At 45.3% G+C, this 71,090-nt stretch overlaps 2 pseudogenes; both read right to left on the bottom strand.

Annotated features, from left to right (window-relative positions):
• Positions 1–37,893: 37,893 nt before the first annotated feature.
• LOC136454048 (uncharacterized) lies at positions 37,894–38,271 on the bottom strand (annotated as a pseudogene).
• Positions 38,272–65,211: 26,940 nt separating this feature from the next.
• On the bottom strand, positions 65,212–65,921 carry LOC136455581 (molybdopterin synthase catalytic subunit-like; annotated as a pseudogene).
• Positions 65,922–71,090: the final 5,169 nt, after the last annotated feature.

The raw sequence follows: 71,090 nt of genomic DNA, 5'->3' as shown, positions 1-71,090 counted from the left end.
CTCCACGTGTTATCCTTGTGATGTCCCCTGAAGAAGACAATGCTACAACAAAGTTAGGCCTGGTTTAGATTGTAAATTTTTGTAATTTGGATACTGTAGCACGTTTCGTTTGTATTTGACAAACTTTGTCCGATCATGAACTAACTAGGCTCAAAAGATTCGTCTCGTGATTTACAACCAAACTGTGTAATTAGTTATTTTTTTTTACCTACATTTAATACTTCATGCATGCGTCCAAAAATTGATGTGATGGAGAGAGAGTGAAAAAACTTGGAATTTGGAGGTGATCTAAATAAGGCCTTAAACTACACGATATATATTGTTAAGGTATGTTGCTGCTGAGGAAACTTTGTTTGTAGTTTGCATGCATGGTGGGTTGCACGATGATACGCGTTGCGATCTACAAGGATTTGTCTTGGCCTGCATCCTCCCTTTCATATTTGGTCTAGTTTCAAATTTTAGAAGACCATATAAGATTCAAATAATTCTAACCAATGAACAAAAAAACGTAGAGAAAGATTTTAGAAAAAAATATATATAAATGGTTTGCCTCTGCTCTGCTCAGCAAGATAGCAAGGAGATCTGGCAGGGTCTGAGGAGTGGCTGCGAGCATTCTAGCACCCAAGTCTAGCGCTTAGGGCACCTGTAGTGCTAGTGAGAACCATGGCGTGGATGAGAAATAAACAAAAGCAGAATTTGACTCTCCCAGCGTAAACATCGATCGTGGGACCCATGTATAGAGTGAAGAATAGTTCTCTCACACCCATGTTATGTGCAAGATATATTATTTAACTTGGCTAGGTCCGACGCGTCCGTAGAACCCAATTTTTGTTCTAACAACCATGGTTCGATTGTTTAGTGTTGACAGTGTTGGGACACAGATACACGAGTAGCGGAGGCTAGAGCGAGTCCAAACTAACGATAACAAAACAATTGTGTGATATGTTGTGCAGGAATAACAGGTGGGACCTTCGCTTCTTACCTTCGACGGGGCGAAGGACCGGAACACACGCCAATGGCTCCCCCAATGGTGGTACAAGGTGGAGACCGCTCAACGAAGGCGGAGGCTACGTCGAGATGGGCGAAGACCAGGCGAACTCCACCATTGGGAGGAGGGCCATGCTGCGGTGGGACCCTGGGCCAGAGATGGGCCTCACATGGTCCGACGGCTAAGGCCCGGGAAGCAAGGACCGTGTGGGAAGAGAAGGGCCCTGTTTGGCTTACCCCATATTCGGTTTGTTCGGCTTCTTTTTTTAGCCGGAACGGTGTTTTTCTCTCACAACAATTCAACCGGAACAGTATTTTCAACCAGTTTCAGCCAAGTTTCAGACCAGCGAACGGGACCAAGGTCTGGACTGCCCCTGGTGGCTCAAACTAGCGGAGGAATATTCGGAGAATGTACCTTAGCAGTTGTAGGGTAAAGATGTAAAGAGAGATAGTAGTAAACAATGCCCTATAAAAGGGAGGACCGAACCTCATGTAAAAGAGGTTGATGAATTCATTTATGAAATCCTAATTGAGCTTGGGCCCACCTATCACTCCCTCGGTCTTCGCCTAGGACCTCCGCCTAGGCGAAGATCCCACAATTTCTTACCTGCTGGAAACCGTGTTCTCCAACAGATAGTTCGGTTTGCTTTTTCTCCGGATCACTTTTCAGCAACACTGGAGCTACTCTTTGCGACTTGTGGATGGCTCTCACGACATGTTTGATGAAATGCGTAATCCAGCTTGGTCCATTCAATCGAAGGGGCAAAAATGTCTTTTCCATAGAACCTTAACTTCACTTTAACAATAATTAACAGTAACATGACGTAAGAGGCGTACAGGGATTTTTTTTTTGCATTGACTTACAAGGGCATTCAACAATTTCGTGACATACGCGGAAGTCATAATTTTTTTTGTGGTACTGAGGGAATTGTCTAAAAAAAAAGTCATTCTAGTTTGTTTTTGGCAAAAATAAGCTTCACCGTACCTAAACGAAAACTAGACGCAGCAGTGTCTTAAAAAATATGGTACATGTATTTTAATGCAAATCTTTTGCTACTACAACAATATGGCCGACTCCTACATTATTCTTTCTGCGTCTAAGTAGGCCACCGACCATAATTATCATGGTCACAACAGGTGTATCGACTTAATTAACCCAATATGACTGACACCTGGAACATCGAGGTGAAGAAGTGTGACGCTTACAAACTAGCACTAGTTTGAGAAATTGACGAGCCAACGATGTGGCAACATAATTTGAATTCATTGACATTTCAAAGTTACAAGTCGCAACATGTATATAGCTAAAATAAGTAGATGAACAGAGACCCATGGATGCAACAACATACTCCTATGAAAGGACGCTAGCTTCTGAGAGATAGTAGCTTGCTAGAGAATGTAAAAGCCTCTGAGGTTCCCTCTCGTAGGTAACAGAGACAACTATGCATTTTGCATAATGCATATGTATTCCTTTTCTCTGATCAGATCAGATTCAGAGGACCCTCCAACCTCCATCAGATCCGTCGTCATTATCTGAGAAATAATCTTCGTCGTCATCAGAATCCTCCTCGTCGTCGTCTGAGAAATCTTCCTCGCCATCCATCATAATTTGGCGGCGCAGTTCAGAACATTGGACGAACTTGCAGTAATTTGCAAAAACATGGGCCAGGGTGAACGGCTGGAAACAATCTGCTGGTAATGGTATGGGGCTGACATCCACCATGCCTGTAAGGATGGCAACGGGGATATACTCGTCGGGTATCGCCGGAACATTTTCTTCCCCGCTACGGAGAATTCATCCTGTCCCCATCCCCATTAACTGTCTCGGGTATAGATTCTTGCCCATCCCCATACCCGTTGGGTATCGGTCGGGTAACAGATACCCGACGGGTACTGCATACCCGATAAACAAGGACACTTGGGGTCGCAGCTTTGCAATCGAAGACGTTTCTTTTTCACCCGGGTATAAGTGTCGGAGTCTCGGAGATGCCGAGAAGAAGGAGCGAGGTTGCGAGGAGGACGAGCGAAGGTGGCAGAGAGACTGAACTGAGGAAGTGAGAGGCACGAGCGCTCGTGAGACAGGCGTGCTTGTGCTGCTGGCGGAGATGGTGACGAAAAATTGAACGAGGGTTCCTAGAACACACAAACTATATATATGACTGTTTAGATTTGGACCAAAATACCTATGTTGAGTTTCTTTGGGCCTAATACTCGCATGACAGCTCAAATAGTCGGGTTCCCCAACGGGTAACGGAGATGGGTAAACAGGGAACGTTTCCGTACCCGCTATACCCGTCGGGTATGGATTCTTTCCCATTTAGATGCCCGCGGGTAAAGATATGATCCCATTCTCGTCCCCTAATGGATCAAATACCCGTCAGGTATCGGGTATCAGGCCCGTTGCCATCTTTAATGGGCTGTTGCACTCCGTCAGCTTCGTAAGGGAAGCGAAAAACGGTCATGAAAGAGAACTGCACGTCGAACTAGCAGCTTAACTGATCCACGAAGTAGATGCAGCCACCTTGCACGGCCGGGAACTTGTCGGCGTCGATAAAGACGCACCTGACACGGCTGAGGAAGAGGGCGCGGTTGCCGATGGTGCTCACCGGCTCAAGCACGTTCCTCACGGTGTCCACCCTGTGGACGGAAAGCAGATCGCCGGACACGCCGCACCAAGCAGGTCTGGTCACAAGCAGCAGGTCTCCCCCAGACTCCACAAGGTAATAATGGCAACTGTCACAGTGTCACCCAACAACGCATCCGGAATGGCAGTGGCCATGGAGATGCTCTGAACCGAGCGGCAGCCCGCAATGTCGTCCTTGGGAGGCACCATTGTTGGCGCCGGCTGCCGGAACAGCTTACCGACGGCAATCTCTCAACGCTCAGCGTCTGCGCTCGCGCACGACGTCGCCTGCTCTCGCTCAGCTCGCTCTGTAACTGAACAAAACGCAAATGGCGCTGCCAAACGTTGCCGCTTTTCTAGCTTTCTTTTTCTCTATTTATTCACGGTGATTACACGATCTGAGCCCGACGACCCCCCCGCCGTGCACGCCTCACGCTGCGTCGTGCCCGCCTTTAGCGCGGGGACGTTTCCTACATGCACGGCGGTGACCACTCATAGCCGCACCACGAACGCAGCGTGGTTCTGGCCTGTTCTACACCGCTCATCTCACATGCAGCTAAGTTTAGTAATTGAAACATGCTAATGCAACTTCCTAATTACAGAATGATGCTAAGTGTACGAGATTGACAACATTTCACCCCCTAATCTCGCTGCACCTCTATCACACCCAGCTGCTGACGGAGCTCGACGAACCTGACACGCCCAAGCGCCTTTGTCAGTATGTCTGCAAGCTGTTCTCCTGTGCTCACATGATCAATATCAACTTCTCCTCTGTCGACACAATCTCTGACGAAATGATACTTTGTGTCGATGTGCTTACTCCTTTCATGGTAGACTGGGTTCTTGCTTAGAGCAATAGCCGATTTGTTGTCCACCAACAGCCTCACCTTTGGTGCTTGTATTCCTAGCAGTTCACCCAATAATCGACTGAGCCAAATGCCCTGACAGGCTGCATTTGCACTAGCAATGTATTCTGCCTCGCACGATGAGAGTGCTACCACTCTCTGCTTCTGTGACACCCAGGTCACTAGACTGTTCCCCAACAGAAACACTGAACTGCCTGTGCTCTTCCGGTCATCAACATCACCAGCTAAGTCACTGTCACTGTAACCCAGCAACTTAGTTTCAGTTGTGCCCAACTTGTATACACAGCCATAGTTCACTGTCCTTGCCAAGTACCTTAGAATCTGCTTGACAGCTGCCCAGTGTCTTGCTCTTGGATCTTCCATGAATCTGCTAACAATCCCAACAGCAAAGGCAATATCTGGCCTTGTGTTCACTAGGTATCTCAGGCTCCCAATCATACTTCTGTATTTCGTTTTGTCGACTGATGGTGACTCATCCTTCTTGCTCAGTTTCAACCTGTTCTCCATTGGAACACTGCAGGCATTGCAGCCTTTCATTCCTGCCTGCTCCAATATTTTCAGAGTATATGAGCTCTGACATAATGTGGTCATCCCATCAGTTTGATTCACCTGAATTCCCAGATAGTAACTTAGCAGTCCCAAATCACTCATACTGAAACTTCTCATCATCTCCTCCTTGAATGCATTAATGATTTTCTTGCTGGACCCAGTGATTATTAGATCATCTACATAGACCCCAACTAGCAATAATTCTGTGCCTTGACTTCTTCTGTACACAGCATGCTCAAGTGGGTTTCTGACAAAACCGAGTTTCAGCAATTCTTTGTCAAGCCGAGCATTCCAAGCTCTTGGAGCCTGACGAAGTCCATACAAAGCTTTCTTCAGTCTGAGTACCATGCCACTGCCATTCTTGACAACAAACCCAGGAGGTTGCTGAACATACACCTCCTCACTCAGATCACCATTCAGAAACGCTGATTTCACATCCATGTGATGCACTTGCCATCCTCTCTGTGCAGCTAGAGCAATCAGCAGTCTTACTGTCTCAATTCTTGCCACTGGGGCATAAACCTCATCAAAGTCCACCCCCTCACGCTGGGCATACCCCTCTGCAACTAACCGAGCCTTGTGTTTGTTGATCTTCCCATCAGGATCTCTTTTGACTTTGAAGACCCATTTAAGCCCAATGGCTCGGTGTCCAGGTGGTAGCACTGACAGCTCCCATGTTTTGTTGGTTTGAATTGAGTTCATTTCAGTGACCATAGCATCCCTCCAACACTGTTCTTCCAATGCCTCTTCCACACTTCTAGGTTCCTCTGCAGCAAGATAACACAAGCCACTATACTGAAAATCATGAGCTTCTTCAGTCTCATCATACAGACTCTGCAGTGTTCTAAATCTCCCTTCTCCACTTTCAGAGTTTTCTGCATTAGAGGGTGGTGTGGCAAAAATCATCTCTTGCTCAACTGGACTGCCAGGTGGTGTGTTTTGATTTGATCCAGCACTAGAATCAGTGTTAAACTGCCATTGATCATGAGTAGCTGGCTCTGAATCAGACCTCAGCCTGCTGCTTCAGCTCCTTCAGTTTCAGTGACTGCACTGTCAGTTATTGTTCCTTGTCCGGCAACAGTGTAAAACTCCACATCAAAGACAGATGCTGTTGGATCAGGTTGAGCTTCACCTTGCCAATCCCAAACTTTACCTTCCTCGAATATCACATCCCTTGATATGTGCAGTTTCTTGGCTATCGGGTCATAGACTCGATACCCCTTGGTTCCTGTCTCATAGCCAATAAACACCATTGGTGTTGATCTGTCAGTCAACTTGGATATGCCTGGACCTACTTTCTTCACATGAACTAGGCAACCAAATGTTCTCAGATGATGCACCGCAGGCTTCCTCTTGTACCAAGCTTCATAGGGTGTTCTGCCCTAGAGAATTTTTGTGGGAGCTCTATTCAATAGGTACACTGCTGTGGTGACTGCCTCCCCCCAAAATTCTCTAGGCATCTTCTTGCTCTTCAACAGACATCTTGCCATTTCTACCACTGTCCTATTACGACGCTCCACCACACCATTTTGTTGTGGAGTATAGGGTGTGGTAGTGAAATGCTTGACACCCTGCTCATCACAGTATTCTTTAAACTCAATGGAGTTGAACTCACCTCCACGGTCACTGCGAAAAGCACGAAGTTTTCCACCTAACTCAGTCTCTGTCAGAGCCTTCACACGCTTGAAACATCTGAATGCTTCATCTTTGGTTGTTAACAGTTCAATCCACATATATCTTGAATAATCATCAACTAACAGTAGGAAGTAACTCTTACCCCCTGGTGTTTTAGGCTTGATCTGGCCACAAAGATCAGCGTGAAACAAATCCAATGGTTTGTCAGCCCTGTAATTTGCCACTTGTGGAAATGACTGTCGATGCTGCTTTCCTAGTGCACAGCCATCACAGAACTCCTCCACTCGATCCAGTAGTGGCATGCCCTCCACCATTCCCTTTACACCGAGCTCCCTGAGTGCTCTAAAATTGAGATGGCCATATCGACCATGCCATAGCCATGCCTTCTCATTCACTTTTGCAGCCAAACAAACAGGAGCAGCAAGTTGTACCTTAAGCAAATACAAACGATTTCCCACCCGAGGTGCTTTTGCCAACAGTGTGCGTTCAATGTCATACACACTACAGAAACCATTTTCTAGCACAACTTTGCATCCCCTTCTTCTAGTTGGCCTAGGCTGACTATGTTACTTTTCAACTTGGGAATGTAATAGACTTCAGTTAATACCTTGTGGCTTTGCTTCTTCGTTTGGAGCATGACGGAGCCCATGCCCTCGATCGATACGAGTGATCCATCGCCAAACCGCACCGTCCCGCCGACTGACGTGTCGAGCGACACCAGGGCATCACGCCTCCTGGTCATATGATTGCTCGCCTCGGTGTCCAAGACCCAGACGTCGTCGTCTTCATCACGGTCAGCAGGGAAGACCTTGTCCTCATGCAGATGCACGACCAGATCTGAGACCCGCCGTGTCACCTCCTGAACGCGCACGGCGTTCACCGTGGCCAGCAACAGTGATGGATCCTTCTCCACTTGCACATGATGTGCCTCCTCTTTCTTCTCCTTCTTGGGCCTCTTGCAGTCCTCCGCCCAGTGGCCATATATGTCACAGTTTCTGCATCTCCCCTTGCGCCTTGGAGTGCCCATGGATGTGAGCTTGACGACGGGCTCTTTCTTCTCACCCTGGTTACCGCGCCCGTCGCCACCACCTGACTTCGGCTTCCATGACTTCTTCTCCCCTCCAGACTGCAAGGATTCCGACATGAGGCGATGACGATTCCTCGATGCCCAGTCATCCTCTGTCAGTAGGAGTTTACCAGCCTTGTCAGTGATGGCGTCCAGACCAAGACGATCTTCCGCCATCTTCAGTCTCCCAACAAGCTCCTCGATCGTCAGAGTTTTTAGATCAAGCAGAGTCTCGATGGAGATTGCGATCTGCAGGTACCTTTTGGGGAGCACCCGGAGCATTTTCTTCACCACACGTGAATCTTCTATGGCCTCACCCGACGTGCGCAGATCCGCCGCCAGGCCATTGATGCGCAAAGCAAAATCATCTACTGTCTCTCCCTCCTTGAACGAGATGTTCTCGAATTCTTGGAGTAGGCGCTGGGCATTGGCTTCCTTCACACGCTCGGCACCGACACGCATGCTCTTCACTGCCTCCCACTCCTCCTTGACATTCTTCTTCGCCCCCAACATCTGCCACATCTCCTGCGGCACGGATCGGAGGAGACCGCCCATCGCCTGGCGATCTTGGGTCCTCTTCACCGTGTCACCTCCGGGCTCGATCGCCTCCCAAACCTCCAGGATCTCGAAGTTGCACTTCATCAGGATGGCCCACTCGGCATAATTCGAGCGGGTCAGCAACGGCCACATCAGGGAGCCTTCTCGCACTCCATGTCCCAAACCAGATCCCGACGCGCCCGAGTTGGTGCCGGTCATGTCCGGCGGCGGCGTCGACGGCGATCTCCTTGGAACGACGAACTTCTTGCGAGGTGGTTCACGCGGTGGGCTCACCGAGCCACCCTAGAACATACAATGACGGCTCTGATACCAGTTGTTGGCGCCGGCTGCCGGAACAGCTTACCGACGGCGATCTCTCAACGCTCGGCGTCTGCGCTCGCGCACGACGTCGCCTGCTCTCGCTCAGCTCGCTCTGTAACTGAACAAAACGCAAATGGCGCTGCCAAACGTTGCAGCTTTTCTAGCTTTCTTTTTCTCTATTTATTCACGGTGATTACACGATCTGAGACCGACGATCCCCCCCCCGTGCACGCCTCACGCTGCGTCGTGCCTGCCTTTAGCGCGGGGACGTTTCCTACATGCACGGCGGTGACCACTCATAGCCGCACCACGAACGCAGCGTGGTTCTGGCCTGTTCTACACCGCTCATCTCACATGCAGCTAAGTTTAGTAATTGAAACATGCTAATGCAACTTCCTAATTACAGAATGATGCTAAGTGCACGAGATTGACAACAACCATATCGTCGTCGACGACGGCCGCAGCAGCAGTAGAGAGCACGGCTCCTTGCCGGTTGGTGAGGTACACGTCGCCGGCGAAGGGAACCATGCACAGGAGACCGTCGTCGGGGTAAGGCGCCGGTGCAGCACACTTTCCGAAGTATTTGCTGTCCTGGTCTGCCCACATGACGGCGCCATCGTCGGCTAGCATGGAGACAAACACCGTCGTCGTCGTCGGCGACGTCGCCACCACGGCGACCTCCCTAACCTCGCCCACGGGAACGGGTGCCTTGAAGCGGGCCAGCGCGCCCGTGAAAGGGTTGAGGAGGCAGGCGCGGTAGGGGTACGTTGGCTCCGCGAGGAGGAGGAGGTCACCAGTGGCGGCGCCAACGAAAAAGTAGTCGCTGAGCAGCGGGATCCTCTTGCGGAGGAAGCAGCCGGTCTCCAGGTTGACGAGCACGAGGACGTCATCGTCGTGCCGGTCCAGCACCGCCCACTTGCTCGGCTGGAAGCAGGTGGGATCGTCGCCTCGTCGGTGCAGTTTGCCGCGTTGTTGTCCTTGAGGGCGCGGCGCCAGTTGTGGCAGACGGCGCGGAAGGCCATGTAGTAGTCGATGTCGTCGGCAGCCACGACGCGCTCTCCGACACGACGGACGAGGTCCGGGGTGAGCGACGACCAGTCGGGCTCGGGCGCCGCCACCGCCGTAGGGGTAGTCGTCGGCGGCTGAGCAGGACGACGAGCCCTCTTGTGCTGCGTGGACGGCGGTGTGCAAGGCATGATGTGGCCAGGCGTCGGTTGAGCAGGACGAGCCCTCTTGTGCTTGATGAGCGTGGAAACCATGGCGGACTAGGAGCTTATGATTGCAAGCAATGGTGATCGATCTGCTGCTTGTTGGGTGTGTCCGTGTCCGTGTGGGTATATATATTCTCAGGAAGGATGAGGAGGCCGCGGGCAGCCGCTTGTTCTCACTCGTCAACGCTTGTTGAAATGGCTGGAGTTTGCTCTCGCTCGGATCAACCGCGTCTTAAAAAATGGCGCCGGTTGGCGTTGGTGATTTTGGCAATTTTAATTCGTATAAGTAGATCCGTGGAAATAGTGCAGTTCACTTTTCACACCAAAGGCATGCATATATAGTATTAGTATGAACTACTCTTTGTTCGACAGGCGCCAGTTCAGTTTAAGCATTGCTTGTTTAATTTATAAGTGAAAAAAAAACACATAAGGAAGGAAATCTGACTTCAGGCCCACTCACCGTATGGGCCAGTATTTTGAGCCCAAGTCTGCTGCACTCCCTGGATGCAGGCGGGCCGACGAGATTTTTACATACATTTAATGAGTGAAAAAAATCATGCAGTTCGAGTTGAAATTAATAAGTACCTGCCAAAGTCCAATGGCAGTGTGTTATATATGAACAAAAAAAAAAAACTAACGGCAGCATTATAATACAGTCCATACCTACTGAAAATTCCCGCTAATACAAAATTACCCCATGTGTGTAAACGTGAGATTTCATCAAATCTGGCAATTAATACGCTCTCCATGCATGTGTACAGCTCGACGAAGGTTCTTCAACATCAAATCACTTGCCAAAATGGTGTGCTTCACACCAAATGTATAATAAGCAAGCATCATCTGTGGAATTCACATGCATTCTCTCCAAGGTCACACAAACAGGTATTGAGCTGAATAATGTGCACTAATGCACCAAGCTGAATGCACGGATACACCATGATCAATTTGAACCAAAAGCTTAAATTTATGAGGAATATACTTTGATACTTCCCCTATATATAAACAAGGGAAAACCTAGCTTCAAATTAGATATCTTGTGTCACGTATTATTGTATGTGGTGAGCTGGTGCTAAGGAACAGTAAAAGATATAAAGTATATAAACAAAAAAAATCCCTCGAGTAATAATGTTTAAGCACAAAGATAACGAAATTGCCCGTATTTGCTTGCAGGGTGAATATCTGTAGTGACTTTGTCAGGCAATATTGATGCCCCACTGAAAGTACTTCTTTAGATAAAGAGCCACCCATAGGTGTTGAGAATCGAACCTTGGTTGGCTAGGTGAGAAGTACCCTATTTTATGCATAAGGGAAATCTTCAATGACACCAAATTAACATATATATAATTAATATGTAGTAAGGTGAGAATCGAACCCTCGTTGATATGCCTAATAGAAATCCTCTGTACTCCGATAAAAATGACATCAAATAATTAACACATAGCAAGGTGAGAATCGAACCCTCGTTGATGCCTCATGGAACCTCATGGAAGTCCTCAGTACTCCAATAAAAATGACACTCCGATTGAAATGACATCAAATTAACATATATATAGAATTAATACGTAGCAAGGTGAGAATCCAACCCTCGTTGGTTGGAAGATAGCCATCCCCCACTAGCCAATAAAACTTAAGGAGACAAGTGGTTTTGAGCGGCCTATGCGCCAAGATGAAAGAAGAGCAAAGTAGGTAATAACATGACACAAAACATGGGACTATTTTTTTTACTCTTTTATAAGTTTTCTATCACTTGCCATTTTTTGTCTATACTCTACTGCTAATTAATAAAATAAATGGATCTTGTGGGTTGAGAATTGAACCTTGGATGGTTAGGTGACAAGCACCCTATTTTATTCCCAAGGGAAATCCTAAGTAACATCAAATTAACATATATATAGAATTAGTATGTAGCGAGGATGAGAATCGAACCCTCGTTGGCTGGAAGATAGTCATCCCCACTAGCCAATATAACATAAGGAGACATGTGGCTTTTCAGCGCCGTCTGTGCCAAAATGAAAGAAGAGCCGAATAGGTAATATTACGACACAAAACGTGGGAGTATAATTGTTTTTTTTGCTCTTTTATAAGTTTTCTATCACTTGCCAATTTTTTCATCTACACTAGTCTCCTCCTGCTAATTAATAAAATAAATAGATCTCACGCGCATTCGATAAAAAAACGCTTTCCCTGAATTAAGCATTCATCAAATATATATTTCTACACCTAGAACTCTACTGATTGAAACATGAACACATCATCCAGTGAAGATATTATTGCACAAGCACTCGAATTCATCAGAACATTCGAAAGCTAAAATTGAAAGTTGAATTATTTGACCAACATATATGACCGATATAATTGGCCATGCCTATATCCCAAAGAAGATTATTACAAACTACAACTCTGCAGCTGCAACAAATGAACAACACTGCCCTGGTGGGCTAAAAATTATTAAAGAGAGTAGGCTACCAAGAATTTAACAACATGAAATAGAAGTATTCTAGCAGACTTGTAGGTGCCTTCCGTTGGAGAGAGTGGAATATGCAGGCATCAAGCATACAGGCTCATTCAATCGTCAGCTGGTTCAGAGGAGGATGCTTTATCATTATCGTGTTATGAGGAGGAGGATTCTTTGTCATCGAGTTCATAGGATGATGATTCATCAGATTCAGAGTCGTCATACGAGTTATCCCAGATGCCCCACTTGCTAAGCATCATCATTTCGTACAGTTTAGAATAGTGGATGGACTTGCAGTAATCGGTGATGAGCTGGGCGAGGGTGAACAGACGGAAGAAACCTTCTAAGGAACCATAACCCCCAGCGAACTCGACGACGACATTGTCAGCAACGTGAACAATGGTCGTGTCTACAGCGCCATAGTAGTAGGATCCAAAAATGGTTGGTTCTAGAAAGTAGACACAACCGCCTTGGATGGATGGGAACTTGTCAGCGTTGATTGAGAGGCACCTGACATGGCTAACGAAAAGGGTACGGCTGCCGATGCTACTGACCGGCTCAATCACCCGAGTCTCCGTGTTCACCCTATGAACTACTGGTTGGTCGATAATAAAGTCTGACGGTTTGATCACAAGCAGCAGATCTCCTGCGGACTCCACGAGATAATACCTGCCACTCATCAGTGCTGGATCACCTATGTCAGCAGCAGTGTCAAGGATAGGAGAGATGACATCCATTGAGATGTCCACCGCAGATAGACGCCTCGGTTCCCCGGCGGCGGCAGTGACAACATTGGCTGGGATAGTGGACAAATAGATCGATCTGTACCGATTGGTGGCGTACAAGTTGCCGCCGAAGGACGTGATGCAAGTAGGCTTGTTAGGGTAAGCCATTGAGAAGCGCTTGAAGCTCTCCATGCTTTGATCCGCCCACATGATCATGATCTCATCATTTTCAGACTCGGTGGAGATGAACACCGTCAATGGTGGCTTCGTTGTCACAGCAACCGTCCTCACCTTTATGCAGGGTATCCTCACCTTGAAATGGGCGATGGAACCCGTGAACGGGTTCAAAACGCGAGCCCGGTGGGGCTCCGCTGAATCCTCGAGGAGGATGAGTCCACCGCTCGTCGCGCCGATGAAGGAGAACTGGCGCAACACTGGGATCGTCTTGTAGAGGAACCGACCGGTGTTGACGTTGACGAGCGTGACAAGGTCATCAGACCGGCTGAGCAGCGCCCACTTGGTGGGAATGAAGTGGGCGGCGGGATCGGTGTCGTCGACTGCCTTCGCCATGGCAGGGCCGTCTTTGGTGGCGAAGCGCCAGTCATGGCAGACTGCACGAAACGCCATGTAGTCGTCGATGTCGTTGTCGGCCAGCAAGCAGCCCCCACGCTACGGACTTGGTCAAATGGAAGCGACGCCCAGATCACGGACATCGAAGCCGGCGCCTGAGTAAGGCGTGCCCTCTTTTGGGTGGAGAGTGTGCAAGGCATGGCTGTCTCTCTGGGTTTGGTTGCTTGCTATATGCTTGTGGCTCCTGCGGCTTCTGCTTGGGTGGAGGACTTCACAGCAAAGGTGGTGGCTCTTTATAGCTATAAGCAGTTGTTGGGTGCACAATAGATAGTTTAGCAGTTTTGTCGTATAGTTTATGTGTAATTAAACCTAGTGTTCAACAGCTTTAAATAAGTGAGGGAGCGCAGACATTTCATTGCTGCCTGTTCTTACCTGTCATTTTTGTCTATATACATGCATTAATTTCTCTCCAAGACTAGTGTTTTTTAGCAGAATTTTATTATTCCCTCCGGAGATGTTTTTGGGCTTTTCTAAACACGTAACTTGAACCTAGATATATACTAGATACATAATAAAACATAATATATTTAAAAAAACAAAATGTCTAATAATTTAGAACAAAGGGAGTAGCGATGAATGCAGTCTTACGTACAATCACCACTAGTAATTTTTTAAATTTGGTGTAGTAGGTGGCAGTTTAAATCCCTATTTTAAAACATGCAGCCGGTTTAATTTCGCACGTTCATCCCGGGATTAAAAAGAATACTAGGAAATTTAAAACCTACAACACATGCCATCTTTTCACATACCCAGAATATAATCTAGAGGCCAAAACCAAGCAGATCACCACCAGCGAGTTACAGCAAGCAGATCACCACCAGCGAGCTGAGTTACAGCGAGAGCTTTATAGTTGTAAGTAGTTATTAGGTGCACACTAGATAGTTTAGCAGTTTTATTGTATATCTTGTGCGTAATTAAACCTAGTGTTCTACAGCTGTAAGCTGTAAATGAGTGAGGGAGGGCATGCATTATATTGCTGCCTATTGTGACCTGTCAACTTTTGTCTATATGCATTCATTTCTCTCTAAAAAAAACCCAGCACCATGCATGTACGTCTAGGTAGTGCTGGTGATTTTAGCCGAAATTTATTAGTGATGAATGTAGTTTCACATACAGCCATACCCCTAGTAATCTTTTAAATTTAGTGTAGTAGGTGAGAGTTTAATTCCTTATTTTTTAAGGGAAACATGAATATACGTATGCAGCCGGCTTAGTTTGAAAAACGTGCATCTAGGGATTAAACAAATACTAGAAAAATAAAAAACATTCAACATGCTATCACTGTCGATTGTCCTCTGCCCGGCAGTGATCGGGGTAGTGATTTTCAATTTTGGCATAATGTCACGTACCCATAATCTCTAGTGGCAAAAACCTAGTTTAGCAAGCAAACCGCCAGGGGTGTTACTGCAATGGTTCAAGACTTCATGGGGTTCAATTAGACTTGATAAAAAATTATAGAAATAATTTTTTCTAAAATGTTGTGCATTTAAATACTATAATCTGATTTAATATTGGAGAAAACATACATGGTGGATTGTTTCCTTCTTGATTTAGAGAAAATAATTTTGGTTCAAGCAAGCTTTTATACTGTTGGATTGGTTCTTCGATCCAGAAGGCTGCTCGTAGAGGTTGTAAACTCTTATTCTATGGACTCCTCTGTTAGTCTTTTTTTACATATATAGTGCTTTCTCCTTGTTTTCCTCTGCCAGTTGCAAATAGAATCCGGTTGACCAAGACAGTCGAATTTGAGATCCCCATGTATGCAAAGCATAGGTGCTGAGGTGTTACAATGAGCCGAGCACAATCTTACAATCTGATCTCGTGGACATTTTTTTGTCATATATATAAGGATTTGTGCGTGTGTGTAAGGACGCCGATGAAAAGAACCAACATTTCAGTTCAGCTTTAGCTTTTCAAATCGAAGAGAACTTCAATTTTTTGGATGGAGCCTGCAGTGAATTGAATAAGATTTGGTAGCAAAATAAACAAGCTTGATCCAGGCAATGTCCTTGAGAGCTTTCTGTACCGTTATCCCGCCTGTGGAAAAACCAGGTGCCCACCTCACTTGCAAAAATGGTCCCTCTTTTGGCTTCGTCCAGCTAACTATTAGATATGTTAGTTGTTAGAAATCAGCTAACAGCTAATTATTAGCTTGGTGGTAGGTAAGATATTAGTTGGCTTATTAGCTGAGGATCTAAACAATTCCTCAACTAAATTTTAACAGCTAACACTAGTTAAAGTAGTAATAAGGGCAACTCCAACTAACCCCTCAACATCTGCCCTCCCTACTCCCACAAATGAGAGCCCTCATCCAGATTTCAGCCTTCATTTCTCTCTGCACTCCAACTGAACTTTCTTTCAGCTTTCCTATATTTCTCTCACCTATATTTTATATGTAACTTCTAACTACCAAGTCCAGTATTTTATATCTAAACCGTGTTATTTCAAATTGGTATTATAGGAAAGGATATTTATTGACAACAATTTCGTACGGCTAAATAGGAATTATTTTTTTAAATAATTTGCAACCACTATTTTTCAAAATTTGCAACCACTATTTTTCAAACGACTATATATTTGAACCGTCACTCTTCCAACGGCTATGAATCAAACAGTCAGCTGTTCCAACGGCTATAAATCCAATAGCCCTATCCTTCAAACAGCTATATTGCAAGTGCTCTATCTCCAACGGTAATATTTTCCCTTCTCTATACATGTATGGTCATTCTCCTTCGTGAATCAATTCCTACATTGTGTTCTTCTTGTCCACCGAAAATGAGTCATCTATCCCGACTACATTCCTCTTGGTCATTTGATGAAGGTGACGATGATCTTGAGGAAATCATTATTGCATTACACAAAGCACACACTCAATATCAAGCTCTCCATGCTCGTACCTGGACATCAGTACATTCATCATCAATACATTGGCTTGAATAGTTCTAAGAACACAAAAAATCAACTTGAGCAACTAAATAATAAGACCTTAATATGTTTCAATAAAATAATAATATGGCCTTAATCTGCCTAAAACCAGCAGATAATACTCAATAGGTCTAAAAATCTCATGAAAAAAAAAAAAAGTTCTACATATTGGCAATTTTGGCCATCTCATAATCGCACAATCTTTAGAACCATCTTCAGCTAATTAAATAAATCAAGAAAATGAAATGGCATGATTGACACCTCCCACATCAAGGGGCAAGCTGCGGTTGTCCGGCTAGCTTTCGCAGAAGGGCGCAACGACAACAGAAGGGGATCTGTGTAGGCACGGGAGCTGTGGTGGCCATGGTCGACACCACAACGAGAAGAGAAGGTTGGGGACATATCGGCTCGAGAACTCTAGGACGGCGCATGGCCGTTGCTCCTCTCCGGCAGATGAGGGTTCAGATCGGAGGTCCCCGAATGTGGGAGACCTGGGGGGCTAGATAGGAGATGGGTTGAAGAAACATTTTTCACGTTTTGGACCCTTAAAATGAGACGAGAGCTCAGATAAGGTCTTGGTTGGAGTTGGCCTAACAGTGCGCATGCAGAAGAAGGAAAGCAGTCCACTTTACCAAAATTGCACGAAGTAATTTAACACGAATGCACACTGGTTAAAGTAGAACAAAAGCAGTACACAATATACATCACTAGTAGAGAAACGACCTTTGATCCACTTCGAAATTTGGCTTTAGTCCTAGTATTTTTCGCGTCCGGGACTAGAGAGACCTTTAGTCCTAGTTTGTAGCTCCAACCGGGACTAAAGGTCCCTGCCCAACGGCTACTGCGACAGGCTTTTGCTGCAGGGGACCTTTAGTCCCGGTTGAAGCTACCAACCGGGACTAAAGGTTAACTTTTACTCCCGGTTGGTCCCTCCAACTGGGAGTAAAAGTCTACTCCCGGCTGGAGGCTCCGTCCGGGACTAGAAAGTGACATTTAGTCCCGGTTGCTGTCTCCAACCGGGACTAAAGGTCCCCTCCTATATACCCCTTCTTCCTCCCCGAGCCCGAGCCACTTCGAGCTCAGTGTTCTTGCTTCATCGCCGGCCTCTCTTCTTCCTCATCGCCGATAATCACAAGATTTCTTTGATTCCTCCATCGATTCTTCGGTTCTAAAGGTTACCAACTTTATACTCTCATGTTTCATCAGTAGCATATCTCATTTTATGGACTAGATATATGTGGTTTTTTATGGTGGATTTTTTTTTATTTGTAAGCCATTTAAGCTCAAAATCACTTTAAAGTTTGCATATATGTGGTTAAAGTAGTTATTCAAAACTAGTATTCAGCTTTTCATTTCTAGCATGCATAGCACACTTCATGGTTTAGAGATATAGAGAATTTTAGAGTTTTTTTTATTGTATTTGTTTATAAAATGAGAAATTTATATTATATTAAAAATGACTATAGAGGGTAGATGGCAACTGCTTCCGGGTCCTCGGCCTCTTATCGAGTTCCAAAGCGACTGAGGTCGGACCTCCCTCTCATTGCATGCGGCAAGTGTGAGGAGAAGATTATGATGGAGTACCGGGTGAGGAAGGAGTGTTCCAATAAGGGTCGTATCTTCTACAAGTGTCCGAATCGTAATATGAGTTATTTTGTCGCATTTGATGATTATGGTTAATTTATACTTATTTTCATGATGATTGTGATTAAAGTTCTAATTTTTTGTTTTAATTTCAGTGGGATGGCACTGGATGTTCAGGCTGGTACTGGGAGGAAGAGTATGTTGAACACGTGCAAAACTCTCTTGCACAGGCAGTTATGGCGGCTGATGAGGCAGTGATCCTGCGGAAGAAGCTCATAGATGTTGAACAAACACATGATCTGTCTATTTTAGTTGGGATTGGTCGCGAAATCCTTATGCCGTTGAAGTGCATTTTAGCTTTAGTTTTTTTAGTGGTAGTTGGGATTGTCTACATTGTAGTGAGACTTTCATAAATTAATACCTTGTGTGGTGGCATGCATGTCATATAATTAACTAATTATATTTTAGGTTTTAATATGGTATGTATGTCATGTAATGCAGATGAGCCGGTATTGGATGTACAATGCTGATCGCCGCTTCTAAGAGTTCATTGAGGGCGTGTATTATTTATTACGTGTGGCCGAGGCAAACAAACACGATGGTTTCATGTGCTGCCCATGTGCCATAAGTAAGAATTTGAAGGAATATCCTAGCTCAAGGAGTCTTCATTCATACTTATTGAAGTCGGGTTTCATGCCAAACTATATTTGTTGGACGAAGCACGAAGAAACCGGGGTTGTAATGGAAGAAGCTGAAGAAGAACAATAGAACGATGATGACATTATTGCTGAATATGGTGCCTTTAATGATACTGCAATGGGAGAAGCTGAAGAAGAGGTAGGGGTAGAAGATGAGCCCGCTGATGATCTTGGTCAGGCCATTCGTGACACACAAAGATAATACGAAAGTAAAAAGGAGAAGATCAAGTTCGAGCACATGCTAGAGGATCACAAGAAATTGCTATACCCAACTTGTGATGCGGGGTAGAAAAAGTTGGGTACCACATTGGAATTGCTGCAATGGAAGGCAAAGAATGGTGTATCTGACAAGGGATTTGGGGAGTTACTAAAAATCCAAAAGAAGATGCTTCCGAAGGATAACGAATTGGCCGCCACTACGTACGAAGCAAAATAGGTAGTCTGCCCTTTGGGATTAGAAATCTAGAAGATACATGCATGTCCTAATGACTGCATCCTCTACCGTGGTGAGGAGTACGAGAAGTTAGATGCATGCCTGGTATGTCATGCATCGCGGTATAAGATCAAGCGAGATGACCCTGGTGATGTTGAGGACGAATGTCCCACAAAGAAAATCCCTGCCAAGATTATGTGGTATGCTCCTATAATAACACGCTTGAAACATCTGTTCAGAAACAAAGACCATGCAAAGTTGTTGCGATGGCACAAAGAAGACCGTAAGGTAGAAAATATGTTGAGACACCCTGCTAATGGGTTCCAGTGGAGAGCAATCGATAGAGAATTCCCAGAGTTTGCAAATGACACAAGAAACTTAAGGTTTGCTTTAAGTACAGATGGTATGAATCCTTTCAGGGAGCAGAGCAGTAGTCATAGCACTTGGCCTGTTACTCTATGTATCTACAAACTTTCTCCCTGGTTATACATGAAGCATAAGTTTATTATGATGCCAGTGCTCATCCAAGGCCCAAGGCAACCTAGCAACGACATCGATGTGTACCTAAGGCCACTAGTTGAAGAACTTCTACTTTTATGGAACAGACCAGGTGTACGTGTATGGGATGAGCACAAATAGGAGCACTTTGACCTACGAGCATTGTTGTTTGTAACAATCAATGATTGGCCTACTCTAAGTAATCTTTTAGGACAATCAAACAAGGGATATAATGCATGCACGCACTGTTTCGATGACATTAAAGGTATATTCTTGAAAAAATGTCGAAAGGTCATGTACCTTGGCCATCGTCGATTTCTTCCTACGAATCACTCCCTAAGAAAGAAAGGCAAGCATTTTAAAGGTAAGGTAGACCACCAGACCAAGCCAGGCAACCAAACTAGTGAGGATGTACTCAATATGGTTAAGGATGTGAAAGTAGTATTTGGAAAGGCACATGGCAGCGAACCTGTTCCAAACGACGCCAACGGTCATGCACCCATGTGGAAGAAGAAGTCCATATTTTGGGAGCTACCCTATTGGCAAGTCCTAGAGGTCCATAGCATGATCGATGTGATGCATCTGATAAAGAATCTTTGTGTGAACCTGCTAGGCTTCATGGGTGTGTATGGGAAGCCTAAGGACACACTTGAAGCACGACAGGACCTATGGTGTTTGAAAGAATGAGACAACCTACATCCAGAGAAGAGAGATGATGGACACCATTACTTAAGTCCTGCCAGCTACACTCTTAGCAAAGAAGAGAAGGAAAACATGTTTGAATGCCTAGCAAGCATCAAGGTACCATCTGGATTCTCCTCAAATATAAAGGGTATAATAAATGTGCCAGAGAAAAAATTCCTAAATTTAAAGTCCCATGACTGCCACGTGCTCATGACGCAATTGCTTCTAGTTGCATTAAGAGGAATTCTACCTCCAAATGTACGTCTAGCCACCGTAAAGCTATGTGCATTCCTCAATGCAATTTCTCAGAAGGCAATCGATCCAATGGATCTAGCTAAACTACAGAATGATATGGTTCAATGTCTTGTCAGCTTTGAGTTGGTGTTCCCTCCTTCCTTCTTTAATATCATGACACACCTCCTAGTTCACCTGGTCAAGGAGATTAGCATTCTCGGTCCTGTGTTCCTGCACAACATGTTCCCCTTTGAGAGGTTCATGGGAGTCCTAAAGAAATATGTTCACAACCGTGCTCGGTCAGAAGGAAGCATCGCCAAGGGCTATGGAACAGAGGAGGTCATTGAGTTTTGTGTTGACTTTATTCCCGACCTTGACCCGATTGGTGTTCCTAAATCGCGACACGAGGGGAGACTAAGTGGAAAGGGGACACTAGGCAAGAAACCATATATTGGTACGCAGGACAATTATTTTAATAAAGCACACTACATAGTTCTGCAAAACTCCTCCTTAGTGGATCCATATATCGAGACACATAAAGAGTTGCTCCAATCCAAGTTTTCAGGGAAGTCTGAAGCTTGGATTACGCGTCAGCACATGGAAACTTTCAGCGACTAGTTGCGAAAAGAATGTCAGAGTGATGAGAGTATTGATGAGCAACTATATTTGTTGGCTAGGCAGCCATCGTGGCATATCCTCACATACAAAGGATATAAGATAAATGGGAATACATTTTACACAGTAGCCTAAGATAGAAGGAGCACCAACCAAAACAGTGGTGTCCGCATAGATGCCACCGACCCTAATGAAAATAAGCAAACATATTATGACCGCATAGAGCAGATATGGGAACTAAACTATGCACCTACTTTTAAGGTACCTTTGTTCAAGTGCCAATAGGTAAAGGCGACTGGAGGTGGGGTAGCAGTCGACAACCAGTATGGAATGACAACCATGGACCTCAACAATATTGGGTACAAAGATGAACTGTTCGTCCTTGCCAAGGATGTGAATCAGGTGTTCTATGTCAATGATATGTCTACAAAACCGAAGAGAGGGAAAAACAACAACGACCCAATCAATGAGCTAAAGCGCCACATAGTTCTTTTAGGGAAAAGAAACATCATCAGAATTGAAGACAAGTCAGACATATCAGAAGATTATGAAAAGGATGACCGAATTTCACCCTTCACAGTGAACAAAGACCCAAGCATCCAGCTAAATGATGAGGACACTCCATGGTTACGGCGCGATCATAACCAAGGGATATACGTTAAGAAGAAGATCATTGTTGTTCCCGCTTGATATAGTGATGTATTAGACCTATTATGTAATAATTGTGACTTCAAATTTTTCTGTCGTGTATTCATATTTTCTAAGATTTAAATGAATTTTCTGCTTGACGGTGGATTTCCTGTGGAGAATGTGTGATGAAAAACAAATGATCAACGTCAATAAGATGTGAAAACTAATTTCCTGTCGAAAAGCAATAGTTTTAATGATTTTAATTAAGTAGTATATTTTTGCATGGTGAAAATTATGATTATTATTTACACTATGTTAAATATTTATACGGTAAAACAAAAGAGTTTAGGTTACAGATTTTTCTTATGTACAATAATGCAAAACCAGGTCTAGGAATTCTTTTTATAATTTTTTTGCTAATATTTTATTTACTAGGCAATTAACAGCTCTCTGCATATTTATATAAAAGAAATATATAAAAAAGGAAAAACTTCTAGAAACTGGCGGGAAGCCAAACTGCAGCCCACCTTTACTCCCGGGTGGATCAACCACCTAGGACTAAAGATGGGCTGTGTTTTTGCGGCCCGCCAAAATTCCCTTTACTCCCGGGCCGTGGCTGCACCCGGGACTAAATGTTAGACTTTTAGTCCCGATTCTTACCATCACCCAAAACTAAAGGACCTTTAGTCCCGGGCTGTGGCTTCACCCGGGACTAAAGGTCCCCCTATATACCGCCCCCTCTTTCCCCCTCCATCATCTCTTGTTCTTCGTCGAGAGCCACCGTGCCGCCACTGCTCCTCATCGCCTCCAACACCACCTCCACACACGCGCACCTCTCTCGCCGTCTCCGTTGGCGGCCCAGCTCACGCCTCTCCCGTCCGAGCGTGATGCGCAGATTCAATTCCACCACCGTCGTCCTCGCCCTCACCCAGATCTGATCTGGAACCGCCCCAGTCGTCGTCATCACCGCCTCGTCACTCGCGCTTCGTCCCCAGCCCGCATGGGCATGCCTCCTCTCTCTGGCTAGCCGCTCGTCCCTCGTCCTTGCCAAAGTGCCTCGTCCTCGTCATCACCGCCTCGTCACTCGCACGTCGTCCCTAGCTCCACACGCACGCGTGCATCACCGCGCACTCATCGTCTCCCTCGCTGGAGCGCGTCTTCCGCGTCTCATCATCTCTGATCGACGATCCAGCACTGCCTCGTCTCCGTGCCATCCTCACTCGTCACCCCGCTAGCCTTGCCTCGAGCTCGTCATGCCCCGCCGGCCTCGCCACCGTCGTTTACGCGTGCCGTATGTCAGCATCCTCTCCTTCCTCGTCCTCACCAGAGTTGGTGATGAGTATACAGTGTATATATATGTGTGTGATATAATGATGATCATGTTGTATATGTATGTGAGTGATCAGTGGCGGATCTAGAATTTTGTTAAAGGGTATGCCATACCAAAATTTCACATGTATTTCGGTAAAATCTATTTACCAACTCGGTAAACAGTTATAAAAATTTGCTACTCAATTCGGCATATAAGCAAGAAAAAATATGATAAGTCTTCAATTTATAGATTAGTTCCTCTATTTTTTATAAGGCGCACACGTATATCAAGAATCAAACTTTAATATCTTTGACCAATATTTGACTAACAAATTTGAATTATTATAATGCAAATTGGAAAATTCTGATACTGTTAGATTTGTAATTAAATGTACTATTCAATTATCATAAGTTCATAAATATCAATAATATAATATAAAATAAATTAATGGTTACAACATAATTTAGGAGACCGTGTCATGCGAAACTATGCTGTTGATGTAGGAGTACAAAGTTGAAAAATTGCATGAAGTACAATACGAATATATATCAAGCGGACGTCGTCCCCCGTGAGCTCGCCGATGTCAAGCAGGTCACTTAGAAACTATGCCTTTTATTTTTTTGAATTAATTTTTCCATGAAATGAAGAACTTAGAAAATAATTAGAAAATTATAGAAAATCCATACTAGTTGAACTTGAGGACCGTGTTCATCTTGGCTAGCATGTTCTCTGCCGAGCGGTAATGGACGTCAAAGAGGAGCTTTGATTGTACGAGAGAGAGCGGCAACGGTCGTGGAAGACCGTGTTCCCTTCCTCATAGAATCAGAGCTCTTCCGTGGCCAGGTACGGTGCGGTCTGGTGGAGAAATGCTCACCGAGATGATCACGTAAGCAAGATCAACTAGTACGGATGGTTATTTATTTAAACATGTTTTTGAGCTAGAATTTGATGAATATTTGATAACTTCAGACCTACAAATATCATCTACAAATGTTACTATCCTCGAGGTGGCACATCCTGCATGAGTCCATTTTATAGATATAGTTTTTATTTTTTATAGATATATCTAGTGGTGTAAAAGCTAGATGACTGCCCTGAGAGACAATATGGATGAAGAAATGATGGATATTATCAACACCGGTACTCAATTTGTCGATGGTGACCAGCAGGATGTAGATGACGGGAGTCAATACCTGGCTCTTGAAGATAACCAATAAAATATTGTGCAAGAAAATACTGGCGACGTATATATATTTTTATATATATTTGAATATTATATATATATATATATATTTAAATATCTATCATCTATTATGTGTACACATGATATTTATTTATTCTCTTTTGAAACGTAGCCCTCTGGATCAATGACCACAATGGCGAAAAGCAAAAAAATTTGAGGCTTGAAAAAACCATTGGAGAGGCGCTACATAATATCGGAATTCAATATCGAGACAGGCGAACCACTTGGTCCACATGCAAGGAAATTCGTGCAACACTGTGGGTACCTTATAAGGGACAAACTTCCGATCAGTGCCTGTGAATGAAAGCAAAAGATCAACGAGCCTCATGTTAGTTTTGTCTCTGATCTTAATAAGAATTTAATTTGGGATGATATCCTTCAATATTTTACGTTGCAAGCAGATGGTTATGATGATATCAACGATGATGAATTGAAGGGGCTAGTTCGAAAGTGGGCTATGAAGAAGATGGCCACACAATTTCAAACTTGGAAGAAATCCCTATACACGAAATACGTCAAAAAGAACCTAACGCCTAATTTCAATACTAGGGGCCCGCTCGCGAAATTGAGGCCCTACTGGAATGATTTTGTACAGTACAAGACATCGGAAGAGGGTGAGGAACGGGTGAGAAGGAACTAAGAGAATGCCCGATAGAAGGTATACCACCATGGCATGGGATCAGGTGGCTACGCGACTGCCATTCCCAAGTGGGAAAAAATGGAAGCGGACATTCTTGCCAAGGGTATCACACCAGAATCGCTCAATTGGCCCAAACGCGCGAAGAATTGGTTTTTCGCTCATGGGGGAAGACTGGACCTAGAGACCGGGAAGCTGATTCATGGCCCAAAACTCGAAAGAGCAACACAAAGATTTTCTTATGCTCTACAAGCTAAAGCTATTGGTGCGTTCAGGCCCAATAGAGAGAAGGATGAACTGGCGTATGCCATCGGGACTGCTAAACACAGTGGCCGAACGAGAGGTTTAGGACGGAACATTTCTTGGGAGCATGGTTTCCCTAACGATAGAGATACCTACAGAAGCCGACAGAGAAGGAAGGATGAGGAAGCAGCGTGGATCAGCAGGTTGGAGGAATATGTTCGTGAGTCACGGGAGGCGTTGGTTCAAGCACAGGAGCACGAAAAAGACATGCAAGCTAGAATGCAGGACAAAATCATAAAGCAAGTGCAAATAGCAATGAGTGCCCAAAGGCAGGCATCAGATCCAGGAAATCAACATTAATATTAGCCCCCCTAATCAGTTGAAAAGCAGCTATGCTTCCACAGAGTTGCCAAATCAAGATGACGCAATGCTACGTTTCCCCGTGGATGACATCACTGCACCATTTACATCATGTGAGCTACATATTCCAAAAGGGAATGCCACAATCATGGTGGCTCTCGGTGTTTTTTTTCCTCCAGATCCTACCAAGACACTAAGAATCCATGGGGCAATAATACCACCTGGATATGTTAGTGTCTCAGTGGATAGAGTTAACAAAGGTTTTAGTGATCTGGCTCTTGACATTCTAGGAGGTGATGGGAGAGAAGACTCTAGGAGAAGCAGAGAAGACATTCATACTATGGCGCAAGCGCTACATCATTATTCCCGAGGTCTCTAGTCCATCGTCGCTTTCCTTAACTGCCAGATAATAGGTGCGGACAAAAGTGAACAAAACAAATTTTTTACTAATTTTCTATTGACATGCATGATTAATAATAACAATTTCTTATACCTCATTATTCTTTTTTGTACTCACACAGTAGGGTCTCCACCAACCTAAGTCCAATTATTCAATCTTCAGATCATCATAGTGCTCCAAGTAATCAGGTGGCAACGCCGCCACCAGCCGCCACCTCCAAGGAGGTCTCCAACGCCTTCCAAGGAGGTCTCCAACGGCTGCCCCGCCTCCCTTGATGACCAAGAAGCAGCCAGCTCCTAAGAGGTCTGCCCCGCAAACGAAGCCGTTGGCCCACCAGCCGACAAAGAAGAAAGCCTCCTCTAATCCAGTTATTCCTCAAAAACTGTCTTACGAGAAAAGTGAAAAGAATTAAATGTTGCTAGTACAAAAAGATGTGAATAGTTTTTTTTCTAAAAAGTAAGAAAGCAACGAGAAGTGAGGGAGAACCCGGAGAAAACCGTACTTCTTCCTACCTCTAGATCTTCTAAGAAAGAAGGTGGACCAGAAAAAGTAGAAATCTCAAAAGACCCTGCCAAAATCGAACTACGACCGCTCTCTCACCAAGTCATTTGAGGCGGCGCAGAAAAAGACTAGAGCAGGGAAAGGTGTTGCACAACTGGGACAACAATCGCAAAAATCAATCCCCCCTCTTGTCATTCGTAATGAATATGGTTCAAACTTAGACTTACTGGACGTCGATTTTGAGGACCTGGTTCGGTTTTACGAGGATACTGGTTTGGACCTTGCCCAAGTGCTCGCTGAAAGACCATCTGCTCCAAAAGTGGATCCTTGGAAGAAATTTGAACTATGGAAAGAGTCTATACAACCCTGAGGCCTTAGGTGAACTAGGGTACGCAAATGTACCAGCTAAACAAGTGGTACATAGTGGTGTGTGAATGGGAAAAGACCTTTGTTTCTGTCAGAGTTAGAAACCAACATTACTTCCGTGGTGATGACGTTATATATGTCGAGTTTTTAGAATTACACCAACTATGCCACCTGGACTCTCTCAACAAAAGTCTCATTAGCTGCTATTGTCTATAAGTGTGATTATTTTCTACTATTAAAGTGTATATATATAAAGCTACACGTATATATATAAATTATATATACTTACACTATATTTTTATATATGCAGATATGAGATAACAGAACTCAGAAAGAGAAAGGATAATGATGTTGGTTTCGTTGATCCAAATGTCGTATTCAAACACCCTAATCCCCCGCCTCAATGGAAAGCTGAACTCGAGAAAAATCTCATGAGGTTCTTAGTGAACCAACAAAACAAGGACATACTCTTCTCCTACAACTTTAAGTGAGTGTTAAATAATTAATGTCGATCATATAGACATTTGTTCAATTATTTGCTTACTAGCTAAGCCATCTCCCATATATATATATATATATATATATATATATATATATATATATATATATATATATATATATATATATATATATATATATATATATATATATATGTTGACTCTAGTTAATGTCGATCATATTTATGTATAAAAACATATGCAGCAATCACTGGATATTGATGGTCCATCGATATAGGCCAATAGTCGGTTGAGCATCTTAGACTCGTTAAGAAAAGAGCAAACAGAGTACCAAGACATGATAGATATTATCCAAGGGTAATTTAGTCTCTCTAGCAACTATATATACCCCGATCTCTTAACTGCAATAATTATTAAAGGCCAAATTAATTTTTTATTTTATTGGACGCAGTGTTTGGAAAAGTTTCATTGAGGAACACTACATGAAACATTGCAAAGCGTCACTAGATGTAATCGCACACAAAGTAAGTACTAGCTATATTTATATATATATAATTCAATTAACACAATGCATGCTTTCAATTCACCGGATCTTTTTTCTCGTAAAAGTGGGTTCTGAGGCAAGAACAGGGGACCAACTAGCTGCGGATACTATATTTGCGAGTTCATATGGCGTACGCAAAAAGATCTCCTAAAGAGATCCTCAAAGTACGTTATATAAATATATTCATATATTCACAATTTCTTTTATTGCTCATATATATAAGTAATCACGTGAGCAACACACACACATATATATATATATATATATATATATATATATTAATACTTTTCCTTTAACTTTTATTGAAGATTCTATGGTTGAAGGAAAAAGTCATATGACGTGACGAACTGAAAGCAATTTAAGAGACCATAGCAGGATTTCTTAATGACCAGGTCTTAAACCCCACCGACGAGTTCTACAATGACGTGAGCGAAATATGGAAGCCAAACCAGATGTAGTGAATTTATTATCCCAAGGATATGATAGAATATACAATGCAAGCTTTATTTGATATATATATATATATATATATATATATATATATATATATATATATATATATATATATATATATATATATTATGTACATAAAATAACGTACAATATATGTATATGCATGTAATATATACGTTAGTTTCGTACTTTAGTTTGTACAAAATGTTCGAACATTATAAGCATGTAGAATACATATATTATTAGCAGCGTAGAATGTGTATTCGAAAACCTATTCGAAAAGCAAAACAAATCATTAATTGAAAATAGAAACAAAAAAAGAAAAAAAAAGAAAATATTTAGTCCCGGTTGGATAATACCAACCGGGACTAAAGGGTCCGGCCCACGTGGCCAGGCCGGAAGGCCTCTTTAGCCCCGGTTGGTATTACCAACCGGGACTAAGTCCCGGATGCGAAATCAGGACTAAAGGAGGGGCCCTTTAGTCCCTGGATTCGTGCTCTCGATTGAGAAACCGGGACTGAAGGGGTTTCCCAACAAGAGTACATCTTATTTCTGTACTAGTGCATACACGCATAATAAGCGTTGTCCACACACGAATAGCCAAATAATATGCGTTGCATAGAAAAGACAAACAATAGTGATGCATATAAAAATACTAAAATGTGTTTAGTATTAGAAAAATCATATAATTTTGCCTTAATTTAAAGAATTATGAAATCTATCAGCGAACCCCTCTCAGGTTTAAAAAATTGCTTCTTTACTGGCTTTACAAATTCAAGAAAAATGATTTCTAGAGGTAGTTGGGTTTGGACTCACCTTTAGAAATCGATCTCTAAAGGCGGATGACTTTGTACTATCAGGCTCAACTAACAACTGATTACAAATAAAAAAATATGTTTTATTTTATCCATAAGTTAAATATTTTTTGGAGTGCGAGATTTTTTTTTGAGGCAGAGTATCAGATATTTGTAATACGTGGACGATTGTAATACGTGGACGACGTGAAGCCACATAGCGTCCAGCGTCCAGCGTCCGGACGCCCTAACCATAGCGTTACTGATATTTTAATGCAATTCTTTTGCTACTACACAATATGGGCGAAGTACTACATTATTCTTTCCGCATCTAATTAGGCCCAGTTACCATAATTATCATCGTCATAAAAGGTGTATCATCGACTTGGGGACGCTTAGAGACCAACGATGTGCTAATTTGAATTCATAACATTTGAAAGTTACAAGATTGGAATGTATAGCTAATATAAGGGTGTGGTTGGTTTGTGGAGTCACCCCATGCCATGAGTTTATCTCATAAATTTTGATGGAACCAACTCATTCTTCATGCATATACTAATTATTAGCTTGTGAGAAATGAGATGGTGATGAATCAACTCATTTCATTCCACAAATCAAATAAAAAAGTGAGGAGTGAGAAGATGATGGATCACTTTATTCCTCGAACCAAACAATCCTAAGTAGATGAACAGAGACCCACGGACGATGCAACATATGAAAGAATGCTAGCCCTAGTTACAGAGACTAAACAGAACTAGCACTTGCTAGAAAATGTTGTAGAATTGTATAGTAGCTAGGGTAGCAGAAGCAGAGATGTTCGCTTTTGTAGATAGATACTAGTAGAGGCAACTGCAAGCATTGCGTATATATATCCCTTTTCACTGATCAGATTAAGAGGACCCTCCATCAGATCCATCGTCATCATCTGAGAAATAATCGTCGTCGTCGTCAGAATCCTCCTCCTCATCGTCGTCTGAGAAATCTTCCTCGCCATCGATCATAATTTGGCGGCGCAGTTCAGAGCGTTGGACGAACTTGCAGTAGTTTGCAAAAACATGGGTGAGGGCGAACTTGCAGGTAAGGGGCTTACATCCACCAAAGGCTGCTGCCACCCCGGCCGTCAGCATCAAGGAAGCGAACAACGGTCATGAACGAGAACTGAACATCGAAGTAGCACCTTCCGGTGACGAACTGATCCACAAAGTAGACGCAGCTGTTAGCCCTCTGGATCTTCGGTAAGGAGCTAGCCGACCACTAGCTAGTGTTGTGCCGAGCACACACTAGCTCTATCGACCACGACAGTTTCGTTGCTTCTCACGCTTTGGGTCTGTCGACCACACACCGTGTGTGTGCCGACCACCCGCTATGGAACCGAGATAGAAGACGGGAGGGAAAACAGAGCATCAGCGTTGGCCGGAGCTCTGTGGATGAGATAGCAAACTGAGCTTGCTCACTTTACTGAAGTTGCAGTGGGGAACTATATATACAACTCTACCCATCTAGTCCTAGTACAGATATGTTAGGCCACCATAGCTGCTACAGTGACTAGATATGACAACATGACTGACTTCTGCGCCAGCCCCTGCCCCTCTATGGCTACAGTGCAGAGCTACAGTGGAACACAGCAGGATGCCTTTCGGCGCCTGCCGACCTGCTGCGTTCACACCTAACAACAGCCACCTTGACGGTCGGAAACTTGTCGGCGTCGATGGAGACTCACCTGACATGGCTGAGGAACAGGGCGCGGTTGCCGATGGTGCTCACCGGCTCAAGCACGTTCCTCACGGTGTCCATCCTGTGGACAGAAAGCTGATCACAAGGTAATAATGGCAATAGCAGCGGCTCCCCCCACCCACCCCCATACTTCACAAGGTAATAATAAGAGCAAGTATAATAGCCTGACTAAATGCTGAGGGCGGAGAGAGGGAGGAGAGAGAGGAGAAACGGGCTATAAGCTTACAGTCGGTTTGGGCACAAGAACCAAGAAAGTCTGTGAGAGAGACAAATGGACCATGTATTAACTGTAAAGAGCTAACTATTATATGAGTGGGCTGAGAGAAGGCTGCAAAGAACCTTACAACCAGCAAGCCGGTTGTATTATTAGCCTTGCTCTAGTGGCAATATCCACCCAACAATGCCATCCGGAATGGCAGTGGCCATTGGCCATGGAGATGCTCTGAGCGGAGCGGTGGCAACATCGTCCTTGGGAGGCACCATCGTCGTTGACGATGGCCACAGCAGCAGTAGAGAGCACGGCTCCTGGCCGGTTGGTGAGGTACACGTCGCCAGCGAAGGTAACCATGCACAGGAGACCGTCGTCGGGGTAAGGCGCCGGTGCAGCACACTTTCCGAAAGTACTTGCTGTCCTGGTCTGCCTGTTGAAAATCAGGATCACAAACCAACACAATTGCGCGGTGGTAAGATCAAACAAGCAAGGGAATGCTCAAGAACACAAGGAAGAACTACGATGAACACCAGGAGCAACCGACAGGGCATCGGCTCCCCTTTTCACCTTTTATTCAAAACCCGATTACAAACTGTTCAAGACACTTACTAATACCCTAAGCATCATGCTATTTATACCAATAGCTAACATACACTGTGACACACGCAGATTATTTAAAACATGACACATTTCAGCTAAACCGCCACTGCTGCACTACGTCATGGTCCAGAGCACGATCACCAGCATCAGCAACTGCTCCCGCGCCATCCCCGATTTGAAATCCTGCGCTCCCGCTCTCGCCTCTGCTGCTATCCACGTTACCACAAGTCCCACATCAGCAGGCTTACGCCAACAATCTCCCCCTTAAGCCTGATGATCCTCAAGCTCAAGTTCTCTGACCCCCAGCAAATGTTTCATCACACTGAACTTGACTGCAGGCATAGGCTTTGTCAATGCATCTGCCTTCTGCTCAAGAGTGTGAATCTTCTTGACAACAATCTGCTCACGCTCAACACATTCCCTGATGAAGTGAAACTTCACATCTATGTGCTTACTTCTCCCATGAAACACAGGGTTCTTCATCAATGCTATAGCAGAGCTGTTGTCAACATACAGGCTTACTGCTTTTGGTTCTGTCCCAGTAATCTCTCCCAGCAAATTCCTAAGCCACAGAGCTTGCTTAGCTGCTGCTGTTGCTGCCATGAACTCAGCTTCACAAGATGACAGTGCTACAGTCTTCTCTTTGTGAGAATTCCAAGTGATCAGCCCCTCATTCAGATAAAAAACCATGCCACATGTACTTCTTCTTCCCACAACATCACCTCCACTGTCACTGTCAGTGTAACCCACCAACACTTCTGGCTTCTTCTCCTGAGTGTACACTAAACCAAGATTCAGTGTTCCCTTTAATATCTCAGAATTTGCTTCACTGCATTGAAATGCTTGACAGTAGGCTTCTCCATGAACCTACTTGCCATACCAACAGAGTAGGACATATCTGGTCTTGTGTGCAATAGGTACCTCAAACAGCCAATGATTCTTCTGTACCTTGTTGCATCAGTTCTCTCACCCTGTTTATCAGCATCCAATTTCATACCAGGATCCATTGGAATCCTTGTTGCATTACAATCACTCATCCCAAACTGTTCTAGCACTTTCTTGGCATAGCCTGTTTGCTTGACAGTGATGAAATCTTTCTTCTGCTCTACCTCAATACCCTAGATAGAATGACAACAAACCAAGGTCACTCATCTCAAACTCAGAGGTCATTTGCTTCTTGAAGATTTCAATCTCTCTTGGATCTCCTCCAGTCACCAACAGGTCATCTACATACACCCCAAGTACTAGTTTTGACAGTCCCTCACCTCTTGTGTAGACAGCAGGTTCTGTCACACACTTTCTGAATCCAATCTTCTTTAGACTGCCATCTAGCTTCACATTCCAAGCTCTAGGAGCTTGTTTTAAGCCATATAAAGCTTTTCTCAGTTTGAGCACCATCTCTTCTTGCCCCTTTTTTTCAAAACCTTCAGGCTGTGACACATACACATCCTCAATGAGTTCACCATTCAGAAATGCAGTCTTGACATCTAAGTGATGTACCTCCCAGCTTCTGTTAGCTGCCAAGGCCAAGATCAGTCTCATAGTTTCTAGCCTTGCTACTAGAGCAAAAACCTCTTCATAATCTATGCCTTGTCTCTGAACATAGCCCTTTGCAACTAATCTAGCTTTGTACTTCACAATTTCTCCTTCTGCATTTTTCTTCAATTTGTAAACCCATTTCAACCCAATTGGCTTCTGACCAGCTGGTAACTTCACCAACTCCCATGTCTTGTTCTTGTTGATGGATTGGATTTCACTCTCCATAGCTTCTATCCAATTCCCATCACCAGCTGCATCTTGGTAGCAAGATGGTTCTTCCATGACTGCTAATAAAGCTTCCACTTCACTGTCAGAGGTTAACTCCACCTCCACTGTGTCTTGATATACCTCATTCAAATTTCTAAACCTCACTGGTGTTTCATCATGGTCACTTGAGTCAATCATGTCCACATCACCATGGATCACATTGTCACTCTGAGCTGGACTTGCATTTTCTCCTGTTGTCTGACTGTCAACAGTATCTGACAGTGTTTCAGTTTCATGCTGAACTGACCCACCTACTTCACCAGTAGACTCAACACTATCTCCTGCATTCCCAACTCCCGCTGAATGTTGATCTGGATGAATTTGAGGATTAACACCAACCCCAATACCTCTAGTAAAGATCTAAACAGTTTCACCAACTGTTTCTTCTGAAAACTCTGAATTTTCTCCAAGCTCAGTGTTCCATACCCAAGCAACCTCTTCTTCAAAGATGACATCCCTACTCACTACCATCTTTCTGGTTTGAGGATTATACAATCTGTGTGCCTTGCTTCCATCCTCTACACCAAAATAGACCATAGGAATACTCCTGTCATCAAGCTTTTTCAAATGTGGCTCTGCTGGCCTGACATTTGCTTTGCATCCAAAAATCCTTAGATGCCCCAGATATGGCTTTCTGCCTGTCCATCCTTCAAAAGGTGTTCTGTAGCCCATTGCTTTTGTTGGCAACCTGTTTAACAAGTACACTGAATGTTTCACTGCTTCAGCCCAAAAACACCCAGGTACATTCATGCTCTTTAGCAGTGATCTACTCATCTCCATAACTGTCCTATTCCTCCTCTCAACAACTCCATTTTGTTGTGGGGAATAGGGTGTAGTGAATTGTCTATCAATCCTAGCTCCTTCACAGATGCTCTTGAAAGCTGTTGATAAAAATTCACCTCCCCTATCTGACCTCACAACCTTGATCAAATTTCCACTGTTATTCTCTGCCACTGCCTTGTATTTGGCAAATGCAGCTGCTGCTTGATCCTTAGTTTTCAGAAAGAACACAGACATCCATCTTGTGCTGTCATCCACTACTAGCATGAAATATTTGTTGCCACCTAGGAGTCTCTGGTGTTATGGGTCCACACAAATCTATATGTACCAACTCCAAAGCATCATCTGCTCTCCATTTGGCACACTGAGGAAATGACTTCCTTGTCTGTTTTGCAGTCAGACAAGAATGACACACCTGATCTGGGTGCTCAATCAGGGGTATCCCTCTAGCCATCTCCTTCTCCACCAACATTCTAATTGACCGAAAGTTGACATGGCCAAGTCTGCCATGCCAAAGCCATGACTTATCACTGACATTGGCTAGGAAGCACACTGGTTCAACAGCATTGAGCTCAACCTTATACAATCTATTCACTGATCTATGAACTCTCATGATAGTTTGCATTTTGCTTTTCTCAATCACCTCTATTAGATCATCATCCATCACCACTCTGTGTCCTATTTCAGTCAATTGACCTAGACTCACTAGGTTACTCTTTAACTTTGGTATGAAATAGACATCATTCAGTAACCATTGATCACCTGAAGGACCTTGGAAACAAAATGGATCCTCTACCATGAATCTCTACTGCTGACCCATCACCAAACCTCACCTTGCCACTAACAGAATTATCTATACTTCTGAATTTATGATGTTCACCAGTCATATGATTACTAGCACCATTGTCTAAGTACCACACATCTCTACCAGAATCATCATCACCAGTAAAATACAACTCTGGAAAAACTTTTACCTCATTCAGAAACAAACTCTCCTGAACCTGATCAGTTTCAGACAACTGACAATCTGCCTGTTCTGATGTCACTGATTCAGTAAACAGCACAGCAGGCTCATACTCCACTGCTTTGACATGGTGTGCTTCTTCCTCTTTCTTCTTCTCTCCTGGACACTTGTTGGCATAGTGTCCATACAGATGGCACTTGAAACATTTGATATGACTCTTGTCTTTCTTCCCAGAGCCATATTTCCCTCCATCTGCTTGATTGCCACGGCCACCGTTCCCTCCACTACGGCCATGGCCTCGTCCACGGCTGCTGCCATGTCCTCTTCCACTCCTTGAGTTCTCTCCACCCATCTTCTTCTGTCGAGCCTCCCACTTAGCTTGGGTCAGTAACACTTGACCAATGTCTGACTTGGCACCTCCTGCTCCCCGCTTGGTGCGTTCCTCAAAGGCTTTTAAGACGACCAACAGCTTCATCAAAGGCAAGCTTCTTAAGATCATAGAACTGCTCGATCCTGGCAATCACATTGATGAATCTCTCAGGCACTGTATCAAACATCTTCTTCACAAGTGCTGAATCATCAAGTGAACCGCCTAGATTTGCATACCTCACTGACATGCTCGTCAGTTTCCCAGCATACACATCGATCGACTCCTCCTCTTTCATCTTCAAGCCATCAAACTCGCTCTTCAATGTCTGCAGCCAGCGCCTCCTTCACCCGCTCTTCCCCCACGAATCTTGCCTTGAGCGAATCCCAGACCTCCTTCCTCGGTCTTCTTCGTGGCGACCTGCATCAGCAGATCATCGGGCAGGCACTAGAGCAGATGCGCCCGTGCCTTGATGTTTTTGGCCTTCCTCGCTGCAACTGCCGTCGCCCCCTGATCCGACGTCTCCCTCGTCGGCTCCATGATCTCCCACACTCCCTGATCCTCCATGATCGCCTGAACTTGGATCGACCAACTGGTGTAGTTGGTTGCTGTCAGCGCCGGGTAATTGATCCGATCGCCTCGGTCACCACCGCCACTGCCACCGCCCGAGCTCCCACTCCTTTCACTCATGGCTGATCAAAACTCACACTTTTTGTTGATTTGCATCTCTGATACCAGATGTTGAAAATCAGGATCACAAACCAACACAATTGCGCTGGTGGTAAGATCAAACAAGCAAGGGAACGCTCAAGAACACAAGGAAGAACTACGATGAACACCAGGAGCAACCGACAGGGCATCGGCTCCCCTTTTCACCTTTTATTCAAAACCCGATTACAAACTGTTCAAGACACTTACTAATACCCTAAGCATCATGCTATTTATACCAATAGCTAACATACACTGTGACACACGCAGATTATTTAAAACATGACACATTTTCAGCTAAACCGCCACTGCTGCACTACGTCGTGGTCCAGAGCACGATCACCAGCATCAGCAACTGCTCCCGCGCCATCCCCGATTTGAAATCCTGCGCTCCCGCTCTCGCCTCTGCTGCTATCCACGTTACCACAAGTCCCACATCAGCAGGCTTACGCCAAGCACTACCCACACGACGGCGCCATCGGCTACCATGGAGACGAACAGTGTCATCGTTGTGTAGCTAGAAATATTTGGATCACTATTTCTGGAGTGTTGGGTCATAACCTGGGTACTTGTTATGAATCTGTTGCTAGATTTTGGATTGCAAATAAGCGACACATGCTTACCAATATTATTTCCTCGTCTGTACTTTGATCATTATGGAAATTAAGGAATGAAATGTATTTTCAGAGGATTACATGGATAGGTTTGGGAAGAGTTTTGTTCAAGATCATCAAGATGGTGAGAAGATGGTTACCAATGTTCAAGCTGAAGATTGGACTACAAGGTGGAGGAGATAGCTCAGCAACCGGAGATCATAGCAAACTCACCGCCTAGTGGCGGATCTAGGAAATATTTTAGGGGGGACTAAACAACACTACTGCTCGATCTTAAGTCTCAGCCCCCCTACACTATAGAACTTTGCCTAAAAATTCATAGAGGCTCTACAATAATTTGCACTACTTCGGTATGAGTAGGGGGGGCTTGAGCCCCCCGCCCCACTACTAGATCCGCCCATGTCACCGCCTCAACTGCAGTGGAGGGACTCGACAGAGACAAGTTTATCATGAGAGTCGGAGCCATCGGGTGTTCAACTTTTAGTCTCAACAAGTGTAGTTTCGGGTCTGCCTAATGAGCTTTTAGATAGTTTGAGTCAAGACTTGTTGTCAGTTTAAAGCCATGAGGCTATGGATTTGGCGGGCGCGCCTCAGCCTGGGCATTTGGTTTAAACCGACAAATCGGTTTGGTTTGTTCGGTTTCAAAAAATTTTGGTTTCCAAGCTATGACAACCGATCGGTTTGTGAGAGAACTGAAAACCGACGCATTCGGTTTCGGTTTGTTCGGCTCGGTTTTCGGTTTAACCGAACTAACCTGAGCTTGGTCCGCTGGTCGCCGCCGCCACTGCAAGTCCTGCTTGCCGTCGCGTCTGGGCGTGGCCTCCCTGCACAGATAGAACAGCTCGGCTCCTGTTAGCCTCCTCTCCGCCTCCTCCTTCAGCACTGCAGTCCGTTAGATCTCTGGCTTCAGCGGGGCCTCCACGGCGGCCATGGGCACGGTCGCCGCAGCATCCGAGGGGGCGAGGTGGTCCGAGCGGCACCCGACGACGAAGTCAATGAGCTCCTTCCCAGACTCGTCGGCGTCGCCCGCGGGCGGCGGCGACATCCAGAGCAGCACGGAGACGAACACTAGGAAGAAGGCCGTGGAGAGGAGCAGCGGCCAGAAGAATGACACCACGACGCTGAGGCTGGGCCCGACGGCGGAGATCGAGATGGCGGCCATGGCCACGAACGCCACTGCGACGGCCGCCTACACCTGGTGCTCCCACACTAGCTCACCGAGCTTCCCCTTGGGCGCCGCCATGGCCGGGTCGGCAGCGCGGCCGGACATGGGAGATCTACGGGGGCGAGGAAAGCAAGCTTCTGGAGCGAGGTAGCTAGGGATTTGGATCTCGCCGACGCTGTAGCAGGAGTGAGAGAGAGAGAAAATGAGTGAGAGAGGGCCAGAGGGGTGGGGTTGGAGTCGCTCGGGGGATGAAATGGATGGGAAGTGAAGGAGGATGACGAGTGACTTTCTGTGATTCTAGGCTACAAATCTCAGTGGATCGGTTGCTCGGTTCGACTCGACTGCAGAAACCGAAAGCCGACACCGATCACCGAACTCACTTGAAAATAGAAACCGAAACCGAAACCGAACAACTGAACAACTGATACTTTGGTTTGGTTCGGTTCGATTTACGATTTTCGGCTAAAATCTGCCCAGGCTGAGGCTGCGCCTATACGCAGATGTTGTTAAACTGTCTGGCTTTTGTTAATACAAAAGCGAGGGTATATCCCTATTCTCTAAAAAAAGAACAGTGTCATCGTTGTCAGCGGAGGCGACGTTGCCACCACGGATGACCTCCTGTGGGGGTATGGTCCCCGGTATCCACAAGATAAGGCATGGGCCACATCATCAGAGGTGGTCTAGCCGACAAGATCAAGGCATGCATGGCGCTGCTTGGCGTGCACCGTAAGATAGTACCAAATAGGATACTTACCTTGTAACCCTATCCCTCCAGAGTATATAAGGAGAGACAGCGATCCCCTAGCGGACAAGATCCATACATCATGTATTCAATACAATACATCAAAGACGCAGGACATAGGGTATTACGTCGATCAGACGGCCCAAACCTGTCTAAATCGCTGTCTCTACGCCTTGTGTCACCATCCGGTTCCTGATTACACGCACCCCCACCGATCAATCTACCTTCATGGGATACCCCTCAGAGGACTGCCGACGATACTCTATCAATAGTTGGCGCGCCAGGTAGGGGTGTGTGCTTGATCCCATGGCAAGCCAGATGGACCTCAAATCAATAACGTGTTCTCATCGTCAATCTCGTGGAGATCCACGTCGGTCCATGATGACGATTCATCGCTAGCTACACCAGCCCCCGTGACAGCAGATCTGATCTCGGAACCACCTTTGAGGTCGTCTTCACCAACAACTCACCGCCCACCAGGTGCTCACCGTCAATGCCGACTAGATAACGCCATACACCGCTGACCAGACGTTCTGTCTAAAGCTAAGTCACACTTTAATATTTTTCTAAATATTCTCCAATCTCCGTATATCGCCATGATGTTTCTCTGAGCTGTTTTCTCCATATTTGCTCTCCAAATGATTTTTCGAACCCTCGAACAGTCATGTTGATGCTCGAACGCCTCCAGAGATGGCCCTGTCTCCGGCTCCTCTCTACACGTGCTACGGGCTCCATGCTCTACGTTATGGGTGGTCCGTAGCGGCTCCTTGGTCACGCCCGTTCTCCTACACGTGCATGAGCTCCGCGCTCTGTGTTATGGTTAACGGGCTAGCTAGGGCTAGAGACTCAGCTACACACTAACTGTTTAGGCGGTTTATATTAAATATAAATATATCTTCACACCAACTGATCACCAAACTGCATACGTCATTTCATCACCATTGCTGATTTTTCTCCGGAGTTCATATATTTTTACATTATGTACTACATGTTCTACATATTTGTATTACATGATCATCGTCTAGGTGCTCGAATCACCTGGTGCTCGGACTTCTCTACCGATCAACTGGTCGGACCGCTAGGTTCATTGACTTCATCGCCGACCAGTTGATCGGACTGTTCACCGATCGCTTCTACTCAATGCTCACTTCGCCGCCGACCAGTTTACTAGACTATTCGTCGCTCGTGCTTTATCGCCAGCTACGTCGGTTACTCCTCGATGCTCGGATTCTTCGTGCTCGAGGACTAAGTATGCACACTTCACCTCACGAACATCGCCAGCTATGCCGGTGCTCGAACATCGCCAGCGACGTCGGGGACTCCTCACTCTTTAGTGCTTGGACATCGCCAGCGACGCCGAGGACTCCTCACTCTTTGGTGCTCGGGCATCACCAGCGACGCCAGGGACTCCTCGCTCCTCGGTGCTCGGACATCACCAGCAACGCCAGGGACTCCTCGCTCCTCGGTGCTCGGTCATCGCCAGTGATGTCAGGGACTCCTCGCTCCTCGATGCTCAGACATCGCCAGCGACACCAGGGACTCCTTGCTCCTCGGTGCTCGAACATCGCTAGTGATGCCGAGGACTCTTTGCTCCTCAGTGCTCGATCATCGCCAGTGACGCCAGGGACTCCTCGCTCCTCGGTGCTTGGACATCACCAGCGATGCCGGAGACTCCTCACTCCTTGGTGCTCGGACATCGTCAGCGATGCTAGGGACTCCTCGCTCCTTAGTGTTCGATCATCGCCAGCGATGCCGAGGACTCCTCGCTCCTTGGTGCTCGGACATCACCAGCGACACCGGGGACTCCTCGCTCCTCGGTGCTCGAACATCGCCAGCGACGCTGGGGACTCCTCGATGCTCAGACATCGCCAACGACATTGGGGACTCCTCGCTCCTTGGTGCTCGGACATCGCCAGCGACACCGAGGACTCCTCGCTCTTTGGTGTTCGGACATCGCCAAGCTACGTCCGGGGACTCCTCGGTGCTCATGGACATTGCCAGCTACGCCAAGGACTCCTCGGTGCTCCCTTGATGGTCGGATCTTGCTACTGTCTCATCGGTGTGCTATCAAGCTGCTTCATGCTTGTTCGAATCAGGGTGCTGATCTTGGGCAGCACATCTAGGGGTCTTGATATGCGCATGTCGGATGACGTCGGCAAAGCTTTCAAACTTCTTTTTCTTTGACCCTACTAAAGATTCATTCTTCATCTTCCAGCAGGCTCGGGGACTAAGTGGGCACACTTCACCTTGCGGTGAATGTGCGCTTTTCTCATCTCGAGGCTACGCCCAGGGACTGGCTGCCTGCTCGGCCTGGTCTTCTACTTTCTGACCCTAGCACCACGTGACTACATCACCTACTGTCAGGCTTAGGGGACTAGCTGTGGGGGTATGACCCCTGGTATCCATCAGAGGTGGCCTAGCCCACAAGATCAAGGCGTGCACGATGCTGCTCGGTGTGGACCGCAAGGCATCGTATAGTACCAAATAGGATACTTACCTTGTAACCCTACCCCTATAGAGTATATAAGGAGAGGCAGGGGTCCCCTAGCAGACAAGATCCATACATCATGTATTCAATACAATACATCAAAGACATAGGACGTAGGGTATTACGTCGATGAGATGGCCCAAACCTGTCTAAATCGCTATCTCTGTGCCTTGTGTCACCATCCGGTTCCTGATTACGCGCACCCCATCGATCAATCTACCTTCATGGGATACCCCTCAGAGGACTGCCGATGATATTCTATCGACACCTCCCTCGCCTTGCCCACGAGAATAGACGCCTTGAAGTATGCCAGCGCACCCATCAACGCATTGAGCATGACAACGTAGTAGGGGTACGTTGACTCCCCTAGGAGGACGAGGCCACCACTGGCGGCACCGACAAAGAAATAGTCATGGTCGTGGAGCAGCGGGATCCTCATCCTCTTGTAGAGGAAGCGGCTGGTCTCTAGGTTGACGAGCATGAGGACGTCATCATCATGCCGATCCAGCACCACTGACTTGCTCGGCTGGAAGCAGGTGGGATCGTCAGTGCAATCAATCACGTTGTTGTCTTTGAGGGCGCGGCGCCAGTTGTGGCAGACAGCACGGAAGACCATGTAGTGGTCGATGTCGTCGGTAGCTAGGACATGGTCACCGATAGAGGTGGAGCCAGAGAAAAATCTAAGGGGGACCAAGATGAAAGAAATACATAGATAGTACCTTAAGAACTCATTTTTGTTGAAATATACCTGCTATTACTATGGAGTATATAAGCAAACTTCAGACAAAAGGGGGGCCTTGGCCCCTACTAGCCCCCTGGCTACACCTCTGGTCACCGATGCAACGTACGAGGTCCGTGGTGAGCGACAACTAGTCATGCTCGGGCGTCACCGCTGTAGGGGAAGTCGTCGGCGGTTGAGCAAGACGACGAGTCCTCTTGTGCTGTGTGGATAGTGGTGTGGAAGGCACTGTGTGGCCGGGCATCGGTTGAGCTGTAGGACTAGAGCGTTTGGAGAGCGTGCAAAGCATAGGTAAAGTAAATTTTGCCCCTAAGGGCGCATACCCTGCTGTTGTGGATCATAAGATTCGCACTGAGAGTCATGTGCAGCAGGACAAAGACAATATAGCTAGGCATGTGCCCTTGGGGCAAAAAAAAGTTCGGCAGACTAGGAGCTTATGCTTGCAATTGCATGCGCTATTGATGGATCTACTGCTTGTTGGGTGTGGCCATGTGGCCCTAATTTTTTTATAATTTGGCCCTTTTTTGAAGAAAATTTATGTTTGGCCCCCTGGGAGACTTAAACTCATCTTTGGACCCTGGGGATTGGAGCCAGGAATCATGACACTGAGGTAATATGTCTGGGAGCCATAGATCTTAGCGCCGAGGTGCCTGGCCGAGCACAGCAAGCCATCCTAGGTGGTGTTCATGTGGCCGGCACCTCGGCGCCATAGATCTTGGTGCTAATCTCAGCGCCATGTATTCTGGCATCGAGCATTGATTTAAAATCCAAGACCAAGTTTCCCTTAGTCGACGCTGCTCTTATTTCTTCATCCCCCTCTTGGTTTCTTCCTCTCCCTACCCCCTCCCAATCTCTTGAATCAACGGATTTGACCTTGGATACTTGGATTTGATCCATACATCTTCGCAAGCAAGGTATCCTCTCTTCCCTTATCAAATTTTACACATTGATTTGGTATATATTACGTCTATTTTGCAACCCTAGATATGTTAGTACCTAATGTTTGAAGTGATTTTTTATTTTTTGTATTATGTGACGATAGGATGCCAAGGCGTGTTAAAGCTAGTAAGCCAAGGTAATCTCTTATCATCATGTTATATTATGTTTTATTTTTGTATTATGTTTTATTTTTTGTATTTATGTTCAATTGTAGTTATGGCCGGATGACTGGAAATGCCTTCGACCCGTTGCCTCTGCCTAGTGGTGTTCTAGTGCTCATGTGCTTTTGCAGCGATCCTTGCAAGGTAGCCAAGTCCGATGAAGAGGACACGTATAGGCAGAGGTATTGGATGTGTGCCAATTTTACGTTTGAGCCTACACTTCAGCCAGCGCCGCATTAACAAGATGGTGAGAATTTAATGTTGTTTAATATTTATTGTGTCAAATGAAGTCTTACATGATTTATTTGTTTTGTAACAATTGCATTTGTTGCAGACCCCCCCCCCCCGCTGCTCTGTGATTTTGAGCAGTGGAATCGACACTGAGATCAAGCAGGGAAGACAAGGAGTGGATGCAGAAACTATTACGGTGAGAGGCAGAGGACAAGGAGATGATGGAGAAGAGACACAAGAGAGGAGGCTCTAGAAAAGGAGCTCAAGGAAGAGGAGGAAAGGAGGCGTGTTGCTTCGCACAGGGAGGAGAGGGAGAGGAAGCTTGAGTGTGCGCAGTGAGCGAAGGCAGTGATGGAGGAGAATCCCGATGCCCATAGGAATGGAAAGTGGCCTCAGTTGCACTTATTAGTCTTCATAAGTTGCTATTTCTATGGTATATTCACTGAATAATGTTATCTAATCTTGGACTTTGCATTGTGTTGTCATGTAATGCACTTTTAGTTTGTCGGCATATACTTCAAATGTTGTTATGTTGATTAATGTGCTCTATTATTGGACCTTTCATAGTGTTATTGGTTTCATTATTTGTTGTCATAATATTCAATTTAATATTTCATAGGTAGTGAAATGAGGTCATGTAGTGCAAATAAAACAGTAACGAAGTAGTTGATTACCTAATTCAACACACACAACACATGAAATGGTATGTGATAACATGTACCAAACTAGGGTACAGAGGTCCTGGACTAAACCTAACATGCCTTAGGTAATTGAAACAAACAACAAGCACATGAAATGGCATGTGAGAACATGTGCCAAACAAGGGTACATATTTCCTTCGACTAACCCTAACATGCCTAGATGATTAAAGCAAAAAAAAAACAAACACATGGATGTCGCCCTGTTAAAAAGATTGGTTTGTCCTAGTAGTGTGGCCACATAGCAAATTGTGTTGCACCTTCTCCAAAGTATCCTCCTATTGTTGGTGGTGGTGGCGGCGGGGGTGGCGACGGAGGACCCTTATTCCTATGATTAGGGCAGGTGCAATATGGATCATTGCAGAGTGCCTCTTGTGAACTGGCACCATTGTTGTCATATTCCTGTTCGTCGTCTTTGTAACCACTGCTAACTTCTCTTTCTAGATCAAAGATACGGTCCTGCATGTAGTAGATATACTCCACATGCAGATAAATAGGTCGAGGATCGACCCACCTAGTGAACCCACAATTTTCTTCGGACAAGGAAGACCGCAATAAGTATGTCATGTAAGTTGTATAGAAGATGAACATATTGAAGAAACAAATAGTAATAGCAATTACCCATGCTCGCGGGTATTTGAAGAAACATCGGCCTCCATCTATTCCCTCGGTGAACATCTGCACTAGACAGTCCTCACCATGCATGCATTTTGGCCACTCTTCTTTCCGTTCATCGTATCCTCTCAGTGGTGCCGCTTTCATGAAATCACTTTTGCTCTCGACTTGGTACCTCTCATAAAGAGCTTCCTCAAAGAAATCAGGACCAAGAGGACCCTCCCACCTAATGGTAGTTCCCTTCCCCTTTCCTCTCCCTCTAGACGACCCTCTAGACATTGGTACTGCAACGAAAGATAATGCTGAGGAGTGCTCTTCCTCCTTCTTGTGTGTTTGAATGAGAGGGAGTGAGGGGTTATTTATAGGTCGAGACTGAGGAATGGAGGCCTCTCAATGTGCCAATGTCAGCGATCTGTGTGCCTCTTTGCCTCAGCCCTTGGATCAAACAGTAATAAGATGGATGGTGGAGATGGAGTGGAGTTGTGCTTCCTTGCATGCCTTCGTACCTATAGGTGTACCATTGTCTAAAAAGCCTAGATTCGTTCACTGTTACTGAAAAGCCTATATTCATTTTCAAAGCATCTGTACAACACAATTGGACTATACATGTTCTACTGAATTTACATTTAATCTGTGTACTATATTTGTGCCTTTGTAGCAGTGAAGTATAATTAATGATTCACAGAAAAAATTCGCAAAAGTTTCTCTTGTTTCAGGAGCATCCACGGTTACAAGTAGAGACATGATTATATAATCCAAACATTTAATTGTCCAAAGACCACAATACAACCACATCGAACATCACAATCAACATAACATGTCCTGCATAGTCCAAATAGTACACAATGTCCATACAGTCCCAAATAGTTATAGGAAAGTAACTACGTACTTTCCAAATCTCCACACATGCAAAATAAGCCAAGTCCATGCAGCCCAAATAGTTTGTGTTATCGGATCTAAGTTGTTACCAGTCTTAACCTACAAGTCATCGTCACTTTCTCCTAGTCTTACCCTTGCCCTTGTGGCCAAGAGCGTCGGTGTCTAGAGTGTACATGTAAGGCAGACGACGTCTTCTCGTTCCTGCAACCTGCGTAGCTTGAGTCGAAGGAGCGTCCTGGAGCTGAGACTCGGCAAGCTCATCATAACCATGCTCCTTGGCCTCCTCATCGCCTTTGTCGTCGCCCTCGTCTTTGTGGCCTTGGAAAGTGTCCACAATCGCAGCGCTAGTACCTCTGTGAGAAGAAGAACCGAGGCCTACAGGTGTGTCCCATTATCATGCGTGTGGCCCATGTACATCCTTTGCAGCGCTAGTACCACAACCACAACAAGCAGATACAACTCTACAACACTTCTAGTTAGAGAGCAATGTTTGTATTCCATTTTCCCATAATAAAATATCAAAAAGGCTGATGCAATCACAGTACTCTACTGCCACTTCAACAGTCTAAACAAACACAGACTACGAATTTAAGAGAGTAATAGCAGTTTAGTTTCAGTGGCAATTTTAAGTTCTATTGTAGCAGATTGAATTCTTGATTATTTAATAAAGTTCAAAGATGCTTACTTGTGCAAGTCTATTGACATCGAGAACGGCTCCATGGGCCACTCCTGCCTCAACCCAAACTGGCGTGCAACCCAGTGTGGTAGGTGGAACTCAACCACATAGAAATAGATCAACGGACACCGCATCAGGTATAGGTCTTCAGTCCATCTTGCACATGATGTTGAACCCAATGTGCTCGTACTGTTCATCATCGTATGGCTCCCAAGTCACCTGCATTTGATTCTTCAGTCACGTAGTGCTTACATCGAGAAAACAAATTAGTATGTGAAATACAGCTAACTCACCAGCCTTGGCGTGAGTGCGTCGAGCTCGTTCACTGAACTCAATGTAGGCGCGTTTACTCTGGGCGAAGGGACCCTTAACCTGGTCCCAAAGGTAGGCATATGTCGGTCGACGTCGAAGGCCATGCACCTCGAACCAGGGACGAGGATCACCAACTTGGGGCCGACCGACCGGTAAAATAGACCACATCCAAAGCTGAAGCAAGGTAAACACATCCTCCTAATGAAGAGTTGCACCGAACTCCGATGGCAAGCCTCGCAAAGCTACCTGGTACAAGTACCCCTAGCACTATAGAACCCCAGCTGTAGCCCCCCATCGTGTCCTAGTCAGTAAGACTAGGGTAGGTACATCCATGAGCGGTGTCTCCCATTGCTTCGGTGAACATAACACAACCAAAAAGATGCAATGATCCATGCCCTACAGTAGTAGGTAACTAGTCTGCTCGTCTGCATGACCTAGGACACTGACCAAAGTTCTGCCTCAGCCAACTAATGAGTACTCCAGAGGAGCGGGCACCCTGGTGTCTCTGGAGGAAGCTCTGTTCTAAGGAAGGCCTCCACTCTACCTCTCCAACCAGCAGCAGTGCAGGGGCCGATAACTAGGGCCGCCACTTATATGGACACCTAGGAACTTCTGCGTGTCCTGAAGAGTAACGGTCATCTCTCCACAAGGTAGGTGGAAGTTGTGCGTCTCTAGCCTCCATCTACAAAACAAGAAAGAAGTACTAAGGTTATATGCACATCGAGAACCGAAAATATAAATGGAAGTGAATCTGTTCATAATTTTGGTACCTGTTGACTAGAGTTGAGATCGCCGCGGGGTTGAAGGTAGGCACCCCACGGCGAACCTAGAATGATACAACAGTCAAGTCCAGCCCTCTCAAGGAGAGGAGTGTACCTAGTTGTCAGTACCACATGTCCTCGAACTTATCGTGGGAACGAGGACGAAGATGGTTCAGTTCCTGCAAAGAATAGAAATTATTATATTAATTCATGAACACAAGTACATGTGAAGAGGAAAAATAACATGCAGAAGTAAAGTTGTTACCTCCCCCTCCACGGTGAGTCATCCTCGGTGGTTCTCCTCGTAGTACGACTTTCAGCATGTGGAACGGCTCCATCCTACAAAATATAATGACAAAGTACAGATAAGTTTTATATGAACAAATAAATAACTTTTTGGTACTAGTAAACATGCATGTGAAACATTAGTTATTTACACGTGACTAAGTGGCCAATGGCATGTACGTGAATTATGCCCAAGTCTACCACATTTGCCACATTGGTTCTGCTCGAGGTCAGTAAGAAAGGGGGTTGCTCTCCCTCGCCTCGTTCTATCGGAAACCTGGTCCATGACCATCTTGTGCCTCAGTCCTCTTCGGGGTTCCACGTTTGTCCCAATGGGTACCTAGATCCGCAATGTATTTCGGCCCAGTGTAAGGTGGCCACTGACCCTCATCCAGGAAAGGCTCGAAATGGGGAGACCAAGTCTGTACAAGGCTGTCAACACTGAACTCCGACGGTATCTAGGGTCTCATAGGCAAAGTTGCGATGCTGAGATGTTGCAACATAATGAGAACTAAGGGAAGTGGTACTGCCTGGTTTTCCCACATCGGCATGAGAAATTACTAAGTACCATAATATAACTCCTTGATGGCCGGACCTCACCATCGGACGTTGTACCACCCCTTTCTAGTGACCTTGGTACTTGCTGGTGCTGTGGTCAAAGCAATCAACGTCATGTGTGATAGCCCTTTCCTTTGCCTTGTCGAGATGCTTATTAGGTTTAGGTGCCCATTTCTGATTATTACTCTATAGTGCCATTGCTTGAGCGTGTCTATCGTCAAACCATGCAACTAGCCTATAAAAGGTGAATGATACAATGGCATTGACGGGCATGACACGTATACCCTTGAGTACACTATTAAATGACTCTGCCATGTTGCTAGTATGAAACTCATACCTCCATCCACCATCATCGTAGGCTATTGTCCATTTCTTAGGTTCTCTCATCAATCCTCTCAGACACTGTCTACCTTCTGCGCTTGTTGCCATTTTTAGCTGCTCCAACTTCTCCTCGAAGAATGGCACCTCAAGCATGCGAGCAACCTCCTCGAATAGAGGAAAGTTGTCCTTCATACCATCCTTCCGAAGTAAATTCTCGGCAAGGTGTCGAGTGCACCAACGGTGGTGCAAAGGTGCATACCCTAAAATATGCTCCTAGTACGGACACTGAGTATGCCTTGATGTCTATCAGATATGACACCTACCTCCCTATGAGGGCCAATGACATGGATCCTAACAAGGCGCAAGAACCATCTCTAGCTATCTTTGTTCTCCCTCTCCACCAAAGCGAAAGCCAAAGGAACCAATGCGTTGTCTGCGTCATAGGAAATGGCTACCAAAAGTGTGCCCATGTACTTGCCAAGAAGAAAAGTGCCATCAATGGATAACACTGGATGACAATACCTGAAGGCCTCGACACACTAGGGAAAGCACCAGAATGCACTGAAAGAATATCTGCCTCCCGTCCTTCCATTCATTCGGCTTTGGGATATACTCGTAATGCATGCTTGGATTTTCTGCTTTCATTGCATTGAACATTGTAGGCAACTAGCTCGTACCCTCTCCTCCCAGTCCCCATATATCATCTTCTAGGCCCGTTGCTTTGCCCTCCATGCTTTCTCATACTTTATGTCATACTTAAATGTCTTCTTACTCATCTCCATAATTGTCCTGACCTTCAAGTTGGGCTGACCCTTCAAAGTTGTGTATAACTTTCTGGACAATGAGGGTAGAGGTCAACTATCTATGCTTCTATTTTAGATCTGTCTGGGCACAAGTGTGTGGACCTATAATTTTGGTGATCTTGAATTTCCCTGTGGCCTTCTGTTTGTCGAGCATAGACCCTCCAATTGCAATCTACCATCTCGCACACCACCGTGTAACGGCGCTCCACATGGGAGTGCCTCACCTTGAATGGTCTCTTATGTCTCATAGAATATTCCTGTAGCCACCTTCTTAAGGTGGGCAAGTCCATGAAGACCATGCCCAACTAAATTTCCACGCTGCCATCGGCCTCAGGAGCCTCTAGCAGCTCATCGTCTCTTCTTTCTCCATAAGCATGTTGAGAATGACTAAGGTCATTGAATTCATGAACCAGTGGATCACGATCAGGACATAGGCGTCTGATGAGCTCCATTTCTTATTCGCTCAAAGCTGCAACTGGGCGGTCATCATCAGAATCAACGGCCCTTGCTATGCCATAAGGCTCCTCATCATCCTGCAATATCAACATCTACACTATTAGAGGCCATAAACCTTGGGTCCACAGTTGGTTGATGGAGGAACAGGAGCACAACCATCATTATTAGGATTGTCTTCTGCATTTAAAGCACAAATATGGAGACAAAAGGAATGGAATGAACAAAGAATAAGGAGAGCCAAAGTATTACTAAATCACTTACTAGGATGATTCTGGGTCAAAGGGATCTCCTGAGGGGCACCTACAATATCATCAGTCCCACATTCTACACGAACACCAGGAAATACACCAACTTCATTGGGGGCGGATTGAGCATCGGGCACCACAACCGCATCTTCCACATCTACCTCACGGTTGGGTAACAGAGGCTCATAGGGTGTCGGATTCTCTGGTGCTGGCGATAACCCATGAGGGGGTGAATGAACATTAGGGGGTGAATACCCATGAGGGGTGGGATCATTGGACAACTTCCGCATAACCAAATCCAAACATTGAAACTCATTCGTCATGACAATTTTAACAAATTTGTCCCATTGAGCCTCTGATGCAATTGGGACCAACCGCCTCAAAATTGTCCCTGGCCTACCATGGTGAAGTATCCCCCTAAACTAAGATGGCATCTTCATTTGAATTGCATTTAAGCTCATCACGAGACCTACCAAACAACTCACAAAACAATGGCCGATCATTGAATATCACTAGGCACCCTTTGTATTCCAACAAAACTGACATTATCAAACTCATCTTCCTCCACACTTCCTCCATGATACAGGATGACTACGTTGTCCATCTAGTTGGTATGCACATCAACCAAGTTATTACGGTATATTATTATAAGATAACTAACCATAATATCTAACTATATTTGCTAACTAAATTACCTAACTATCGACCTAAACAAATAAGTATCTAACTGTCTAACTATCTCTATAACAAGATAAGAGATTTGGTAACTACACTTACTAACTAGCTAACTAAATCAATAGGTAACTAACTCCCTAATTATGTCTCTAACAATCTAATCTAACTAAATAACCAACATACATATATTCCTAAGTATATAATATAACTAAATAAATAAGCATCTAACTTTCAACCTATGTAATTAAATTTGCTAACTAAATTTGCTAAATATTCTAAAAATATTACTAACTAAATCTAAGTTACCTGGATGGCCTGCTCGTGCACGGCCCGGAGGGGCAGGGGGCGCAGGTACCCGGAGGGGCAGGGGGCACAGGGGCCGGAGCCCAGCCGGCCGGCGGGAGCTCCGGCGAGCGGTGGTGGGCCGCCCTCGCCGCCGGACAGAGATGAGGAGGAGGGAAGCGGCGACGAGGGCACGACGGTGGCCTGCTGCGGGCGCTTGCGCGGAAAGGGAGGGGGCGCACGGACCCGACGGCCGCCGGTGGCCTGCTGTCGGCGCAGGAGGCGCAGGGAGAGCGGCGGTCGACGGCGGCGCAGGAGGCAGAGATAGAGCGCGGGAGAGAGAGAGAGAGAGAGAGAGAGAGAGAGAGAGAGAGAGAGAGAGAGAGAGAGAGGCGGCCGCAGGTTTTGAATCAATGCACGGCGCCAAGATCTGTGGCGCCGAGGTGCCGGCCACGTGAACGCCACCTAGGATGGCTTGCTGTGCTCGGCCAGGCACCTCGGCGCTAAGATCTGTGGCGCCGAGACGTGTTACCTCAGCGCCATGATTCCTGGCGCCGACCCCCAGGGTCTAAAGATGAGTTTAAGTCTTCCCAGGGGGCCAAACATAAATTTTCTTCAAAAAAGGGCCAAATTATAAAAAAAATTAGGCAGCCGCTACCCGCTTGTTCTCATTCTCACTTGTCAATGTTTGTTGAATAATTGGCGGGAGTTGCTCTGGCTCCGTTCAACACTTCAACCCCTATTCAAAAATGGCGCATTGGCGTTGGTGGTTTTGGCAAAGGTTAATTGCTAGTAGATCCGTAAATGTAATGTGATGCAGTTTTCACTTTACACACCAAAGGCGTGTGGGCGTAGTATGAACTCAGAGTACCTTTTATTCACGAGTGCTCGCATATTCTAGGATTTAACGGCACTTTGTTTTCAGTGGTAGGCAATGTCCCCGTCGACAGCGAGGCGCCTGTAGTGACTTTGCAAATTTCAAGATATGTCGGCTTAGTTCTTCAGGAGGTGCTCATAGGGATAGGATTTGTATATGTGTGTTCATAGGGGTTGTACTGTCTAATTAATTCTCAAAGAAAAACAGGCACTGGTTTAAGTATTTGCTTGTTTAAGTGTGAAAAAGGAAAGGGTCCTGATATGTTACGCCTTTTTTTACCTCTAGACAGGATAAAAATAAAATCTTAGCCATTGATTACAAAGAGAAAAATTTATGGACTTTCCAAATCTAGTGCATTCATGATCGATTTGAGGAGACTTGCCAAAATTAGAGAATGCTAGATTGTTTAAGGGGAGTTTCCATACTTGCACCATTGCCAAATTAGAGAATAAACACACGAGCACGCAGTTTCAACTCAGAACTCTTTTTATTCAGGGGTTAATTGGATTCATGCCATTACAAAAACAACGTTTCTGAGATTTACCATTACAATTCGACTATTTTGAAATTTACCATTGCAATTCTACCTCTTGCCGATTCTTGCCAGTTTCTACGTATGGCCTCAGCCTGGGACCCATCTGCATGCTGTACTCGCGTACAGGAGCGCCGTATCGATGGGCACTTGACCTGGCCATGGTCCAGCGCTGTGGACGGCGTCTCCATTCCGTCTCCTTCCCCGTCCACTTCTCCACGAACCCTAGACCAGCGATTTTGGCAGGCGGCAGGCGTTGGGTGAGAGCTGCTGCTGGTGGAGGCTTGGCCTCAGCTTTTCTCCTCCTTGTCGCGTCCTCCTCGCACGCGGCGTAGGCGGGGCAGGTTGGGTGGCGCTGCTCTGCGCTCGTACGGGTATAGCGGTGCGGTGCTGCGGTTGCATTGGGTGCGGCCGGGGGTGAGGGAGAGGAGGCCGCGGCGTCAAGGAAGAGCTCCTCGTCCAAGGGGTCGCCGTGCAGGGCAGTGTGGCATTGCTTTGTTCCTGCTAGTACATGTCCATTCATCAGGTCTGAGGCAGAGTATGAAGCATGGGCAGCAAATGAACGGCTAAAGAATCAGGTGCCCAATTCCAATCCAACAGCAGTGATGCAATTGTGTGATGAAGGATATGCCGATTTGAGGCATGAACTGAACCTAGTGATGCAAGCCCTGGACACTGTTGCCACTGAAGTTTGGAACCAGAAAATGCGACAAGGTCAGATAATGCAGGATGGGGAACCAGGCAAGAGGAAGTAGCAGGTTGTGGTTGATTGGTGACTTTGCTGCCCTAATGTGGAAGTGATGCTAGGTACTATGTAATAGTTGTAGCAGCAATGTAATGCAGGAACCTGTAATGGGTAGTGTGTTGAGCTTGTATGACCAATTTCAGCAGCACTGAAATTATCTTATGAAAGAAATCTGTAATGGGTAGTGTGCTGAGTTTGTATGACCAACTTCCATGTTTTTTGTTGTTATATTCTAATATAAAAATGGGAGGCAGAAACTATCTTACGAAATTGTGACTCTGGTGTTTGTTGGCATGCCTCAGATTCGGCAACTTGATTTTATAAAGGAAATCTGGACAGTTTCACAATTAAAAAAAAGAGCACAGGCCAATCTGGAGCATGTTCAGCATGCCAATTTGCAAGTTTCCCAGATCAGGAAAAAAAGAGAAGTGCACAGGCCAATCTGGAGCATGTTAAGCATGCTAATTTGCAAGTTTCACAGTTGAGAACAAATGTAACTTGGTTCACACAGCTGATGCCAGTTTTCCAACAGACAGAGATGGATTAATTTGGTTCTCACACAGCTGACAGAAACATAGTTTTCACAAATGAAATTACATAGTTCACACACCTAGCTTCAACATAGTTCACACACCTGGCTTCAATATAGTTCACACACCTAACTTAAGCAAAAGACATAAATTCATTTCACACAGGTAACTTAAACAAAAGACACCAATATAGGTGACACAGCTACCATCAGCTTATTTCACACAGCTATCACATATTGGCATGACACAAGTTCATAGGCTGGCAATGAAGTCTTTGAGGCTTCGGACAACACTAAGTTGTGGAGCAGCAGCTTCCTTTTAATTGGAGTCTTCTTTTTCTTTGGCGTCTTCTTTTTCTTTGTTGCAGCCTTCTTTTTCTTCACCTGGTATGGTTCAGCAATATCTTCTTTTGTTTCCTGCCTCTTCCTGTTTCATGAACAATTTCAAGTTAGTGCACATAGCAATAATTTTAGAAAACTGAAAACAAGAAGAGGGTGAGAAGGAACCTCTTGTTTTGTGAGCCTGCAGTAGCTTCTCCATCTTGACCTTGCTCTGGCAGCTTGCAAGAGGTCTCCTCATGTTGGGTCAGCTCGAGAGAGATTCAGATGCATACCTGCCGTCGCCGCCTTCCATCGTCACCGCGGCGCACCCAGGGACCTGTGCCATGGAGCTCATCCCGCCACCATTGCTGCAGGGACAGAGCCAGGCCAAGCCAAGCCAAGCCCTCCTCCAGCAGCAGCCCTCCCTCGAACAGCTTCGGTCCGCCGCCACCGCCGCCGCTGAAATCACCGGTCTAGGGTTCGTGGAGAAGGGGACGGGGAAGGAGACAGAATGGAGACGCCGTCCACGCGCTGGACCGTGGCCAGGTCAAGTGCCCGTCGATACGGCGCTCCTATACGCGAGTACAGCATGCAGATGGGCCCTAGGCTGAGGCCATACGTAGAAACCTGGCAAGAATCGTCAAGAGGTAGAATTGTAATGGTAAATTTCAAAATAGTCGAATTGTAATGGTAAATCTCAGAAACGTTGTTTTTGTAATGGCACGAATCCAATTAACCCAAACAGGCGCCGGTTTATAAAAGGATAAACACAAGCATGCGGTTTCAAGGAGCTGAAAAAAAAAGGAAATATGATTTTAGGCCCACCGACCGTTTGGGCCAGTATTTTTAGCCGAAATCCTTGTTTCTCCCTGAATGCAAGCGGGCCGACGAGATTTTACATTTTAGGCTCCCTTTTTTTTAAATTTTAGCCCATGCATGCAGTTCGAGTTCAAATTAAGTACCTGCCAAAGCCCAGACGGAAGCATTATAATACAAGCCCAACCTACTGAAATGGTGTGCCAAAATGGTGTGCTTCACACCAACTGTATGTATAATAAATAAGCATCACCTGGAACTCACATGCATTCTCTCCAAGGCCACACAAACAGGTTTTGAGCTGAATAATAATGCACTTATATTATATTCACCGAGCTGAATGCACTAATACACCATCCTCAATTTGATCCAAAAGCTTAAGCTTCCGAGGAATATACTTTGATACTCCCCTATGTAGTTATACACAGGGAAAACCTTGCTTCAAATTAATTAGATATCATGTGTTGCATAAAGTATTATTGTATGTGGTGAGCTGGTGCTAAGGAATAGTCAAACATACAAAGTCTATAAACAAAAAGATATCCCTCAAGTAAGAATGTTTAAGCACAAAGATAACGAAATTGCCAATCACAAATTAATTGCACTGCCAACTGTATCTGCTCGCAAGGGAAGATCTTTGACTATGTCATGCAATTTTGATGCCCCACCGGATGTACTTCTTTAGATGAAGAGCCACCCATAGAGGTTGAGAATCGAACCTTGGTTGGATAGGTGACAAGCACCCTAGTTATTTTATTCCTAAGGGAAATAAATCCTCGGGACTCCAATAAAAAATGACATCAAATTATATATAGAAATAATACATAGCAAGTTGAGAATCGAACCCTCGTTGGTTGAAAGTAGTAATCCCCACTAGCCAATACTCCCTCCGTTCCTTAATATAAGCCATATAGTTTTTAGCACCAATATTAACGCACGGCTTGGGAAAGGATGTGAGACCGAGGAAAAAAAGGAAAATCAGGTCATCTTCTCTCTCCCAATCAGATTGCTTCCTAAATCTAATGGATTGGTTGGGGCATGTGCTATGTACGGTGGAAAGATTTCCAAACTAATCGGTGTGGGAGCTGATACGTACCTATATTTCGGAATTTTCTTTAGAAATCTATATGGCTTATATTAAGGAACGGAGGGAGTATAACTTAAGGAGACAGTGACTTTTCAGCGTCCTCTGCGCCAAGATGAAAGATGAGCCGAATAGGTAATAATAACACGACGCAAAATGTGAGAGTATATTTTTTTTGCTCTTTTATATGTCTTCTATCAATTGCCATTTTTTCTTCTATACTACTCTCGTCCAGCTAATTAACAAAATAAACATATCTTGTGCGTATTCGGAAAAAACTCACTTTCCTTGAATTAAGCATTCATCAAATATATATTTCTACACCTAGAACTCTACTGATTGAAACATGAATCCATCATCATGTGAAGATATTAATGCACAAACATTTCAATTCATCATAACATTCGAAAGCTAAAATTGAAAATTTAAGTATTTGACCAACATATCCGACTGATATAATTGGCCATGCCTACATCCCAAAGAAGATTACACATTACCACTCTGCAGTTGCAGAAAATGGAGAGCGACACTGCCATGCATGGCGGGCTAAAGATTACTAAAGAGAGCAGGCTACCAAACTGAAGAATTTAACAACATGAAATGTAGAAATAATAGTATTCTAGCAGACTTGTAGAGTAGAGTATGCAGGCATCTCAAGCATAGAACCTCATTCAATCGTCAGCTGGCTTAGAGGAGGATGCTTCATCATCGTGTTTGGAGCGCGATGATTCTTCGTCATCGAGTTCAGAGGATGATGATTCATCATATTCAGAATCATCATACGAGATACTCCAGCCCCACTCACAGAGCATCATCATTTCGTACAGTTTATTATAGTGGACGGACATGCAGTAATCTGTGATGACCTGAGCGAGGGTGAACGGACGGAACAAACCATCTAAGGAACCCCAATCCCCACCGAACTCGACGACGACGTTGTCAGCGACGTGAACAATGGTCTTGTCTACAGCACCATAGTAGGCTTTAGTTCTGGATGGAAGAAAGTAGACACAACCGCCTTGGATGGATGGGAACTTGTCAGCGTTGATCGAGAGGCACCTGACATGGCTAACGAAAAGGGCACGGCTACCAATGCTACTGATTGGCTCGATCGTCTGGGTCTCCATGTTCACCCTACGAACTACTGGTTGGTCGATAGTAAAGCCCAACGGTTTGGTCACGAGCAGCAGATCTCCCGCGGACTCCACGAGATAATACCTGCCGCTCATCATTGCTCGATCACCCGTGTCAGCAGCAAAATCAAGGATAGGAGAGATGGCGTCCATGGTGATGTCCACTGCAGAGCGGCGCCTCGGTTCCCCGGCTATGGCGGTGGTGACGGCATCAGCACGGACAGTGGACAAGTAGATTGATCCGTACCGATCGGTGGCGTACAAGTTGTCGCTGAAGGACGTGACGCAGGTAGGCTCATAAGGGTAAGCCATAAAGATGCGCTTGAACCTCTTCATACTTTGATCCGCCCAAATGATCTCGCCAATTTCGGTGGAGATGAAGACCGTCAATGGTGGCTTCGTTGTCATGGAAACCGCCTTTACCCCTGCCCAGGGTATCCTCGCCTTGAAATGGGCGATGGAACCCGTGAACGGGTTCAGAACGGAAGCTCGGTGGGGCTTCGCTGACTCCCCCAAGAGGATGAGTCCGCCGCTCGTCGCGCCCACAAAGAAGAACCGGCGCAACAACGGGATCCTCTTGCAGAGGAATCGGCCGGTGTTGACGTTGACGAGCGTGATGAGGTCGTCACGCCGGTCGAGCAACGCCCACTTGGTGGGAATCAAGCGGGCAGCGGGATCGATGCCGTGGCCCGCCTTCCCCTTCTCAGGGTCGTCGTTGGTGGCGGAGCGCCAGTCACGGCAGACTGCACGGAACGCCATATAGTCGTCAATGTTGTTGTCGGCCAGCAAGCAGTCGCCCACGCTGCGGACTTGGTCGAATGGAAGCGACGCCCAGATCATGGACATCGGAGCCGGCTCCTGAACAAGGCGAGCCCTCTTTTGGGTGGAGAGTGTGCAAGGCATGGCTGTCTCTCTGGGTTTGGTTGCTTGCTATGCTCGTGGCTCCTGCGGCTTCTGCTTGGGTGAGGACTTCACAGCGAAGTTGATGGCTCTTTATAGCTGTATAAGCAGTTGTTGGGTGCACACCAGATAGTCAACAACTTTAAATAAGTGAGGGAGCGCAGACATTTCATTGATGCCTGTTCTTACCTGTTATTTTTGTCTATATATATGTGCATTAATTTCTCTCCTAGGCTGGTTATTTTTAGCAGAAATTTATTACTTCCTCCGATTCTGGTTATGAGATGTTTTGACTTTCGTACATGTGTAACTTTTATTGAAGGGCGGGCCTGGTGCAAGCGGTAGAGTCTTACCGCCTGTGACTGGAAGGTCCCGGGTTCAAGTCGCTGGTCTCCTCGCATTGCACAGGCGAGGGTAAGGCTTGCCACTGACACCCTTCCCCAGACCCCGCACAGAGCGGGAGCTCTCTGCACTGGGTACGCCCTTTTACATGTGTAACTTTTCTTATACACCTAGACATACACTATATCTTGATACATAGTAAAACATAATATATTTAGAAAAGCTGAAATGTCTAATAATTTAGAATGAAGGGAGCAGTGATCAATGCAGTTTCACGTATAGTCACCACTAGTAATCTTTTTAAATTTGGTGTACTAGGTGGCATTTTAAAAATCTTATTTTAAAACATGGGGCCGCTTTAAGTTGACGCGTGCATCCAGGGATTAAAAAGAATACTAGGAAATTTAAAATCTACAACACATGCCAGCATTTCACAAAACCCAGGATATATATAGAGGCCAAAATCTGGTTCAGCAAGCAGATCACCACCAGCGAGTTACAGCAATGGGATTTCGTATGAGGTGTTGACATAGAGTGACAAAAAAACGCATTAGTTTTTTATTATATTATTACTCAATACAGTAGTATATATTTTGATGAAATATTGAAATGTGCCTAATTCTTGTCATCGTATGTGTTCCTTCGTTGTCAAATAAAAAATATACTCCCTCTATTCCAAATTATAAGATGTTTTGGCTTTTCTAGGTATAACTTTTGTTAATTGTTATATACTTATATATACACTATCTCTATATACAAAACTAACTAGAAAAGTCAAAATGTCTTAAATATTTGGAATAGATGGAGTAGTATTTTACGGTATAGTTAGCATATCAAAATTTTGATTCTTGATGTAAACTTAGAATTCTTTTTTACAAACGTATCAATGACACACTGTTCATGGTGTACTGATGCTTTTATGATGCATTCCTACACAACCAAGTCCAAGAATAATCATGTTTAGTGATGAATGTAGTTTCACATATAGCCATACCCCTAGTAATCTTTTTAAATTTAGTGTAGTAGGTGTCAGTTTAATTAATCCCTATTTTTTAAGGGAAACATGAATATACGCATGCGGTCGGCTTAGTTTGAAACGCGCATCTAGGGATAAAACAAATACTAGAAAAATAAAAAACATACGACAAGTTATCACTATGGATTGTCCTCTGCCAGACACTCCAGTAGTGATAGGAGGCTCCTACCTGGCAATGATTATCAGTTTTGGCATAGTATCACGTAAGCGTATTCTCTAGAGGCAAAAACCTAGTTCAGCAAGCAAACCGCCCATGATTGAGTTACTGCAATGGTTCAGGGAGTTCAATTAGACTTGATAAAAAATTATAGAAATAAATTTTCAAATAAAAAGTTCTGAATTGTTTTCAGAATTAATATGCATTTAAATACTAAAATCTGATTTAATATTGGAGAAAACATACATGGTGTATTGTTTCCTTCTTGATTTAGAGAAAATAATTTTGGTTCAAGCAAGCTTTCTATACTGTTGGATTGGTTCTTTGATCCAGAAGGCTGCCTATAGAGGTTGTAAACTCTTATTCTGTGGACTCTTGTTAGTTTTTTTTAACATATATAGTGTTTTCTCCTTGTTTTTCCCCCGTCAGTTGTAAATAGAATCCGGTTGACCAAGATAGTCGAATTTGAGATGCCCATGTATGCAAAGCATAGGTGCTGAGGCATTGCAGTGAGCCGAGCACAAGCTTACAATCTGATCTCGCGGACATCTTTTTTTGAATTTTTTTTTGTTGTACAAGGATTTATGTACGTGTGTGTTAGGACGCCGCATTTCAGTTCAGCTCTAGCCTTCCAAATTGAAGAGAACTTCAATTTTTTGAATAGAGCGTGCAGTGAAATGAACAAGATTTGTCAGCCAACTAAACATACTTGACCCAGGCATTGCCCTTAAGAGCTTTCTATACTGTTATCCAGCCTGTGAAGAAACTAGATGCCCACCTCAGTTGCAAAAGTGGTCCCTGTTTTGGATTCACCCAGATAACTATTAGATGTGTTAGCCGAAAGAAATCAGCTAACAACTAATTACTAGCTTGGTGGTTGGTAAAATATTATATTAGGACCTCCTCAACAATAATCCACTAGCTAGCTCAGGGTGACGTGGAGGGAATAAATTGAAAAGTGGTTCCTATTTTGGATTCACCCAGGTAACTATTAGATGTGTTAGCTGGAAGAAATCAGCTAACAACTAATTACTAGCTTGGTGGTTGGTAAGGCATTAGGACCTCCTCAAGAATAATCCACTAGCTAGCTCAGGGTGATGTTGAGAGAATAAACTGATTAAAAAAACTACTCACTAGCGATTCAATGGAGCCTTGAAAGCGATCGTGCGAGTGGTGAGGAGGTCCTTGCTCCGCTTAGACAGCCAATACGGAGAGTAGCAATGGAAACAGTGGTTATATTAGGAGGGTGTTTGTGACTGCTTCACTCTATGTTTTTTTAGCTCTGCTCTACGTTTTCTAGCCAAACAGGTTCAGCTCAGTTCGAGAGAAAAAAATGAAGTTGTGACAGCATCTAAAGAGGTGCTTCACATACTCTAAGTTTTTTTTAGAGCTGCTCCACAGTGAAGTTTATGGAGCAGAGTTCGTGGAGCTGTCCCAAATACGCCCTAAATGTAGTCAGGCATCGATGTGGACAATGACCATTGCGGACGCCCTCAGCTGGCTTATTAGCTCAGGATCCAAATAATTCCTCAACTAAATTTTAATAGCTAACACACTAGTTAAAGTAGCACAAAAGCGGTACACAGTATACGCGCACAATAAGTTTTTGCAGTGTCCACACATAAATAGCGAATACATAGTATACGTTGCATTGAAGAAAATATACCAACAGTGCTGCATACTCAAGGATTCAACTATCTCCTCAAACAAAGATGATTATTTGAACCATCTATCTTCTGGTTTATACTCAACGCTACCAATCAACATAGTTACACGCATTCAGACGAAGACGAGTGTCCATGGTGTAGTTGCAGAGTAGGTGAATAATTGTGAAAGGACGCGGTGAGTTAGTGCGCCAAACCATATCGTTGCTGCCCATTGCTGCTGATACCAGCTCCGGTTTTTCATCGTCATCAAAAGTTTCAATGTTGAACCTTGTAGATATAACTGCTAGATCACAGACTTGGAAGTAATAAACGTAGTTGGCCTCAATGGTTGGGAACCTGCCGGCGACTGGCGTCCACAACAAGGCACCTGTCGCCGAGGAATAGCGCTAGGTTACCGATGCTCTTGATCTGCTCCAACACATTCCTAGACGCGTCAATCTTGAAAACATCTATGCCATGGCGACGCCGCTCCAAGACCGCAAACATATCTCCGGTGGCAGCGGCCTCAGCTACGTGACAGCGGCAGTCATCTGACCGAAGCTAATTGTAGTTGTTATTGGCATCAGAATAGGGCTGACGGCGAAAGGGCCTCTAGCCTATTAAAAAAATCTGAATAAAAAAAATAAATAATAAGTTGGGGTTGGGGTTTCTCCAACTCACTTGATCAAAAAAATAGGGCTGACGATGCTTAAAGAAGAAGGGAGAACATCTGCTAGATTCGTCTAGTGCTATCATGAGCGGCCTGCATGTTGCAGAGTTGGTACGCCATTCAAAAGAGAAGGCAGTCGCAGTGGGGGTCTTCCCTATACACCCCGTCAGACACGACGGAAGCCAGGACGAGGGTGGGAGACGAACCAACCATGGTGGCAGCGAGTCGCCAGTCGATCGGCATTGGCGCCGCGAAGAAGATCAAGGAACCGATGAAGGGGTTGTGGACGCACACGGCGTGTGGTGAGTCCCTAGCCGCCAGGACTAAGGAGGCCGCCGATGGTGGTGGTGATGAATCGTTAAGAGCATACATAAAGTTTCTATAACTATTAATTTTTATAGACAATATATATAGAAAATATGGTCGCAATGAATAAGTTTCTACTGAATAATTTTTTATTCAATCACGTATATTCTTTCTCCATTCTTTACCAATGGCATCCTTTCATGTCTTGATTCTTGCGTAGACATGGTTTTCTAACTTAGACATGATTTTATGATTTTTGCTCTCTTCCTCTTCTATAACTAACTTATCATATCAGTAAAACGCTTAAGTGGCAGTAAATTAATATCCATAAAAACAACGGTGATTTGTACATTGGAAGTGCTCTAGCCTGCAAGCTCTTGCGGATGTAGCAGCCGGTAGCGGCGTTGACGAGGAGGCGGGAGCCGTCGCTGCTGCCGGTGAACTTTTTCCTGAGGAAGCCGTCGTTGACTAAGTAGGGAACCAATGTGCGTTGTTACCAGCTCCGATTCTTCATCATCGTCAAAAGTCTCAGAGTCATGCTTGTTTGACGCCGAACATAATAAAAGAACAGAGAAATAAAAAAAACATTGACGCATTAAGCTGAACATAACATTACATGGACTAACACAAATCGCACCAGCTGAAGTAGCACAAAAGCTGTAACATCATGCGTGCATTGAAAACAAGATATTAAATTATTAATACTCGTAGAGACGACAATCATAATCATCTGGTTGATATCGTAAAATCTTATTATCCATCTTAATTCACATGTGTTGGATGGAATTGAATGTAATTTAGTTCAATTACACTTTAATACAAGGTTGATTAAAATAAATACTTACGCATTCAAACAAGGCTTAAAAGACTAGTAACCCAAAGACTAGTAATCCTCATCGATTCCGTAATGGAAACAGTAGTCCATATACGTCCTGTAGTGGCAACCAACCTCTGATGAAGTATCTTCGGTCGTCAAGCTTCACAGGGTGTAGCACAAGTCCCGAGCTAGCAGATGACTTGGAACGTCCATGGTGTAGTTGAAGCCGTAATGATATAGACAGGGCGTCCGAATGGCCGGGCGCACCGTTCCACAGCCCGTTCTCTCACACTCGCACTCCCCCCCCCCCCCCCACCCACCCACCCCCCGATTCGTACGCTCCACCTGCACTCTCACAATGCCTGCTTTCTCGCACTCGCTCTCCCCCCGCTTTCCTGTCCCGCTCTACGGGCCATCCTCAGGACGGGGACACCGCGCTCGCGCACACGAGCTCGCCGCGCACCCCGCCTGCCCGTGCTCCCTCCCTCCCTCTGTCCCTCGCCCTTCCGCGACGACCTCCATGCACCTTCACGCTCCCTGCGACCCAGCTCCTGCACCCCCACCGGAGACGAGGACGACGGCGGCGGCTCCAACGAGGTAGGTCGCGGAGGGATCTGGATCTGAGCCCTGCTCCTCGTCCCTGTTACAATGGGTTTTTTTTTTATGTTGCAACAGATCATTTCGAATGTTGCAATAGGATTTTTTGGTCGTTGTAACATGTTTTTACGATATTGCAGTACTACTGCTTGAGATGTTGCAGTACATTTTTTCGAATGTTGCAGCATAATTTTTTGATGTTGCAGTATATGTTTTTTCGATGTTGCAGTACATATTTTTCAATGTTGAAGTACATATTTTTTTCGTTGTTGCAGTAGATTTTTTCGATGTTGCAGTGCATATGTTTTTAATGTTGCACTATATATTTTTTCGATATTACGGTACATATTTTTCGTTCTCCTCCCAGGTGAAGGACGTGCTGGCGTGGGACAGGTCTGAGTGGCTCCATCAGTGGGCCGCGTGCATGGCGGGCGCCAAGTTCGCCGGCGTGCCGCTCAGCTACGTGGCCAAGATGGAGGCGGACTCGGCGCTGCGGAGGTGTGGGCTGAGGGGATACGAAACCAGAGGAGTGGAAGGCGGCTGCCTCCTCCTGTGCCGCCATGGATGAAGAAGAGCCAGGGAACGAAAGGGGGCGACGAACACGACGCCGACCGCTGGTGGTGCGTGATACGGTGAAAGCTGCGGCGGGGGAGAGGAGATTACGCTATCCTCAGCGTGAGGCTCAAGCCAGCCAGGCCCAAAAGAAATGGCCCTTTTTTCTGTTTCCTGGGAGCCAGAAGAGAGAATGGGATTTACACCGTGGGTGCCCGGCTCACGAGTGGGCCAATGCCACCAAACACGAGCAGTGCACCCTGGAGCGCAGCCAGGCCCATGGGTCACCCTTGCAAGCACGCCCCTGGAGACCCACTTGCGGGTGCAGCCGCAAGTAGTGGCTGAGCATGAGTTCCACGATGCCTTGAGCCACAAAGCGAGCGGCCTTCAGGCATTGGTCCGTCACAACGCGGGGGACTGGCTCCGATGGGCCCTTGTTTGGCTTACTTCATATTCAGTTTTTTTGAATTTTTTTTATAGTTTGAATAGTATTTTTCTTTTACCATAATTTTTTGAAACAGTGTTTTTCAACCAGTTTTAGCTAAAGTTTTAAACCAGCGAACAGGGCCAATAAGGTCAGTCTCAATAGGAATTTTATCAGAGTTTTATAGGACATTAAATATACTGATGTGGCACCATATTAATAAAGAGATATGATAAGAGTTTGGTGGAAGGAAAGAGAGTTTGGGACGAAACTCTTTGTAAAATATGATATGTTTAAAATTAGTACATGAAACCCAGTGTAGACTGGACTAAGCAGGCAAAAGAAGAGGGGGCAATTATGTATTTGGCACTGGAACAAATCAGTCTTCTTTATTTAGCACTAAAATTTTTGAACTTTCTTATTTGACATCGAGTTAAAATTTTCTTCTGTAAATGGCACTACCGTCCATTTAGTGCATTCATCCGTCAGTTGACTGTGTTGACCCTGTCATGTTTCTTTCGGAAGTACCAAAATACCCCTCTATACTCGCTCCTGGCCGACGGCTCGTCTCCTGCCCAGGAGCTCGCGGAGGCGTGGCGGCCTCTAGCGCCGGACTCGGCAGATCGAGGCGCAGGGCCCGCCGACGCTAGTGCCAGTCCGCGACGCGGGCGCCGCCATCCATCAGCTGATCAGCATCAAGCCTCCTGGACCCTGACCTTGCCCCCGCAGCATCCGGCCGAACCAGTGGCGGTTGCCATGGCCGTGGGCGTCGCCGGAATGGCGGTCCAAGAACTCGCGGTTCTCCTTCCAGACCTCGCCGTCGTCGTAGACCTCCTTCTTCCAGATGGGCACGGACGACTTGAGCTCGTCGATGACGTAGCGGCACGCCTCCATGGCGTCGGCGCGGTGCGTGGCGGAGGCGGCCACGAACACGCTAGCCTCCCCGACGGGGACGGGGCCCAGGCGGTGCGCCACGGCCAGCCGCCGCAGCACGTGCCGGGACCGGGCCTCCCACAGGATGGCCGCCAGGCGGCGCCGGGCCATGGCCGCGTACGCCTCGTACCGGAGCTCCACCACGTGCCGCCCCGCGAAGTGGTCCCGCGTCGTGCCCTCGAACGTCGCGATGGCGCCCGTCGACAGGTCCCGCACGTTGTCTCCTCGGGGACTGCCAGGTGGAGGAGGACCGACGCTTGCGACGAAGAACTGGCCACCTGACGACTGGCGGCGGTCGCCCAGTTGTCGCACGACAGAGTGCGCGCACGCGGGGTGAACGGGAGAACAAAAGGCAGGGGTGAATTCCAGGGATGATCCTGGATGGTGATAGCTGTGCCGTTGTGCAACAACGCTGCTGAAACAGTGTGTGTGGATCGTGTGATCTTTGAACGTGCCTTCTCTCGTGCGGCATGGCAGTGTACTGGAAACATGGGGCCGCTTTAAGTTGACGCGTGCATCCAGGGATTAAAAAGAATACTAGGAAATTTAAAATCTACAACACATGCCAGCATTTCACAAAACCCAGGATATATATAGAGGCCAAAATCTGGTTCAGCAAGCAGATCACCACCAGCGAGTTACAGCAATGGGATTTCGTATGAGGTGTTGACATAGAGTGACAAAAAAACGCATTAGTTTTTTATTATATTATTACTCAATACAGTAGTATATATTTTGATGAAATATTGAAATGTGCCTAATTCTTGTCATCGTATGTGTTCCTTCGTTGTCAAATAAAAAATATACTCCCTCTATTCCAAATTATAAGATGTTTTGGCTTTTCTAGGTATAACTTTTGTTAATTGTTATATACTTATATATACACTATCTCTATATACAAAACTAACTAGAAAAGTCAAAATGTCTTAAATATTTGGAATAGATGGAGTAGTATTTTACGGTATAGTTAGCATATCAAAATTTTGATTCTTGATGTAAACTTAGAATTCTTTTTTACAAACGTATCAATGACACACTGTTCATGGTGTACTGATGCTTTTATGATGCATTCCTACACAACCAAGTCCAAGAATAATCATGTTTAGTGATGAATGTAGTTTCACATATAGCCATACCCCTAGTAATCTTTTTAAATTTAGTGTAGTAGGTGTCAGTTTAATTAATCCCTATTTTTTAAGGGAAACATGAATATACGCATGCGGTCGGCTTAGTTTGAAACGCGCATCTAGGGATAAAACAAATACTAGAAAAATAAAAAACATACGACAAGTTATCACTATGGATTGTCCTCTGCCAGACACTCCAGTAGTGATAGGAGGCTCCTACCTGGCAATGATTATCAGTTTTGGCATAGTATCACGTAAGCGTATTCTCTAGAGGCAAAAACCTAGTTCAGCAAGCAAACCGCCCATGATTGAGTTACTGCAATGGTTCAGGGAGTTCAATTAGACTTGATAAAAAATTATAGAAATAAATTTTCAAATAAAAAGTTCTGAATTGTTTTCAGAATTAATATGCATTTAAATACTAAAATCTGATTTAATATTGGAGAAAACATACATGGTGTATTGTTTCCTTCTTGATTTAGAGAAAATAATTTTGGTTCAAGCAAGCTTTCTATACTGTTGGATTGGTTCTTTGATCCAGAAGGCTGCCTATAGAGGTTGTAAACTCTTATTCTGTGGACTCTTGTTAGTTTTTTTTAACATATATAGTGTTTTCTCCTTGTTTTTCCCCCGTCAGTTGTAAATAGAATCCGGTTGACCAAGATAGTCGAATTTGAGATGCCCATGTATGCAAAGCATAGGTGCTGAGGCATTGCAGTGAGCCGAGCACAAGCTTACAATCTGATCTCGCGGACATCTTTTTTTGAATTTTTTTTTGTTGTACAAGGATTTATGTACGTGTGTGTTAGGACGCCGCATTTCAGTTCAGCTCTAGCCTTCCAAATTGAAGAGAACTTCAATTTTTTGAATAGAGCGTGCAGTGAAATGAACAAGATTTGTCAGCCAACTAAACATACTTGACCCAGGCATTGCCCTTAAGAGCTTTCTATACTGTTATCCAGCCTGTGAAGAAACTAGATGCCCACCTCAGTTGCAAAAGTGGTCCCTGTTTTGGATTCACCCAGATAACTATTAGATGTGTTAGCCGAAAGAAATCAGCTAACAACTAATTACTAGCTTGGTGGTTGGTAAAATATTATATTAGGACCTCCTCAACAATAATCCACTAGCTAGCTCAGGGTGACGTGGAGGGAATAAATTGAAAAGTGGTTCCTATTTTGGATTCACCCAGGTAACTATTAGATGTGTTAGCTGGAAGAAATCAGCTAACAACTAATTACTAGCTTGGTGGTTGGTAAGGCATTAGGACCTCCTCAAGAATAATCCACTAGCTAGCTCAGGGTGATGTTGAGAGAATAAACTGATTAAAAAAACTACTCACTAGCGATTCAATGGAGCCTTGAAAGCGATCGTGCGAGTGGTGAGGAGGTCCTTGCTCCGCTTAGACAGCCAATACGGAGAGTAGCAATGGAAACAGTGGTTATATTAGGAGGGTGTTTGTGACTGCTTCACTCTATGTTTTTTTAGCTCTGCTCTACGTTTTCTAGCCAAACAGGTTCAGCTCAGTTCGAGAGAAAAAAATGAAGTTGTGACAGCATCTAAAGAGGTGCTTCACATACTCTAAGTTTTTTTTTAGAGCTGCTCCACAGTGAAGTTTATGGAGCAGAGTTCGTGGAGCTGTCCCAAATACGCCCTAAATGTAGTCAGGCATCGATGTGGACAATGACCATTGCGGACGCCCTCAGCTGGCTTATTAGCTCAGGATCCAAATAATTCCTCAACTAAATTTTAATAGCTAACACACTAGTTAAAGTAGCACAAAAGCGGTACACAGTATACGCGCACAATAAGTTTTTGCAGTGTCCACACATAAATAGCGAATACATAGTATACGTTGCATTGAAGAAAATATACCAACAGTGCTGCATACTCAAGGATTCAACTATCTCCTCAAACAAAGATGATTATTTGAACCATCTATCTTCTGGTTTATACTCAACGCTACCAATCAACATAGTTACACGCATTCAGACGAAGACGAGTGTCCATGGTGTAGTTGCAGAGTAGGTGAATAATTGTGAAAGGACGCGGTGAGTTAGTGCGCCAAACCATATCGTTGCTGCCCATTGCTGCTGATACCAGCTCCGGTTTTTCATCGTCATCAAAAGTTTCAATGTTGAACCTTGTAGATATAACTGCTAGATCACAGACTTGGAAGTAATAAACGTAGTTGGCCTCAATGGTTGGGAACCTGCCGGCGACTGGCGTCCACAACAAGGCACCTGTCGCCGAGGAATAGCGCTAGGTTACCGATGCTCTTGATCTGCTCCAACACATTCCTAGACGCGTCAATCTTGAAAACATCTATGCCATGGCGACGCCGCTCCAAGACCGCAAACATATCTCCGGTGGCAGCGGCCTCAGCTACGTGACAGCGGCAGTCATCTGACCGAAGCTAATTGTAGTTGTTATTGGCATCAGAATAGGGCTGACGGCGAAAGGGCCTCTAGCCTATTAAAAAAATCTGAATAAAAAAAATAAATAATAAGTTGGGGTTGGGGTTTCTCCAACTCACTTGATCAAAAAAATAGGGCTGACGATGCTTAAAGAAGAAGGGAGAACATCTGCTAGATTCGTCTAGTGCTATCATGAGCGGCCTGCATGTTGCAGAGTTGGTACGCCATTCAAAAGAGAAGGCAGTCGCAGTGGGGGTCTTCCCTATACACCCCGTCAGACACGACGGAAGCCAGGACGAGGGTGGGAGACGAACCAACCATGGTGGCAGCGAGTCGCCAGTCGATCGGCATTGGCGCCGCGAAGAAGATCAAGGAACCGATGAAGGGGTTGTGGACGCACACGGCGTGTGGTGAGTCCCTAGCCGCCAGGACTAAGGAGGCCGCCGATGGTGGTGGTGATGAATCGTTAAGAGCATACATAAAGTTTCTATAACTATTAATTTTTATAGACAATATATATAGAAAATATGGTCGCAATGAATAGTTTCTACTGAATAATTTTTTATTCAATCACGTATATTCTTTCTCCATTCTTTACCAATGGCATCCTTTCATGTCTTGATTCTTGCGTAGACATGGTTTTCTAACTTAGACATGATTTTTATGATTTTTGCTCTCTTCCTCTTCTATAACTAACTTATCATATCAGTAAAACGCTTAAGTGGCAGTAAATTAATATCCATAAAAACAACGGTGATTTGTACATTGGAAGTGCTCTAGCCGCAAGCTCTTGCGGATGTAGCAGCCGGTAGCGGCGTTGACGAGGAGGCGGGAGCCGTCGCTGCTGCCGGTGAACTTTTTCCTGAGGAAGCCGTCGTTGACTAAGTAGGGAACCAATGTGCGTTGTTACCAGCTCCGATTCTTCATCATCGTCAAAAGTCTCAGAGTCATGCTTGTTTGACGCCGAACATAATAAAAGAACAGAGAAATAAAAAAAACATTGACGCATTAAGCTGAACATAACATTACATGGACTAACACAAATCGCACCAGCTGAAGTAGCACAAAAGCTGTAACATCATGCGTGCATTGAAAACAAGATATTAAATTATTAATACTCGTAGAGACGACAATCATAATCATCTGGTTGATATCGTAAAATCTTATTCTTAATTCACATGTGTTGGATGGAATTGAATGTAATTTAGTTCAATTACACTTTAATACAGGTTGATTAAAATAAATACTTACGCATTCAAACAAGGCTTAAAAGACTAGTAACCCAAAGACTAGTAATCCTCATCGATTCCGTAATGGAAACAGTAGTCCATATACGTCCTGTAGTGGCAACCAACCTCTGATGAAGTATCTTCGGTCGTCAAGCTTCACAGGGTGTAGCACAAGTCCCGAGCTAGCAGATGACTTGGAACGTCCATGGTGTAGTTGAAGCCGTAATGATATAGACAGGGCGTCCGAATGGCCGGGCGCACCGTTCCACAGCCCGTTCTCTCACACTCGCACTCCCCCCCCCCCCCCCACCCACCCACCCCCCGATTCGTACGCTCCACTGCACTCTCACAATGCCTGCTTTCTCGCACTCGCTCTCCCCCCGCTTTCCTGTCCGCTCTACGGGCCATCCTCAGGACGGGGACACCGCGCTCGCGCACACGAGCTCGCCGCGCACCCCGCCTGCCCGTGCTCCCTCCCTCCCTCTGTCCCTCGCCCTTCCGCGACGACCTCCATGCACCTTCACGCTCCCTGCGACCCAGCTCCTGCACCCCCACCGGAGACGAGGACGACGGCGGCGGCTCCAACGAGGTAGGTCGCGGAGGGATCTGGATCTGAGCCCTGCTCCTCGTCCCTGTTACAATGGGTTTTTTTTTATGTTGCAACAGATCATTTCGAATGTTGCAATATGATTTTTTGGTCGTTGTAACATGTTTTTACGATGTTGCAGTACTACTGCTTGAGATGTTGCAGTACATTTTTTCGAATGTTGCAGCATAATTTTTTGATGTTGCAGTATATGTTTTTTCGATGTTGCAGTACATGTTTTTCAATGTTGAAGTACACATTTTTTTCGTTGTTGCAGTAGAT

Source organism: Miscanthus floridulus, chromosome 5 (assembly GCF_019320115.1).
Source record: "Miscanthus floridulus cultivar M001 chromosome 5, ASM1932011v1, whole genome shotgun sequence".
NCBI classification, from domain to species: domain Eukaryota; kingdom Viridiplantae; phylum Streptophyta; class Magnoliopsida; order Poales; family Poaceae; genus Miscanthus; species Miscanthus floridulus.
The sequence above is the reverse complement of the archived record's forward strand: the minus strand, read 5'-3'. Positions and strand labels throughout refer to the sequence as shown.